Below are 60,887 nucleotides of genomic sequence, written 5' to 3' on the forward strand. Positions count from 1 at the left end.
CATTTTAATACGCGGGTATTGGGCCACAAATTAATAACATAAACATGTACGAATATATAACATGTGTTGGTTATTTAATAGGTACAAGGTACCTATATTATTTTAACATTTTTTTTTTTTTTTGAATAAATATAAAATAAAAAATTACTTACATAAAATCAGTCAAACTATGTATTTTTTCAATTAAAACTTAAAAATACGATGCAGATTTCGCAAATTCAAATCTAGTATTTTCCCTTTTCATATTTTTTAATTTCGTTAAGATTAAAATAACTGTTCCGAATTAAAGTACCTAGTACGTTTTATGGTTTTTAACGTTCCTACGCCTTAGCTTATCGTGTATTATTACATGACCAGCGGGAGAGAGAGGCGACTCCGTGGGTCGATAGTGATCTCATATTGGTTTTGTGTTCCGTAACAACAAAAATAACAACAATACGACGATTCGCTGCGAGTCGTATGAAAGAGGAGTCGTAATAACAATAATAATAAATAATAATAATATGATGTTTCGTCGGCGATTCTAGTCGTTTACGGTGTAGTTCACCTGTGGCAACGACGAGTGAACGCCGCCGAAGCGCACACCGGCACACCGGTTCCCGAGCGCATACCAACCTTCCCCGCCACCCCCTCAACCTCCCCGAAACCTACCGCCACGCATACCAGGCGACAATCACATGCCCGACTCACGCAGCACCTAATCTCGAATCTCGTATACGGCGGCCGTACGGTAAACAACAACACGTGGACCCACAACAACAACAATAAATATTAATATTATACGGAGTGGGGGGGGGGGGGGGCGAGCAGCAGCTGCCTCGGTCCCGGAAAAGACTACAGCGCAGAGCCGGTTGGGTGTTATTACATTATTATTATTATTATTATTATTATTGGACGACATAGTACGAGTGGAGGTCGGGCGGTGCACGGACGAAGACAACGAAAACGCCGTCGTCCGACGATACCAAAAACGGAGACGCCGGACGAACGTACGTTTTTAATCGTATTAAAAAATAACATAACGCATTACCGTGCACGCGCACACTCCGCGCGCATGTACACCGCGAAGATAAGCCGGCCTAACGCTCCTTATTTTATTCCGTTGCCGACCGTTACGCCGCCGCCGCCGCCGCAATAATATCGGTTAAACCGTCGACCGCGATAACGAGCGCAACGCCGCGTGTAAAAAGCGATTCGAGCCGCCGCGCTCCGGACAGTATTGCATACGGTCGTGACGATGAGCGTACACGAGGTCGGCCGGCCGTCCGTCCGATGACGACGACGTCCGAATCGAATAATAGTAATAATTTATCGTAAGAGCCGTCGCCGCCGAAAACTTTACCTACCGACTGACCGACCGACAGCCACTAGCAGCAGCCATGGTCCTGTGTTTTGGTAAGCATAATATTATACTTTATACAGTTTGTTACAATAATAATAATATATTTATATAATTTTAAATTTATAACATTCGCAATCATGTTTATTATATTATGGATATTATAATAAATAATACCTACCTAATAATAATAATGTTGTGCGGACAACGTGAGAGAGTTGTCGTTATCACTTATCAGTTATCGTTATGCGAGTCAAGAAAAGACTTCGCGTGACGTTTTTGTTGTCATGCGATTTTTTTTTTTAGGTACCCGCCTATGTACACCCATGACGTTATCGTTGATGACGAGCACGAGAAAAGTAAAACGTCTTCATTTAATTCGAATTTTTCGCTCGGAAGTCGATCGGCATTCGTCAGATCGATCGACGCGATTCCGTCGTTCGATATCGGTTGAGTTTTTTTGCTTCGACGTACGTTACCGATTTAACGGGCATTACGTAATGTTTGAATGATTTATGTGTCACGTATAATCGTATCGTTGTTTAGATTACCAACGGTAAAACATTATTTGTTTTTAAATTATTTTTATGTAAATTACATATATTATTATAGCTTTTGAAGTTTTCATAATAAAATAATATTATCATTGATTATGGCCACATGCATAGCTGTGTGGACACAACGCTTTACGAAATACGTACAACTCGTACAACATAAGTATATTATGACGCACAGTAATATGACCGCTCAGTAATCCAACGAATTAACAAATAAATAAATTGTTCTCAATCATCGAATTATTTCTGTTCTGTAGGTCATTACACTTTTTATTTATTACATTATAAGCTCTCAATAGAACACCTCAACTGTTCATACAGTCTACTACGTATAATATACAAGACGTGTACGGGTGCATGGGCGGGCATATTGTATTGATATAATACATAGTTATGACTTGTGAGTAGTTACGACTAGGTATTTAATTAACTTATCAAAGTCGTAAACTGTACCAATTACTCATAATTTCATAAATGTTATTTTTATTAGCTGTTTGCTACAACCATAGTCCATAGACACCGTTGACAAAAGGAATCAACAACAAATTTATAATGTGCAAATGTATACAAATCATAAACGCAATAAACTGGCTTATTCAGAAAGCGGTGTTAGGCAGTAGAGTAAACAAATTTTTAATAATGTACATAAATATACATTTTATTTACTTACAAAATGCTTATGAAATTCTTTTCATGGGTTTATTGTTACATACATTTGGTATACAAAAAAGTATTTGACATTAAAAAATTGCATACCATTAGATAAATAATTATAGAAATAATATTTGTTTATCTTAGTATAATATTATAATAATATAATTTTTTGTAAAACAACATAATAATAATCTCTGTAAAACAAAATATGACTTGTATATTATTATGAAATATTAAATGGTTAAATTCAAAGTTTTCACTATATTTTACTTTAAATCATTTTGGTTAATTTTTTTTCAATTTAAAGAATTGTTGTTTTGTTAAAATTGAACATATTTTTATTATTAATTTCAAATATTATTTAATTTGAATTTTTTAATATTCAAACACTACAAACATGCAATTGTATGCTACTGCTTTATTTATTCAGATACTAGATAGGTATCTATGTTAGTTTATAATGAGAAACTCCACGTTGGCTGCTGCTAAATACTAATATCTTCAAGTGGTTAACACGTGTGATGAGGTTTAAATTAAACTAATGATGTGGGATTACACGGTATACTATATATATAAATATTATTACTTAGTACTCATGTGCCTTCACAATGATTAAGAATTATGGTTATAATAATTGTGCTCGAGATAAAACAAAAGTTTCAAGAAATTTAAGATGAAAAAAAAATGTAGTCATATATATTATATTATAATAGATCACACAAAACAGTAAAAAAATAAGTAACTCTTATAATGGATACAATATGTGATTGTAGTAACAAATGAATGACTAAAATATGCCAATTGTATTGATGCTCTTACATAAGTTGTGTTGCCATTAGTTGAAAAACGGAAGTAAGGTTATCAAACAATATTTTAGTGCACCATATTATTTACATTAGGTTATACAGTTATAAGGTACCTAACTACCTAATTCGTTCTTCATTGAATTATTTAAAGATATAATTTTTTAAATATTTTATATGAATTATATAATAATATAATATTATACTCTATACATTTTGTGATCATTACAATGATGAATTTTTAGTCTTAAGGATACATTTTAAAAATGTTCAGACATTTGTATTGAATAATTTAAGGTCTTGCCATTTTTTGGTAAAATGCATTTATTACGTGTAATGTAATAATGTGTAACGTACTAATGCGTATAGATTATTATGGGTGTAATTTACTGTATTCGGTGATACGGATAAACAATTTTTCTTTGTTGTATGCTATTTTGTTTTATAATTTATAATAACCAAATAACTGATTATTTTCGTATTTCTTTCTGAATAATCGACGAGCGTTTGATTACACATTATCATAATTTGAACTGTAATCTTAAATTTTAAATACAACAAAACATTTGTATGGCTCACCCATAGAACTAAGTCCATTTACGCATTAATTATTACTACCTACTAGCAGCTGAAGGCTAATTTGATTTATTGCTCTTATCTCAAATTGTATAATATACATATTACACTATGTTGACAGAATATACGAAATACGAATGCATAGACTTCATTTTTTGATTAATAAATAACACTAGCCAATATCGGCCATAAAACTATTATGAACAATGTAAACCACGTGTTCGATAAAGCATTAGTTTTAATAGTTGTATTAATAATATTATCAAGGCTTGTTAAAATAATTAAAACATCGTATATTAGATTCTGAGCTAAGGAATAAATGGTCTCATAATGATGCGTGATTTTTTTTTTGTCTGACGTCACCTTTAAAAGCAGTAAAAATCCTTAAACTGGTAGCAAATTGTTGGTACTTTAGGAAGTCCAAAGTAAAAAAAGGTGGGCAAGTGGGTGTCGCTCTGCTGTACAGTAGGTTACAAGTGGATCACTGTAATGGGTTGTGTTAAATTTGAATTAATGATATCATATCATTGTATAAGAAAAACGATTCTGAGTGAATACAGTCAGTCAGCCTATGATATTACTAAGTATATTTGATGATATTATTGTGAATAAAGTAATGTACCTATATATAAACTATTTACGTGGAACCATGTTTTAAATTTTCAACTCTTAGCTATAAAAGTTGAACATTTTATACATTTTTAACTACAAAATAATTATTAAATTTTAAATTTGATAAATTTTGTCGAAAATTGGAGCCTTGTATTAAAATAATAATAAAATATCCTTATTTCTCAGTAATATAGGCTGACAGACGTCAAATCAATATTCTGATCTCAGGCAATTTTATTTTATTGAATCAACAACGATATGAAATCATTTGTTTAATTTTTTTGATAAGTCGTATATAAACATTTGAAATCTCAAACCAATGCATAATATTATTTTTGCCGATAATTTTAATGCTCATTGTCGGTTAACTGATATATAACTATATAAGTGTAACACGGATTGCACCGAGAGTTCGGCACCCAAAAAAGAAGGGATACTTTGAGTCAAAACAATGAGTTGTGGTAGTATCTACACAATGATAAACAAAGAACTCCGTGAATGTGCTTCGTTTGGTTACTATAAATTCCATAGTTATATGCACAAAACATTATATTTCACCTCGAACCGGTATGGTCGTAACAAATACACAATGGGAATTTGCGAGCTTGTAAAACGAAACGTGTTTTGGAGGAGAACTTCTTTTCGCGTTCAATTACTATTATATATATAATATGTATATTGTATAATATAATATCACAATATAACACTGTAACATAGTATATAAATATAATACTATGTAGTATTATGTATAAATATTGTTAATTGTAATTGTATGTGTATTGGAAACATTGCATGGTGGCACACATTTATGTAGGACACGGGCTAGTGAAACTTGGGTTTGTTTATTGGTGGATTGAGAAAATTATAAGCAGTCTGGGGCAAGTCGTCTTCAAATAATTGATAAAAACAAATTTCGTCACAAGATTCTTACACAATACTTAATACATTTTTTTTTACTATAGGTATTTTTTATAATTATCATTTAGTAACTTAATATTATAAAGAGTCTATAATTTATTGCAATAAAACAGAAATTATTTATTTTTTATGTGCAAATAAATCATGATTTTGTTATTGATATTCACAGGAAATAATAAAAACAATTACACATAGATTTATCAAGGCCGTATAATCTTGGTTTATCTTCGGTCCAGAATTTGACTGTTACCTAGACTAGGAATCTTTTTTTCAAAAATATATAGATTTTTTTTTTTTTATTTCCTATCAATTTTTTTTTTATGAAATTAATTTTTCAAAAATCCTATTTCCAGAAAAATTACCATATGGCTTATTATACTTTTCCAAAATATATAAAAAATTGTAGGTAACGAAATCAATATAGTGTATAATATTTATTGTTGGAAATGTTGGTTTAGTATAATGCCAATAACGTATATTTTAGCGTTGAGGTCAATGTTTAGATAATATAAAATGTTCATTAGTAAGTAATTATTTTTCATGGTCTGAAAAAGGATAAAAAAAAGTAGTGCATTGTGATTTCACTGATTTGTAATATTTACTTTTATTTAATTTAATATACACTTTGTCTGTGTGCAACTAGAATAATAGATACACATTAGGTAGGTGCACTGCGTACTACTGTCGTATAGGTATAATATATATAATATTCATTATGAAAAAAAAATTTATTTCTCACTTCAAAACTATTAATCACAACTTTTATTCATAATTATATCAATATTATTTTACCATACTATAAACTAGACCTACATATTGTACAACACAATCATAAAATTAAATAAATACTTTCTTTTTTTTGGAATCCTATATTCTTCAGGAATAAATAATATATTTTTGAGATCGGATTCACTTGGAAAAATAATTATTGGATCTTCATTAAATTGAAAAACAAACATTTTAAAAATGCTCTAAGCCCCGTGAACCTTGCCATAGACGTACATGACCTGACTATTATTATTGTCTTTTTCTGTATATAATTATTTGCCTATTATTAACCGCACTTAAGAGTAGATAGATACCTATTTGATACGTATTTATTTACCTACGTTCTCATTATATTTGAAGAAATTATAAAAATAATAATTGCATTATACACAGTTGATTAGTTAAGTGTCGTATTACTGTATTAGTATATTTTACATTCACTTTCGTTAAGTAGGTATGGTTATTCTTTATGTATTAGTATATGTACTGTACATTGTAACTTGTAAGTACGTAGGTATTTGTATGTTTATAACCATTGGATGGAATTGGGATATCTATATAAATGTGTAAGAATCTATCTCGGAATCTATTGTGACATTAAAAAAAAAAGAAAACATTTTTTGTAAATCAACTATTAGACGTTTAATGCAAATTGCGTATATACGGTGCACTCACTGCCTACTGGTATTATACTTGAAGTCTGTAATAAATTAATAGCAGTTTATCGGCAATATAATTGTTTATAAATATACTATAGTATTTATAATCAATGGTATAGTAGGTAACGTATATATGACTGTATATGAGTATCAAATATCGAAAATTAAAGACTAAAAAGGAGACTTTGAGTAGGTACCTACCTATAATTTAAAAACGTTGTACGCGAAATTGTTTGGTACAGAAAATATTATAGTGTAAAATATACGTAATGAAATCTAGTATAGGTACCTATAACCTATATGTAAATTGTAAATGTAGTGTGAGATTGTGAGAATGAGCGTTTGTATAGTAAATTGTAGAATTAAATAATACAACGATAGCCAAATCTGCACAAATATTATACATACCTAAAGCAGTAGAAAAACGATGAAAGACAAAATTTTTTTTTTGAATTTTTTTTATTCCACTAATTTCCAGTGTGGGAAACATCTATAGTGTTGATTGTTTGTTAAAAACGGTATTTTTAAACATCTTTTTTAAAATAATTATTTATTTACCTATAAATCATATCTTAACTAAATAATTACTTTTTGTTATTTATTTTAGGTTGCTGTTCTCGTGGAGACTATTCACCCATAGATGATGGTTTGCCATCTCATCACATTAACAATTTAGATGTAGAATACATTGACATAAAATGTGGATATTCATATAACCTAGTAAAAAAAATAATATTTAATATAATTTCAATATGCATGCTTGGTGTGCCATACTTAGCCATTCATTGGTCAGTCAAATTAAAATTATATCTGCTTATGACTCCTAGTCCATTATCAACTTCCGATGTTGTTCTTGTTAATGTAAGTATTTCAAAAAAAAATTATTTATACACGTCTTTATAGTTAAAATAACGTTCAATTCATTTTTTTCATAATCATAATGTAGATTAGTAGAAACTATTTTGAAATATGAAAACAATAATAATTAAGTGAAAATTATAGGAAATTATTTTCAAATATCAACATTTTAGTATTATGTTAATTTTACTCTTAAATGTTGTTACATTGTTATCTGAATGATTATTAATAATGTAAATATAAATTACACTAATTAAATTTAATGAATTAGTTATAACTTAAAGGTTATAAACTTATGACCGTATTGACTATTGAAGTATGGACACTGATCAGGAGCCATACGTCATTTAATTGAAAAAAATAATCATTATTGGAAATATATTTATGTTATAGTTCTGATTAAATTGTACTTAGGTACTTTTAGGTTTAGAGTGAAATTATAATGAATTGGTTTTACAGTAATGTATTTTTTTGTGTATATATTTTTGTTACTTTGGTAAAAAAAAACTCCGAAATTTGTTACAGTTTGTTCTGTAAGTCTGAGGTTTTATCTAGATACTTTAATGCTTTGAAAAGGAAATTTTAATGATTTTTCTAGTAGTTGAAGAACAAGAACAAATTTCCAATTTAAATGCAAGATCTTGAAATTACCAAAAATTCGTTTTTAGTACTCTTTACTGACCCCTTCTTAAAATTTGTATTGTCATAGCAATATTATATTATTATAATTGTTTTAAAATTCATCCACGTTTCCAAAAATAAAATCGAAGACTGTATTTTAACCTGGTTTAACTATTTTATATTTTTTATCTGCAGGCTTAACTACAAATAAATAATACATGATCTACATACATGTATACATGTTATACTAATTGTCTACATCACTTCATATATGTGTAATTATTAATTACTAATTAAAATATATATGAGAATAAGCCTTAACTGTTTCGTACATATTTTTGTAACTTGATGGTTTCATAAAAAAAAATATAGTTACATTACTTACAATAAATCTTAAACTGTTTCAAAATAAGTTAAAAATCTAACTGATTAAAAATACTATTATAATATACACGAGACCTTAGGAAACCACATACTATTGCTACACTAGAGGCTAAGCTTCCCTAGTCTCTTGCAACTCAGTGCTGTGGCGTAAGTATTTGACTAAAAATATCTTAATAATACATTTGTTACTAATTAATTGTTTTATGATTTAATAAGTAGATAATAAATTTAAAATAATTACATTTAAATATACATCATAAAGAAATGAATGCCTTAATAAATAACACCTTAATCCATTTCATATAAGCATGTGGTGATTCAGTAACATGTATAGGTAGGTATATCAAATTCATAATTAAATTGGTACTTATAAAAATAGGTTATAGTTGATCTGTTTAATTAAGTTTTGAAATAATGATTTCATCCTACAAACGACATGGGAATTAATAATTTACCCACTGAATACGCCTATTTTGTATTTAGAAATTATAAGAAATTCGGCCATGTAGCTTTGGGCGAAAAAATAACTGTAGTTAAATCTGTTGTTTACACATTATTATATAATGATTATTTTATTCTTCAATGAATAACCGGTCGGTTAGTATAATATCCGGTTTTCCACCGCCCTTTTTATTCCTTTTACTCACTTGTCGGGGTTTCTTTAAAGACACCCGTGGAATGTCTAAATGAGCTACTTGAGTCTTCTCACCAAGTTTAATGGATGCCATGTAAGAGACCGTGTGTTCTTAAAAAACCTGTACGTAGTACCTACCTAATGTATAGTATATATCTACCTACACTGAACATAATATAATATTCAATAGATCATTATTTTTTTAACATTAACGCCGTTATGGTAGTACACTAGTAGGTACATATCGAATCCTATATACATATTAAAATTATAACTTATATGGTTATATTATGTTTTTAATTTGTATACGAATTGAATGGGATTTAATTCAATTATTTATATTATATTATATGCATAATTGGGAGGGGAGACTCGTCACATAAATACATAATCACATTTAAATTTTGATCGATTACTTTTTAATACCTACGGTTAATTATTTTATTTTATACAATGCCATCCTCTACATCATGTTACTCTCTAGTCACTACTTATGTGATATTGTGATCAATTGTTTTTATTATGATTTATGTTAAGATGTTAAGAAGTAATATAATTTGTTTTCAATCTACGTGTTTTATTTATTTTTAATTAATAATGGGTTGGCGTAGAAGCAACGCTGCCTACAAACAAAATTAAACATTATTATAAATATTAATAATATAAAATAACATAAATCATAATAATCGAATTTCTGAACTCGTAAGTTATTAAATCGCTTAATTTTTTGTTTAACGTTTTGTTTTGGACTCTGATTAACAATTAAATAAATAACTACGAAATAATTATTTATACTTTATTTTTTGTGTTTTTAGTGCAAGATAGGTTTTTTTAGTGCACACATATAACAAGTCCTAATTTAATGAGACGTACAATAAATATTTTAACATGATCTAAATATCAAGCGGACAAATATAACAAGTCCAGACTTGTACTTTTGTCAAAAACAATACATTCAATTTTGGACGTGTAATGTTTTAGATAATATTGAATTTGTTTATGTATTTATAAAAAATGAATATGTCCGGACGTATTATTTTAAATAATAAAAATTTTTAATTTTAAATTACACTAAATAATATGATATCTTCAATCAGCATAAAATATCATTAAACACTGGTTTTATTTGACTAAAAATTTAATGAAAAATGCTTCTTTATTATTTTTTTACATTCAATAAAAAAATCCAATATTTTTTATATTTTTTACTTTTTTACTGGAATTATATAAACAAATTGAATTTTTTATATCAAAAAAATTAGTCTTACGTACATTTTATTTATTTATATAATAAATTAATTAGAGTTTATATTAAATTAACAACTTTTAATATGTCCATCAAAACCTAATACATAAATATCGAATTTAGGACGAGTAGTTTATGAGTTATAAGTATTTAAGGTTTAGATAAGCGGAGTAGTGGACACACATTTGCGGGGTAACCCCATACCACTCCACTCCGCCCATCAAAACTTTAAATGCTTACACCTCATAGACTACTCGCCCTAAATTAGATTTTTATGAATCAAAATACTTAGAAAAATATTCTGCTTTGGAATATGAATTTAAAACTCTATGCTATCGTTCAAAAAAGTAAAAAACTTAAAAAATTATATAGATAAAAAATATTTAAAAATATCATTTTTTAATAAAAACATAGTTTTTTTAACAACTTGAAACTATGTAAAAAATATTTTCAAAAACATTAATACTTTTTGAGATAATGAGTGTTTTACGCTTTATGAATCACCCTGTATGTCCACGGTAAAAATATATTATAATTGCCATTCATAACAATCCCATTTAAATTTAAAAGAAACATTATAATTACGCTGAAAACAAATTTTAAGACCTAAAAGTAATAATTTTTGTAATCTACAGAATATTTTACAAATAAATCAGTTGCAACACCGAAATACAAAAATCTACAACACAAAGGTTTTGATGTAGAATAATTTAAAATATTAAAACTGCTCACCTGTAAAATTTAATGTTTGGGACATACAACTTTTGGCCTCTTAGCCATTAATATGAACAGATAAATCTTAAATGTGTAATGACTTATAGTTATAACTTATAATTAAAAAATTACCTAAGCAATTTTAATTAGAAATCAAAAGATTATAATATTAAACACATACAACGGTATAATGTATATACTTAACCTACTAGTAAATATATAATAAATAAATAAAATATCTACCTAATAACTGACAATCAATTAATTTATCTTCGTGTACTTGCCCTAATTCATAAATCTTCTATATTCTGTAATAAAAGCCTTAAATACATTTTGTTAACCTTAAAGTTGATATTAATAAAAGCAAATATAACATTTTATTATTTGAAAATTAAAAATGTTTATTAACAATCGAATTATGGTTACAAAACAATTGGTACCTATTCTAAGTTAAAATAATTGTATTAGAATATGTCAATATAGCATTCTAATATATAATGATTTCAGATTTTATATTATATGTACCGCAGAATTCATTTCACAGTGAAACAGTGATTTTTCTCAAAATATTATTACTACCTATATAAATGTAATCAATTTCAAAATTATATTTATCTATCTATAAAATTGAATAGGCTTTTTGCTTCAATATAATTTTACTATTGATGTTGATAAGTGTTTATTATTTAAAGGACGCGAATAATAGCGATGCCGTGTACGATGTACACACTTCAATAATAAAAGACTCAGACGGAGAAAGAATAACCGTAAGATATTTTAAACATCAATTACTAAAATATATATGGGATGAGAACGAAAATGTATTCAAATTTCTACAAGGTCTTGATAATGGAACAACTACACTATCAAATTTGTTAGAAAAGTGTCACGGTCTCACATCTGATGAATATACAAACCAGTACGTATAACACCTACTTACTTTAATAACATTGATTTTTCATAATTTCTTAAGTATAAAAACTATTGAACTTAGACAATTTTTTAACCGAGCTCAGAATTGTAATTTGAAGTTATAACATGTAAATATTTAATTAATTTTTTTTTATGAATACATATATATCATAATGAACTAATAACTAGATAATATACGCACAATATTAATCCATCACGATTCCACGCCCACATCCAACTATATTTCGCGTAGAAAAACGTTATTTCAATTTTAAAATCCTGTGAATTATCATTTATCGTTTAAAAGTAAATCATTCACTGACGTAATATTTATGTATTTGTTAACTGTTAATGTATTACATCCTATCGAGACTAAAACATTTCCATAGAATAAATTATTTTATTATGTTATATATTATCTCATATATGTGTTTATGTTGAATGCAATTCTGAATATAAGTATTGAAAAATGTATTAATTGTTCATATTTGTTGGTGTAAATAATACTAACTTTGCACATCACCAATGTAGTAATGTCAAAATTATTGGCATTACCTAATTAATAATATTTGTATTAATAAAAAAATAATTTAGCGTTTAATATCATTTATGTATAGTATACTATAGTATACGAATATTCAATACCCATCTTCGATAGTATATAAAATTCGATGGAGGTCAAATAAATGCTTATATATAATCTTATAATAGGCATTAAAATACTAAAATACCAAATATTATGTAGGTACATCAACTATTAAGGCCTACGGGTAATATCTAAAATTGGATTACTACGATTGGATATCAACTTGAACCAAATTATTAATATTAACCGTGGTAATACATTATGTATACGTCATATACGTCCTAATATGCAGTAAGGGAATGAAAGAATTAAAAATCACTTATAAGTGATTCCCAAATCATTTAAACATTTTTTTTTATAATCTTCAATTATTTTGAGTTAACCAATTTTGGGTGTTATCTATATTTTTAAATAAATGATTTTCATAATTTTAGCAATAACAAGTAATAAGTTATAAGGAACTTTTATAATTAGCTTTATTCGGACATTTAGTTACTACATTTTATATTACTATACTATATACATGATAATAATTATTATAAAATATTGTTTTTTTGTAACTATTTTAAAGTGCCTACATATTCTTAAAAATTCAATTTGTATTTAGATTAGAGCTTTTTGGCAAGAACGAAGTCATTGTAGAAGTACATTCTTACTGGAAATTGTTTTTTGCTGAAGTGTTGAATCCATTTTACGTGTTCCAAATATTTAGCATATGCCTATGGTTTTTTGATGACTATGAATATTATGGTTTATGTGTATTGGTCAGTTCAGCTTTTTCTATTGGCACTTCATTATATCAACTAAAAGAGGTTTGGACATTTTGTATTTCCTTGTAGTCTATTGATAAATTTCGTGCGACCCAAACTATAATATTACAATAATGAGTATAGCTATACTCAAATAAAACGTATTCGGACGTATCTATACAATTTTTGTTTGTCAAGCGTAAGGGCCTATGACATCGAAAAACGGCTTTAGATATATTATAATAAGGTACATACTGTAATTTTTATATGATATTGTAGCTACTTCTTTTTTCCTTTTAACATTTACTTAAAATATACAATTTATATATCTAGGTATAAATTACTACAAGTTAATTGAATATGAATTATTATTTTTTTTATTCATCTCTTACTTTTTTTGGGAAATTTGTTTTTGTAAGTATTCTTTTATCCAGATATACCATATGTACATATAGTACCTTCAACCTACCTATATATATTCGATTATACTGCGGCCATACTGGATGTCTCGCAATTTTTTTCTTATACCCACCTAGGTACTCACCAGATACAATATACATCAATGGTGTAGCAAGGATTTTACTTTGTCCCCCTCAAAAGGGCTAATCTGTTATATAGTGGACATTTAATTTAGGATCCCTCACAAGTGTTGTATGTTGCGGGTTATAAGATTTTTGACTTAGCAGCAATCATCTACAAATTACGATTTTAATACATCGTTACGTCTTACGCGTTATACATTCACAAGACACTGAAAGCATTTAAAAATTTTCTTGAAATATCAGGGAGGACTGCAGCTCCCTCAGACCCTCCTGGCTACGTCACTGATATTTAAATCTATTATCCTGTTTTCCTCAATACATACAACTCCTGCCCAAACTTTGAATATTACACGACTTATTATACCTAATACATTTTTACTGTCGTTACGGTTATAACTATTCCGAATAAGAGTTAAATGTTTAAACTTGTTTACATTTTGTTTATGAATAAGACTTAATCGGTTAGGTGAGGGTTAGGTTAGGTATATAACTAAGACACAAATACATGCAAATTTGTACAAAAAAAAAAAAATATTAACTAATAAGTAATAATATATACTAAAAACTTATTATGTTTAAAATATGTTCCTCCAAATTCAATTATTATTTATTAATTTTTCTTTCAGTTTTAAATTGATTACATGTAAATCTTATATCCTAATATTTTAACCTCTACTTCTTTAATAATTTACCCAGAATAATTAACTACTTTGAGTGATGAATATGTCCAATATATCTGTTTATAGTTTGGGTTCCACAAATGTTTAATGATAAATTAATATTAATATTTAATTTTAAATATCAAATGAATTTATTTCTGCAGCAAAGTCGATCACTTAAAGAAACTGTAGATACTTATAATAATGACATTTACACTGTCCTAAGAAGAGATGAGGGTAAGTATATTCAATAATTAAGTATAGGTTGTTTGTATGAATTCTAATTCTAACAATTGCTGAATTTCCAACGACTAATATGCATAGGTAATAGGTATACACTGTATACTGTATACTTATTATCGAAATACTAGGTATGCATGTTTTTTTGATTTAATATTCAACTCAACAGTTATGCATACATTTAAAGAGTATAATATGTTTGTGATTATATAAATTTAAAAGAAAATTTCATTATATTTGAAAAAAAAAAAATAATATACTAATCGCGTGATCATTTTTATATTCATACTGGGAAAATCTAGAATTTACTGACTGATGCAGTAAATGTCGGAATTTTGGACTTTTACCTATTGATGTAGGTAAATTCCAAGATATACAAATTAATTTGGTCAAATCCCCAATGATTATTGTAATCTGAGCTTTTACAAGCGAGGAAAAGGGTAATTCTTAGAATAAACAATCCATAATGGTACACCATAAACCTATACCATGTTTAAAAAATGATAAAATGTGTAACAAATTTGTGAAAATTTCAAATTTCTACGGTTATTCGTTTTTGAATTACAACCAAAATAAGAACATCGTCCGATAAGAATATCCAATGTCGTAAAAATGTGAACTTCAAACGTTCATAAAACTGAATGTGACATTCCGCTAAACCTTTTTTTTGTTAGATGTAGAAAAACATACGCGGAATCTCGTATTATATTTTCAAATCTTAACTATGAAAATAAAAATTCGTATGAATTCCCAACTCAAAATAATATGCAAATTTTAATAAGTTTGATGTATTTTGTCATAATTCAAAATTTAAACACATAATAAAATATTTTGACTAAGTACCTATATATATTATATTTATTATTTGGTATTTTTTGTTGGTATATGAACAACGTATGAGGAGCTTTATATTAACATTTTGACCAATTGAACATTTTTTTTGACATCATTTATAGAAAAAAAAATAATTTAAATACTGGTAATTTTAAATGTTGACTTCTCTAATGTACCAATTAGATCCAATTTGCTCTCAGAAACCACCCTTGAAGTTGAAAATCGAAGCATTTTTCTACTATAAATCGTGTACACGTAGACAAATAAAAAAACATAGATACATAATTTTAAAATCAGTACATTTTTCGCTCCACTCAGAATTTTAAATTATTATAAACAAAATCTGAGCAAATTATAAAATAAAAATAGAAATAGAAAATTATTAGGTACAGTATACGCCATATCATTTTCATTGCATGCTTGAGGAGCTCGCAGTCTGCCATGGCATCGAAAATTGCATAAGATCAAATAAAAAAATATATATATGGACATAGTTAAAAATTGTAGGTAATATGTATAGTTAAATATTTTTTATACTGCAATAATTGAACATAATATATGTATATAACAGAATATAATTTTATATCATCAATATTTTTTATTTAAAATGAGTATATTTTAATCAAATATGTTGAATACGTTTAAAACACTAATTCGCTTTCATTTTACACTTCGATTTAGACTTATTTTTTTTTGTAGGTACTAAGAATTTTTACCATATTAGATTGTTTTTAATTTCTTCTAAGATTTACCATTTTTTGTTTGTAAAAGCCCGAACTACCCTAACTACAATAGACAAATATTAAACAGAGTTTGACCTAGGTAATTTGTATATATCTTGGAGTTCATCAAGGTAAATCGGTAAAAGCCCGAAAATCAGACATGTAGTAACCAGCAGGTAATAGTAGTTTAAATTCTATGTTTAACTGATCAAGAGGACGTGATACCCGCATGTGTTGTCTCCGTCGTATAAGTGCGTAACATGGCAAATTTTACGCTCAGCAGAACACGTGTAGCTCCGTTAGTTTACAAATTAGAGTGAATTTACCTCTTATAAAATCTTAAGGTAAGATTATAATCTAGGCAACCTCGTGGGCTTTTTATTATATTTTAATTTTAAAGGGAGTTATGAGTATTTCAAAATTGTAAATTGTTTGTACATCTAAAAATTGTTGAGGTTGCCTAGATTATAATCTTACCTTAAGATTTTATAAGAGGTAAATTCACTTTAATTTTTAAACTAACGGAGCTACACGTGTTCTGTTGAACGTACAATTTTCTATGTTACGCACTTGTAAGACGGAGACAACACATGCGGATATCATGTCCTAGGATTAATTATATTTTCAGTAATGAAGACATGGAGTAATATTATATTTTATTTAGTCCATACCACCTTTGAAATCTTTACTGATCACCTATAATCACCTAAATTTATGTTATTAATTTATTAAATAATAATTAATATAAACTATTTTTTGTGTATATTTTATAAGCTATAAGATTAATATATTATACTTCACTTTAATATATATTTTTTTTTTAGAAAAAGTAAAAGTAAAAGCTCAATATTTAGTACCTGGAGATGTAATTATAATACCACCAGGAGGTTGCAATATAGCTTGTGATGCTTTATTGTTATCTGGTAATTGTATTGTCGATGAAAGTCTTTTAACAGGTTTGTATTCGCCTTAGAATAATATTATAAGCACAATAAAAGTTTTGTAGCAGGGTTAACAGTTTCTTGTATATTACCATACGTTTCTAGAATAAAATGTTAAAGGCATAAAGAAACGTATATTTTAAACATTCATCTGATCATTATAATCTATAAACATAAAATAGCTTGTCCTGACTGATTCATCATCGCCTAGTCGGAACCATTGGACGGATCTGGCCGAAATTTTGCATACAGATAGCTATGACCTAGGCAGTGGTGTAGCCAGGATTTTTTTCGGCGTGGACTGATCAACTTTTACACTTTTACACATTAAATACGTAATAGCACAGATAGATAGCTGAAAAGTGTTAATACTTATGGTACATTTTTAAATATTTTGAATACAATTTAAGACTTTTTGAGTGACTATCATAGACCATTAAAATAGTTTTTAAATTTTCTCAACATTTCGGGGGGCTGCAGCCCCCCCAGCCCCTCCCCTGGCTACGCCACTGGACCTAGGGGTCCGCTAAGAAAGGATTTTTGGAAATGATCAGATAAATGTTTAAAATATGGGATGAGTGCTACTTAATACTTTACACGTTTACGGATTTTATTGAAATATTTATTCTAATGGCCGTAATATCTAAACTGAGAATATTATTTATTTAGGAGAAAGTGAGCCAATAACGAAAAGCCCTCCTTCGTCAATTGAAGAATTTTGCTACAGCAGTTCTTCGCATAAACATCACACATTGTACTGCGGTACCAGGATTTTACAATCAAGATTTTACGCTGGGGCCCAAGTATGGGAAATTATATAAATTATTTTGAACGTTTATTGACAATTTGTTCACTTACCATGTACATGATGAAAATATAATAAAATGAAATCAATTTATAGGTGTTAGCTCTGGTGGTTAGGACTGGAAGTTCTACAGCTAAAGGGAATTTGATACGGTCAATTATGTTTCCAAAGGATATGGATTTCGAGTTTTATCAAGATTCCATAAAATTTGTTGTAATCATGTTTTTCGTTGCTACTATTGGAATGCTTTACTGTGCCTACTTGTATGTTATAAGAGAAGTATGTATTAATGTTTAACAGTAATTTAATCACGAAATACTGATTTACACCCTTATTATAAAAATTAGTTTTCAAAATATATAAGTACAGTATTCACTATTCATAGTAAAATACCTGTAATTTTTTTTTTTTTGTTATAGGCTACTACAGAATACATTATCATAAGAAGTCTGGACATTTACACTGTGGTCGTCCCCCCTGCATTGCCAGCTGCAATGACAATTGGTATTGTGCATTCTATGAAACGTCTAAAACGCCTTAAAATATATTGCACATGTCAGACCCGTATTAATGTCGCTGGTAAAATAAAACTCGTTTGTTTTGATAAGGTAAGCTTTTTAAGTAAACAATTACAATTAATTAGATTGTGATTCGATTATTTAGGTCACAGCTGTAAATTAGCTTCGATGTTAAACAAAGTAAAACAAGTTTATTAGCTTATTATATTTAAGTGAATTATATGAAAATCAAAGTGAACAAAATTGACTTGAACTTAAATCAGAATTTACCAAAATTTGATAAAAACAAAAATAATAAAATATTTTATTGTATATTACATTTTTGTTTGCAAAAATATTTCACATTCTCAAAAGTTTTGTGTAATCCTTAATGATTGATTAAACGAAAAATAAATAATTTGCTTCACAAATATCTAAGTAAAAGTAAATATAATATTCATTAAGTAAATACAATACTTTTTATAAAATTGAATAGGTCATTGGTAAATTTTTTGGATCAAAAAAGAAATATATCATAACTTTACACATCTAGGCTGTATTCAACATTTTATTTAAATGAAAGTAAATACAATCATTCTTGACATAAATTTTGGTTAAACCAAAGTGTTAAATTCATCATCATTTTTTTGCTAATGCAATAATTTACTTTATAACTAGTTTTATTTCAATACAATTATTTTATATCTTTGTATTATGCAAATATAATAATAACCTAGATAACCAATTTATATTAGACTGGCACATTGACTGAAGACGGATTGCACTTTTTTGGCCTATTGCCTCATGATGGTCTACAATTTATTACAAATATTTATGGTAATTTAGTGAAAGATTTATCTCAAATAGATGTCAGATCACCAATAATTGCTACAATGGCATCTTGTCACTCATTAACTCACATCAACGGGTCACTGGCAGGAGATCCGTTAGATCTGAGCATGTTTAATGCAACTGATTGGGTAAAACATACTTTAAAATTAGCTCTTGTATAGTTTAATACTATTGTTCAATAAAAAATCTAATACATAATCCATACATAACGAATATTATTATATTTTAGGAATTAGAAGAGCCTGGCGCAGATAGTTCAAGATTTGATAGTTTATTACCTTCAATAGTACGACCATCTAAAAAATTATATCCAGATGAAGTAAGAAAATGTCAAAGTACTGATTTTTATAATTATTTTTAGTTATTACATAAATATTTTCATTTAATAGTCACCAATTGAAATTGGTATTGTACATCAATTTCCCTTCAATTCAAAAACGCAAAGTATGTGTGTTATTGGTCAAGTATTTGGTACTCGACGTTACACAGCATACTGTAAAGGCGCTCCAGAAAAGATTATCCAAAACTGTTTGAAAGGAACAAGTAATTTAAAAATAATTAATTTTTTATTATATTTTAATAATATATATTGTTTTTATTCTAGTTCCCACAAATATTTTTTCTGTTTTGGAAGAATTTGGTTCATCTGGGTACCGAGTATTAGCATTAGCATACAAAGATTTACCAAAAAAAGTGAACTGGAAATCGTTATACCATCTTAAATTAGAAAATGTAAATCATAGAATATTTTTGCTATTTATTTAATACAAAATTTGAATAATATTAATAAGTACAAAAAATATTTTTAAAGGTTCAATGTGATTTAAATTTTCTTGGATTTCTCGTCATGCAAAATAAACTTAAACCACAATCTTCTAATATAGTTCAACAACTGAGAACAGCAAACATAAAATGTGTTATGGTCACTGGTAAGCATATAATATTATATGGTTGCAGACATAAAAACTTGTTTTTTAAAAAGTATTATACTAAATTGGGCTGACTAGAGCAGTCGTTTTAGTATTTGAAGACAATTCTATTATATTAATGCATTTGATAAAAGGTGTTGAGTAAAACTTAGTACCTGGTTTACTCAAAAACGGTTAAGATTTTGGTTAAAATTATAACTATCATTTTTACTATGTACCTACGTATAATTTTTTTTTGTTTATTAATTCATATAGTACCTATAATAATTTTCAATTCAATATTTAAATAAGTTAAAACTTTTTTCAATTTCAATTTATTAATTTTTAAAAATGATATTTTATTGTTGTAAAAATGTAATTACTTTTCCAGGTGATAATTTATACACTGGATTAAGTGTAGCAAGAGAGTGTTCTATGATTCCATCTAATATAAATATTGCAGTACTAACAGCAACGCCTAGTACTGAACTAACTAAAGCAGAAATCAAACTTGAGCCTACATTAGGGCATAACTTGGATGTGATTACTCAAAATACTAAAAACTTTATTTATTTTTATTGGTTTTTCTTTAAAAATTTGTAATGTGTTTATTAATAGATACAAGACGAAAAGGTATATTATGCAATCGACGGGAGGTCGTGGTCTGTTTTGGAGTCAGATTTTCCAAGTTGGTTACCTTATGTTGTCTCTAAAGGTCTTGTGTTTGGAAGAATGTTACCAGAGCAAAAAGTGAAGCTTGTTGAGTATTTTCAAAGTATGGGCTATGTGACAGCTATGTGTGGGGATGGAGCAAACGATGCTGGGGTATAATTTCACGTTTTATCAAATAAATTTATAATAAAAATATTAATATCAATCATTGTTTATACTTTATAGGCATTAAAAGTTGCTCATGTTGGCATATCACTTTCACAAGCTGAAGCGTCCATAGCAGCGCCATTTACTTCTCAAATAACAAACGTCTCATGCGTAACTAAAATAATACGAGAAGGACGATGTGCTCTAGTGACTAGTTTTGGAATATTTAAATATATGACATGCTACAGTTTAATACAGTTCATCACATTAGTTTTACTTTACAGCGTAGGTACAATTATCAATATTGATTACAAAATATTAAGTTGAAGTTTGATTATAATAACATAATTTTTTTATATTTCAGAAAGGTATTATGTTGGGAAATTTCCAATTTTTATACTTTGATTTTATTCTTACAACATCATTAGCTATTGTAATGGGTGATATCGAACCTACTGACAAAGTTCATCCTCACCGTCCATTGTCTAAAATTTTGACTGCAAAAAACTTAATACCTCTATTTTTGCAATTGTTGGTCTGTGCTTTAATACAAATAGGGTCACTATATTACCTAGAACTACAAGATTGGCAAGTATATTAAATTGTGTTTTAATTTTAAAATTAATTGATTAGGTACCTACCAGTTACTCAAACTAAATCAGGTTAATAAAAGTTTATAGAAAACCTATAATATAACATAATGTACCATTATAACAATCATAGTTTATTGTCAATGTCTGTTTGCTATAGTTAAAGCTAAATTTTAATGGTTGATTATGTTTATAAGTTACTAATTACATTAAATTGTAAATAAATACATTTGTATTTTCTGTCATTTCTGACAAATGTTTTGTAAAATATGATTATCATAGAAAAGTGGTAAAACCAAGTCACCAGACTCTAATAACATGTAAACCGCTTGTATAGTAGTAGTTTCACAAATGTGTTTGTCTATGTAGTGCAACTTTCATTGTTTGGTGGTCAAGGATGGTTCAAAAAATTACTACAATAAGATGTAATGTCCTCAAACAAATATATGGTTTAATATGATCCACATGATTTGGGAAAGTTCCATAATTGGATCTCCTTGTAAATAAATAAATAATATTACATATTTTCAAAAAAAAAAAAAAATGTTTTTTTAAATGTGTTTTATTTTTTGATTAACATGATACAGATGATAACTTATTATATTTGGCTTAGTAATAGGTATTAAACAAACAAGTAACAACTTTGTAAAAAAAAATATTTAATAGGTAATTAATAACTTTTTATTATTACCTATATAGCCATATAGGTATCTATTATGTTTAAATTTTTGATTAATGCAATAATAATTTAACACACTTACATACTGGTTTTTCTTATTGTCTTATTATCTTATTGTTCAACCATTATAGATTTCCTATTTTAGATTTTATGACAATTGACCAACAAAATTATAGTATGGATTAAATAAAAACTAATTGTTCCCAGCGTCAACTATTAGTGATTGGTAAATTATAGAATTTACTATTGTAACTTAGCTTTGACTAATGATATTACTCTTTGATGGTAACATTTATTATACTGTGTACACAGTTGATAAAAATAAATATGCTGTTCAAAATTTAGAACTACGTAACAATTTAATAATATAGAAATGCATTAAATTATATAATCCATAATAATTCTTATTCTCAATTAAATAATTTAATAAATATATATATACTCATTCATAGTTATCTTATACTAGGTTTTAATAAGTAATATCTGGTAGGTACCTATATAGTTCTATACAATAATTAGGTAGTTATTTTAATAATTATTAATAAGTGTAGTGGCTAAATTCAAAATTTTCTTAAGAAAAAGGGAGAGGAATTGTAAATTTATTTATGAAGATAGGTAGTGATTAGTGATATGATATATTATATGTAATGTATACGTTATATTATTTTATAAAACAAAATTTAATTTCCTTGATAAACGTGTCATTTTTATTTTTTTTATAGGTTTGTACCTACAAATCCTGCATGGTCTGACAATGATGTGATTTCATGTTGGGAAAATACTACATTGTTTTTAACCAGTTCATACCAATACATTATTTTAGCATTTGTATTAAACAAAGGATATCCTCACCGAAAACCATTTTACAAAAATCGTAAGCATATTTTGAACATCTCTCATGTTATTCTTTCATTCCATCTATTAAATTGTATAATAACATTTTTATAGTTTCATTCACAATTGTCATTGTAATATTGACTTTATTTACGCTGATGTTGCAAACAACTAGATACTCTACGTTTACAGACATATTCGACATGGTCAATCTGAAAAATTCACGCAATGAAAAAGAACAGCGGCTTTTTCTTATAACTCTACTTGCTTTTCCTATTTTAAATCTTTACTTGGCCATCAATATCGAGGTAATTGAATAAAATGTCTTTAAGTCTATTATAACAATATAGTAATATTATTGTTTTAATTATATTCTATTCATTTGTTGTATTTTTCAAGGCGTTTGCTGAGTCAACTCTAATGAAAAAAATATTAAGCACCATCAGACGGAAAAGACAGCCTAAAAATCCATATAATCAGCTGATTGCTAGTCAGCCTAACATATTAATATAAAATGTAAAATAATATTTGCAGTGAATGCATTCATTTTGAAATGTTATTCTGTTTGATTATAGGTAATCTCATGTTAAATTGTCACCTGTATCCTACCTACATCCTACTGATTTATTTTAATTGTATTTTTATATAAATTGTTTTATTATTAAATATTGGATAGGTATTGGATTATAAATATTTTGATAGTAAAACAATATGGTTTTGTATTATTAATTAATAATTAATGGTATATGTACATTAAAAATATTTGTTCAGAAAACTTATAAGTTTGTATAGTAAATTATAAATATCAATATATATTATGTACCTTTGTATGTATGAATATATAGATGTATATAATATAGTTGAAAACTTATTGTTGTTGGGCAAGGGCCCTTGAGAAAATTACTTTAGTAAAATACTAAAATGGATCAACAACAGTGTGTAGCTTATAAATAGCCTACCTAAAACACTGTGTGATCTTAATTTTATTATTACAATGAATTAAAATAAAAATTCTAACTGAAATACCTGAGAAAAAGACCGGATGATGCTGTCTATTCTGGAAATAAAAAAGTTTTGTTGAGAACATGCACCTAAGTCAGTTATTATGAAGTTAGGGATTTTACTGTATCAGAAAATAAATTATACATGAGCCGTGTACAATTTACATATTGTGTTTAAAACACAAATGGTTTAATGTGTTCATAATACTACTTACAATTTATTATACAACCATAATTTTATAATGTCTTGGTATGTATATGACATTGTATTCAAATCTCAAGTATTAAAATACAATTCTCAAAACAATGAATTCTATTAAAATTAAAATTAAAAAAATTATGTTTTAAAGTTATTAAAATCATCATCTTGATTCTGTTGTATCATCAATTGCAAAAATCGTGTGGGGGGGGGGGGCTTGGTCCCTAAAAATATTCAGTTTTTAGTTGTATGGGATCGAAGCCCCCTGAAATTTTAATGCTTTTACGCTTATGCATATCATCTATACCTATCACCTATAGAGTAACACACGTTACTATAATGTTTTGAACTCATACACAGTATATGGTACTTACAATTCAACTTTAAAATAATCATACAGTTATTATAAATTGATTCCCCGAAATGTATAAGAAATTTTTTTTAAGTATTTTATTTTATTTAAGTGTTTTCCTCTGTACTCATTCCACGCTTCATAAGTAAGTTGTATTTTTTCTTTTTCCTCTTTACGTCGTGGTTTTATTTTACCCTTCTCGATTCCATTTATTTTTAGATATGATTCTACTTGTATAAGTTTTAAATTTTCAATTATACTAGTCAATGGAGGATGAGTTGAATATAATTGGGAGTTAAAATACTTGTGAAATGATTTAGCGCAATTTGTGGTGCGAGGTACGTCTGTTAAAGGTTCAGCCCAAATTTATGGTGGAAATGGACATCCTTTAATGATATAGTTATTAAATACATAATCAGAAAATTCGGATAAATTTGTCAAATTGAAATCTGGAGTTAAGTTTTGTAAATCAAAATAAGCATCTTCCACTTCATTTGACGGTAAAAATGGTAACCTAAAAAATAATGTTAACCATTTAGCGATATCGCATAACTGATTCTTGTACAATTTTTTAAGATCTGACAAAGAATTTATTTTTCGGTACCAAGATTGACCTAAATGAAATCTACAGCCTCTTATTTTGCTGTATGGAAATACATTTAGAAATGCTTTGTGTATTGTGTGCTGCGATTTCAAAATCTAAATGGATTGATAATGGTGTAAAATTTTTTTGTAATTTATTTGTACATACATGGCAAATAAAGTTACACATAGCCGATAACATTCAAATGATTTTGATGGTAAAAATTCAATAACAAGTGTCCACAACTGTGGATTTTTAATTTTTTTTATCTGCCTTTGAAACAATAACCTAGGAGCCTTCTATTAAATTTTCAAGCTTTTTTAACCAACAAATAAAATTATATTGATATTTATAGAAAAATTATATTTACTGAAAATGTCCTTAAACAGCTCAAAATAAGTCAAAATATTTGGAAAATGTTATGGTGTATAGGAAATGCAATTATTAACATTCAGTCAAAATGTCTTGTCCCTACGGTCATTTGGTTTAGAGTTATACCAAAAACCAAAATCGATTTTCTCGAAAACAGATTTTGCGTAAAAATTCCCGTTTTTCCTTAATTTTTCTTTTGTTTTTCATGTCGCTTTCGAAAACTACTGGGAAATTTTTACTTTTGACCCCCTAAAGTACCAACTAGATTCACGTTCCTATCAGAAAAGTTACTGTTGAAGAAAATCCAAGCACTTTTACTGTCCTAAAAAGTGATGACAGACACAAAAATAAAAAAAAACACACATCATTGTAAAATCAATACATTAATCGCTTCGCTCAGAATCTAAAAATAATAAAATAAAATGTTTATTGCTGATTTGCGTTTCTAAGAACAAGTATTACGCAATATGAAATACATTAGGTAGTTTTGAACCCGGTTATAACGATAGTTTTGAATAAATAAATATTTTGATTCTGATTTACAGCAAATAATTAGTAAAAACAAAGAACCTTATTGGCAAGAAGTAGATTTATCTACATGCTAAATCGTGCATATTATAATTATTGCCAATTGGTTGCCATCAGAGCCTATATTTCGTAAAATATGCTGAACCTAGTACCTACTATCTATGATATAGTCACAACGTATTTACAACGTCCTTTGCGGTCATCGGTGGTTCGAAACTCCTTGCGAATACAAATCTGTCACCACTCGGTACTCACCAATGCATTAATGCACTATGCAGCTCCATGGCTTGCAATAATTCATTCGTCATCGTTACCGTAATGGATGTCGAGACTGTGTTCGTACCACACAAAACGTTAATTTTGACTCAGCGTTTAATTCGGGACGGACATCAATTCAAGAGTTGAAGTTATTAGGATGGTCTGGTACGATTATTTGCCTCAAATAGTCGCGGGAGTTATAACTTTATGGGGTAAGCATACATTTTTACAGATCTAATTTATTGTTTTTTTTTTCAGTTTCTTACAATATACAATATGATATATTTATTATTATAAACATTTATGTATTGTATCGAAAGTGAGCGCAATTTGTTATTACCTGCTTGTCACATGAATCATTTTACCTAGGTTAGTAGGTCTTAACCTTCCTATTTATTCTTGTTGTTAGGTTGTCAATGTATGTAATAATAATATTATATGCTTTCATATTATTTTCGTATACAATTTTAAACAGCGTTAGGATATAATTATTGACGTAACCTAAGCCAACCATCGAGTAAAATACTTAAATATCTACATAAAAAAAAAATGTCTCTGTGTATTTTTGTTCATTAATATTTTTGTATGTTAAATTTTATTTGTTAGTAAAATATTGACCTCAAAGGTTTAAATTCTTGAATTAGTAAATCCACTAGCATGATTTCCGGAGTTTTAATGTTACATACAAATTGCAAATAAATGAAGTAAAACATAATACTGCCTACAACCTAACCTATATTGAAATATTATAATTTCGCTGCAAGCTTAAATAATAACGAAAATAAATTACGCTGAAAATCGGGTTACGGGATGTCGTTACAGCTGGGCATACACTGCTGTTATTATTTAAAATTTTATTTTAGGATCCATAACTGACAATTAATTAAGTGATATAACATAAATTACAATAAGAATAATTGTTTTTTTTTTTATTTAGGTACAGTAGTTATTGAGTCATACTAAATATTTGTTATATTAATAAATTACGTGTTTTTTATGCTATGTATTATTGTATTATCTATAATGGTATTTTAAATTGTGAGCAGAGCGATGAATGCTTTGGTTTTAAATGATGAATGTTTTAATTGTTATTTTTGTGTCTGTCATTAATTTTTAGGGCATTAAAATATTCTTAGAAATATTGGCTGGCATGCGACAACAGGGGCGCATTTACGGTTTTGGTGCATGTAGCGCACGCTGTATTAAAGTCTCCAATTACGGCCTAATTTATTACATCTTCTAAATTCAATGTCTGAAGTAAATCATTCTCTATGCATTGTTCGATGGAAAAGTGAATTTATTAGGTGAATTAAGCAGGTCAACATTTAAAATTCCTAGTAGTTTTCAAAAGCAAGGGGAGAAACCAAAAAAAAAATAACCAAGAAAAAACGGAAATTTTTAATCAAAATAGGTTTTGAACAAAATCTTGACAAAATCATTTTATGATTATATGATAATAAACAAATAAAAATAATTCAACTTAACCGACTACCGTATTAATGATAACAATATAATTATACTATAAAATATCTTAGGCTGACAAACCGTCACATATATATGTAGTAATGCAACATGTACATTTAAAAAAAATCATCCTGTACTAAGTATATATACATTATACATATCTAGGTGTAAATCTTTTACTGTCTTAAAAGGCGATGACAGACACACAAAAAAAAATTAAAAACATACCATAACTATAGAATACTATTGCTACTATTGTAAAATTAATAATATAATTGACAACAACAACTGACATTTTAGATTCTGAGCGAAGCGATGAATGTATTGATTTTACAATGATGTCTGTCATCACCTTTTAAGACAGTAAAAGTGCTTGAATTTTCTTTAACAGTAACTTTTCTGATAGGAACGTGAATCTAGTTGGTACTTTAGGGGGTCAAAAGTAAAAATTTCCCAGTAGTTTTCGAAAGCGATGTGAAAAACAAAAGAAAAATTAAGGAAAAACCGGAATTTTTACGTAAAATCTGTTTTTGAGAAAATCGATTTTGGTTTTTGGTGCAACTTTAAAACAAATGACCGTAGGTACATGACATTTTGATTGAATGTTTATATTAGCATTTTCTATACACCATAACATTTTCCAAATATTTTGACTTATTTTGAGCTGTTTAAGGACATTTTCAGTAAATATAATTTTTCTATAAATATCAATACAATTTTATTTGTTGGTTAAAAAAGCTTGAAAATTTAATAGAAGGCTCCTAGGTTATTGTTTCAGAGGCAGATGAAAAAATTAAAAATGCTTGGTCACAGTTTTTATTTATAAGCATTTAAAGTTCAAATATTGACAAAATACGGAAAAATCATGAAAATTAGCAAATTATTTTGAGTTAAGAATTCATAAAAATTTTTCTTTTTAAATCTAAGATTTGAAAAGGTAATACAAGATTGTCCATAAGTTTGTCTACCTTTATCAAAAAAAAAAATGTCTACAAGAAAGTCAAATTAAATTTTTATGAACGTTAATAGCAGTTGAAAAACATTAAAAATACATAGGCACAATTTTTTTATATAAGCATTTAAAGTTAAAATTTTGACAAAATTTATCAAATTTATAATTTAATAATTATTTTGTAGTTAAAAATTTATAAAATGTTCAACTTTTATAGCTAAGAATTGAAAATTGAAAACAAGGCTCCACGTAAATAGGTTATTTCTAAATTACTTTATTCACAATAATATCATCAAATATACTTGGTAATATCATAGGCTGACTGACTGTTATCGGGGTTTGTGAAGTTGTACTGCTGTACAGTAGGATACAAGTGGGTCACTGTAATGGATAGTGTTAAATTTGAACTCAATGATATAATATCATTGTATAAGAAAAACGATTCTGAGCAAAAACAGAAGTCCGTGAAGTTGGCCGCACAATGTCAAAATTTTGGCTCCAAATTTTGTCAATAATTTGTAAGTTATTTGTAAGTATTTGTAAGCACAATTTGGTAATTTGTAAGTATTTGTAAGTACGAATGTAGAATTTGTAAGTCATCCCTTCCTTAATTACCCCAAAAAGAAATTGGCCGTGCTTTGTCGAGCTTTTTGAACTTTGACTGTTTCAAATCGTCCTGCGCAATTTGTAAGTATTTGTAATCATAAATTTAAAATTTGTAAGTCATTCCTCCCTAATTTATTCGAAGTTGGTCGAAAAATTAATAAAAAAAGCAGATAAATCAAAAAAATATCTTTATAGGATAAAAAAATTTAATAGAATAAAAAAATCAGCTACCTATACTTACAAATACTTACAAATTGCACAGGACGATTTGGAACAGTCAAAGTTCAAAAAGTTCGACAAATCACGGCCAACTTCCTTTTAGGGATAATTAAGGAAGGGATGACTTACAAATTCTAAATTCGTGCTTACAAATACTTACAAATTGCGCATAACGATTTGAAGTACTCAAAAACTTTGAAATGCCAAAACGGCCAAGTTTCGCGGAAGTCAGCCGTGATTTAAACTTTTGAGGATAATTTAAAATGTCTGTACTTACAAATTACCAAATTGTGCTTACAAATACTTATAAATAACTTACAAATTATTGACAAAATTTGGAGCCAAAATTTTGACATTGTGCGGCCAACTTTACGGACCTCTGTTTTCGCTCAGAATCGTTTTTCTTATACAATGATATTATATCATTGAATTCAAATTTAACACTATCCATTACAGTGACCCACTTGTATCCTACTGTACAGCAGAGCGACATTCACTTACCCACCTTTTTAAATAAATAAATTGGATTTTTTTTTCCCAAACTTTAATTTTATGACCAACTGCTATGTTAAAATTTAAAGAATAATAATTTAATACTTTAATTTATTTTTTTATAATATATTATTTATTAATATTTATTTGACATTTTTTTCCCGTAGCTTTTTCCTGACTATCATAAAAACTACTAAAAGCGTTAGTAAATTAAACATACTTCCTAAAGTTCGATTGTAATTTCGAAAAATTTGTTGAATTATAAGCTCAAAACAAATACAAATATAAATTGTAATGCAATTATTTCATGGGATTTTTGAAAATAAAACATTCATTTAAGGTCCTATAAAATTGAAAATATAAAATCGACTTCCTAAAAACCCTAGATATTTTGTCAAAGAGTTCATACATGTATAAAAAACTAAAATCAAACATTCCGAAGTATGTGTGATTTACCACCGCTTATTGGTCTCAAACAAGTGCTACGATCCCCTGAAAACACTACGTAGGTACGTTAACGTACCCTCACCGTATGCTTAACGATATTTATAGGTAATTCTCAGAATTATCATCTGCGGCTCACCGCCGCCGACCACTAAATAATTTCGTACCTAATAATTTATAATTAATAATATAATAAAAACGATTTTTAAAAAAAAACTATCCGCCGAACAACCACAATGTGATATATAATACAATTTTAGGTCTATTAAATGAAAAAATACACAAAATTTGACGCTGCAGCTAAGTCTCTATCGTGTCTATACGTAAATACCTACTAGATACGCCCCTGACTGACCGTCACCGCTTCGTATATATAGATAATCTATCATTGAAATTTGAGTTAAGACTTAACACATCTATTCAAGGCTGGGCATTAACGAGTTAAAAAGTTAAAGTTAAGTTAAAAAGTTTATTTTATTTTAACTTTTTAACTTAACTAGTTACTTTTGGCTTTTCATTAACTTGACTGTTAACTTACTAAATTTCTTTCTTAATTAACGTGAAATTAACGAGTTAATTTTTCATTTTAAGAAGTAAGTTAAGTTAATTTATTTTGTTTTTAATTTTATAATATTTCACTATTTCAGTCTATTTTGTTTTCATGTCAAAAAATATGTATCTTAAATTGTTTAAAGTTAAAAATGTATATTATTCGAATCTAATTTATATGGAAATACTGTATAAATACTGTATTAACACTATATCCTAAAATTTAGTTTTGGTTTGGAAAAAAATTAAGTACGCTAGCATTGTATAAAAAAATTAACTTTTTTTAACTTAATAAAAAGTTAACATAAAGTGTGGATTAACCTTTAACTTAACTGAGTTAACCTATAGTTAAATTAACTTTTAACTTTTAACTTTTTGTTATTGGTGCATATTAACGTTAAAAAAAATCATTAGCTTGCCCAGCCTTGCATCTATCACAGTGACTTACTTAATTACGACGTTGAATATAATAGTTGAAAAATGAATTATTAAAACAGTTAGAAAAATTATACCACATTAATTTATTGTTATTATATTATAATTTTCAGTGTTGAAAATCTCTTACTTTTTCATAAAACGTAGATATACACAATCTTCAGTAGTTTATAAAAATTCTACAGAAGAAAGCGATGTCTATGGTAGCAGTGAAAATGTATTTAATGAATCTTCACCAGAAAGCTTGAATTTAGATCAAGAAAAAGTAAGTACCTATAAATATAAGTACCTATATTATTATTTAATTCCTAATTAAACTTACCTAGTTGAATTCTGAAATGAATTTTGTTTCTTTATTGTTTTAAAGGCATTCCAATACCTTCTGTAAAAAATACATTCTTTCGTTTTAAAGCTTACTTATTCTTAATAGATACTAAAAATACAAAACAGATTAATATTAAATGGAAAAATATTTGATAAATTTTTATCTAACTATTTATAATATTTCTTTTGCGTTTTTGTAACACGGCCTATTATGTATACGTAATGTCAATATTTTATTTCAGAGTGAGGAGTTATTGAAATTAGTTGACACAGATTTATATAATAAATAGTGATGTTACGAACCCTGATTTTTAAGGTCAAACCGAATCCGAACCAAACTCTTCTTTAAATTAACGAACTCTAACAGATCAGAACCTACATATTTTTAATCAAACTCGAACTGAACTGAACTTTTCAAATATTTTATCGAACTCGAACCGAACATTAAAAAAGTCCAATGGTTAAAAATGTATTATTAATTTATTCATTATTGTTTACTATTTAGTATTTAGTATTTACTATAAACTAATGATTATCTTATAAAATATAAAGTTGCTTGCTAGTAAACTTGCTAGTTGCTACTATTTCTTATTATTTTTTAATTACATTTTGTATCAAATTTCGAATTATATAATTAAATATTAATTTAAATATTGTCATCTAAGAACACTAATTTTTCAACTGATTGAGGTGATAGCCTTTGTCTTCGAGCTGTAACCAATTGTCCTGCTTTGGAAAACATCTGTTCGCTACAAACTGACGTTCCTGGAATACTAAGGTACTTCAACGCAACAGGAACCCAACTTGAAAATTTTTCAGTATTAGTTTTATATTAGTATATAATAAAGTATTAACCAAGGACGGAATGAACGGTACGATAGACGATAGTACAAATACAAATGTTCACTGTTCAGTAAAGACTAAAGAGTAAAGATAGAAAAAAAACAAGACCGTTGAAAATATTGGCTGCAGCCAGTAATCAGTTATTACATAACAATTTATAATAATATATAATACTATTAGATAAGATATTAATAATAAGCCACAGATATTAAAATTGAAAACAACCAAACAATCTATTTTTGTATCTAGGGTTTTTCATAACCAGACCCCCCTGCACCGCCTGGCGTAGTGAAGTTGTATCACGGTGGGCTCGGTGAAACGCGCGGTATGGGAGTATGCCGCGCGCCGCCGCCAGTCACAACACGCAATAAATAATAATAATTATTAATTACAATAGGATCGCCGACTTGTTTTTAAATTCTCTAGATCGATTGTCGAACCGAACTATTAGGTATTTGGTTCGGTTCGACTATTTGAAATTTTCAGTTCGAAAATCGAACAGTTCGTAACATCACTAATAATAAAATATACTGTGACTTAAACTTTGATACAACTTTAATGAGAAAGGTTAATTTATTAATTATACATAGGTACCAATCTCATAACTATTAAATCGGAATTAGGATTGCGACTTACGAGTTCATATAGGGAGGTAGGCTTTTTTCCACTTTCACTCTATAAAAACATATTTAATAATTTTTCTACGATTTCGAGGGGAGGTTGGGACCAAACCACTATACCCCCCTACCATTGTGTACACCTCATGATTTTTATTTGTCTTTCTTCACTCATTTTAAAGTGTTGTTAATTGTTGTACATAAATAACATTTAAGTATGGATATTAATTTTAAACTCATGATAAAATATAAATATATAATAATGTAACCTAACGACTCTGGGACCACGAACAGAATAGCAAGTTATACCAAATAAAACCTTTTTTGGCACCAAACCCAAATCCTCCGTTATGTAGATACAAGACGACAACAAGTGATATGGTCATATGGACACGAATAAAAATTGGCCACACAAATATAATCCATGTCCACTTAATGAGAAGAGAACTGAGACCAACCTACGAACTCTGCAACAACTCACTTATATCCATAAAACACCTCCTCCTAGAATGCCCAAATCTAACCGAAGAAAGAAAAATTTTTCCACATCTAACATTAAAAGATATTTTAAGTATAGACAATTTTAACTGTTTAATAACATTCCTTAAAATAACCAATCTATATAATAGAATTTGAATAGTTACTAAAAATATGTATTATTATTACTTACAGTTTAACTATTATTACCATTTCCGTTGTACTGTATTGCCTTTTTTAAATATTATGATAATTGTAAATAACATGTAAATATGTTTTGTTTCCGGCTAATGACTATAATGTTAAAGTCATAATAAATGAATTAAAAAAAAAAAAAAATCTTTGATTTCTTAATAGAAAATGGTGGATATAAATAATGTTACAAGATGTAGTGGCTATGGTTCAACTGAAGATGAAATGCTGGAAAGTAAGAATTATACTACAACTCAAGATGTTTCAGACACCTGTATATTTAATTCTGATTCACATTCATCGATTATGTCATGGGAGTCTTGTCATGAAGGAATCAGCCACTCTGAATTGGACTTTGTAAATCATCCAGAAATATGCAAACCGCTCAATCTATGCATGAGGGACAAAAAAAATGAAGTGTGTTTAAGTTTTCCATATATCTACTATATCATAATGTCTACCTATTCAAGTGTATTGTTTTAGTTGACAATTTATGTTCAAATAAGATGTGAATGAAATAAATATATTTTTATTTATTACTTATTTTTATAGACAGGGACAAATAAGATATGTAAAACATTTTTCACGGACAGAAAACATAAAAGCATAAAAGTCATACAAAAGAAAACCCCAGAAGAATATTTAGAAAAAAAAATAATTGAAGATTATGATCGAGTACGATAAAAATATAATATGCTTTAATTCATAAGAAAAACTGTATGAATATGTTTAAAAAGTGTAAATTTTAATTTCTTTAATACTTCAGATTTTTCTAACTGAGTAAACTGAAGAATGAATTTGATATTTTGAAGCACACTAAAATAGTATACAAAAATCAATATTCAATATACATTTTATAAAACAGTAATATAATCAGTGGCATAGCCAGGAATTTTTTATGAGGGGGGGGGGGCTAAGTATACAAATACAATATGTCTTTTATTTACACTTTTTTATTTTTTTATTAATCTTGTTAAAATTCCAAGGTCACCACAGTGGAGGCTATAGTCCTCTTAGCCATCTCCCTGACTACGCCACTGAATATAATTATTATTTTTGTTTTTGTAGCGCTCCTCCTTAGATTATAAAAAATATAAGAATTTAGACTATTTTGAAAATAAAAAAGTATATGTACCTAATTATCTATAAATATCACTAAATTTAATACTTACATTTTTTTTATAGCACACACTAAATAATGACAATTTAGATAACACAGAAGTATGTAATATTATAAATAAATATCAATAAATTGGGTAGGTACGTGAATTGTATTTATTTTTGATTATTATAGCATGAATTGAAGCATGAAAACAATTTGGAAATCACAAAAGTATATATATATAAATTTAAATATAGCAATAAAATAAATAAGTATGTAAATTAAATTTTTTTACAACTATTTTAGCTGTCTTCAACATATCAAGGTGAATTGGAAGATGAATACAATTTGGATAATACAGAAGTATGTAATATTATTTATAAATATCAATAAATTGGGTACATGCATAAATTGTATTAATTTTTGATTATTATAGTATGAGCTCAAGAATAAAAACAAATTGGAGTTAACGAAAGTATACATATAATATAAAAAATATCACAATAACACAAATAAGTATTTTCATTAAATTTCCTTATAATTATTCTAGATCTCTTCTATACATCATGATGAATTAAAGGATGAATACAGTTTGGATAACACAGAAGTATGTAATATTATATATAAATATCAATTAACTGATCACATAAATTGTATTTAATTTTGATTAATATAGCATGAACTGAGAAGAGATGCACACAATTTGGAGATCACAGAGGTATACATATATAAATTTAAATATAGCAATACATTAAATAAGTATCTATTAATTGTTTTATTATTATTGTAGCTCTCTTCTACATACCAAGATGAATTGGAATATGAATACAGTTTGGATAACACAGAAGTATGTAATATTGTATATAAATATAAATTAAATGAATATCTACATAAATTGTATTATTTTTTGATTTTTTTAGTATGAGCTCAAGAATAAAAACAAATTGGAGATAACAAATGTATACATATTTTATAAACTTAAATATCACAATAAAACAAATAAGTTTATTCGTTCAATTTTCTTAAAATTATTCTAGATCTCTTCTATACATCATGATGAATTAAAGGATGAATACAGTTTGGATAACACAGAAGTATGTAATATAATAATATATAAATTTCAATTAACCGAGTACATAAATTATATTTAATTTTGATTAATATAGCATGAACTGAGAAGAGATGCACGCAATTTGGAGATCACAGAGGTATACATATATAAATTTAAATATAGCAATACATTAAATAAGTATTTATTAATTGTTTTATTATTATTGTAGCTCTCTTCTACATATCAAGATGAATTGGAGTATGAATACAGTTTGGATAACACAGAAGTATGTAATATTGTATATAAATATAAATTAAATGAATATCTACATAAATTGTATTATTTTTTGATTTTTTTAGTATGAGCTCAAGAATAAAAACAAATTGGAGATAACAAAAGTATACATATTTTATAAACTTAAATATCACAATAAAACAAATAAGTATATTCATTCAATTTTCTTATAATTATTCTAGATCTCTTCTATACATCATGATGAATTAAAGGATGAATACAGTTTGGATAACACAGAAGTATGTAATATAATAATATATAAATTTCAATTAACCGAGTACATAAATTATATTTAATTTTGATTAATATAGCATGAACTGAGAAGAGATGCACACAATTTGGAGATCACAGAGGTATACATATATAAATTTAAATATAGCAATACATTAAATAAGTATCTATTAATTGTTTTGTTCTTGTTGTAGCTCTCTTCCACACATCATGATGAATACAGTTTGAATAACATAGAAGTATGTAATATTATATATATAAATATAAATTAAACAAGTATATAAATTTTATTTATTTTTGATTAAAACAGCAAGAACTCAAACATGACAACAATTTGGAGATCCCGGAAGTATACATTTATAAATTTAAATATCGCAATAAAATAAATATATATCAGTTTAATTTTTTTAAAACTATTGTAGATCTCTTCTAAACGTGAAGAATTGGAGGATGACTACAGTTTGAATAACAGAGAAGTAAGTAATATTATATATAAATATCAATGCATCAATTTAATTTATTTTTGGGGTATTTTAGCATTCTTCAAACGAAGATCATGTGATGCTTGCAAACGTTCTGGAGACAACTAGAGTATACCTATATAAATTTAAACATTAATAAATAAGTTAAATAAGTACATAAATATATTTTTAACTATTGTAGCTTTCTCCTATACATCAGGATGAACAAAATTATGATTGCAATTTTTTAACAAGCCCGGAAGTATATACCATATTTATAAATATTCATATGTTTAGTGCAATTATATTATTTTATTTTTATTATTATAGCTCTCCTTAAACAATGACAAAAGCATTTCTAGTATCGATAGTCCTGTAAGTATTTTTTAAATTAGAAAGAGTTATTATATGATAAAATTGTTAATGTTTATTGTATTACATCAGATGTCTATAAAATATTTAAATACATTTTAAATTGATAGTATTATGCTGTTATTGTTTAAAATGGATAAGCCGTTCCAATTTTAAATTAATTGTTAATAAAAATAAAACTAATAATACTATACGTATTTTGTAGAATATCAAATTTCATTATGATTATGATGAGGTTCAAGACATCGACGGATGTTGCAATACTTGTTCGTCTGAATATACAGAATCATTTCCGAGTCCTATATTCTACAACGATAGTTTAATCGATGATATTCGGGTAAGCATAACCTAATTACATAAAAGCAGTAAGGTAATATCCCTTGTGTAATCCTAATTTGTAAATGTTGTTACAAATTAAAACATTTCTTATAGTTATGAAATACTCAAGTTTAAAAATAAATCAATATTGTACCTACAATATAAATAAAAATATGTTATGAATACATTTTACTGTATAGGACATGTATTTAAAATTTCACAAGAGCCAGTGACATTAAATAAAATATGGTTTGGTTTGAATTAAATATGTTTTTGGCTGATATTTGATAACAAAGTTAATAAATTACAAATATTGAAATATGTTGGTACTCATTTCTTATAACTATATTGACCCGTTAGGTTGTAACAGTCAATTCTTTTAATTGTTTGGACCAGCGTTTCTCAAACTGTGGGTTGTCAGTCAATTTTTGGTGGGTCGTGAACATTTTTTTGAATTATATAGATTCCAAGAAATTTTTGTTAAATTAATATTAAATATACTTATATTATTATAGTAATATAGTACCAAAAATTACGTGGGTAATAAATAATAATTTGTCGTATATTTATTTATTATGACGGGTATTAATACGCCTCATTATTAAAAGTACATTATTTTGTAAAAATATATTGATTATAAACATATAAAATAATAAATATCCCCGTAAAGACCTAATAAAAGTAATAAACAAATTTTGTTTTTATAACTACTTTTTGAAAAGTTAAACCACGTGGGCCGTGAAAGATTTTTTGGGGGAAATTTGGGTCGAGTTACAAAAAAGATTGAGAACCACTGGTTTAGACTGTTGTGTACTAGGAAAATTATACCGTGCAGTGGTTTCCCATTGCCTTCTGCACATAATTAGGTAGTAATAATATTTTAATATAGATTTAAGTTTTTTAATCCATAAATTTAATAAAATCTATGCAGTAATTTTTTTTTAATTTCATAAAATATACTAACTATTCATATTCAATAAATTATTAGTAATGTCATAAATAATAATATTGTAGAATCAAAAATCTTAAGTTAAGTAAAATACAAGTAAATAAATAAATAAATAATTTAAATTATTATTAAGTTGGATTTCATTTCTTCCATTCTGAATGTAATATAATGTAATGTAGTCCATGTTCTATTCATAATTACTATCTAATTTATTTTATAATTTTCAGTATGTGGAAGACTATAACGATATAAGCTTTTTTGATCCATCGTTATCAGATGATGCCATGAATGAAGCTTTTGTAGAAGATTAAATAGTATTGTATGTAAAAACTTTAAACTATTACTCTTACTAAATGAAAACTATAAAACAGAAATGTATACATTTTGAATACATTTTTATAAGCCATAATATGCAATACATGTCTAGTTAATAAATATATTATATTCTCTCTCATTTATCTTCATTAAATTTATTCAAATTATTTAACACACCATCAACAATGCAGTATAAAATACTTTAAATATAATTAATAGATTTAAAAAAAATGTAATTAATAAGAGTGACTTCTGATAAATCTTAAAAATATTTAGGAGGAACAATATATAAAATTCCATCATGCTTAATAAAGCTTTAACATTATTTTGCATTTTAAATATAACTAATAAGTAATAATATACATAATATATCATTAAAAAATGATAGTTTAAGATTAAGAAATATTAAGTTATATAGGTTAAAAAAAATATAATGAATTTCTTCAATTATAAAAAAAAACAGTTAGAATAACATAATATAAAGAAAGGTTACAAATAAAAAGATTTTACTACAATTTTAATTCTTACTAAATCATATTTAATCAACATTTAATTATTTCCATCTTCATCTTCACTGTTTGAAGTTTTTTTCATCTTTCTAATTTTGTCTCGTTCACACTTAGGACACACATTTTTCTCTTTATAACAATTGGTATGGAATAATGATTTGCAATGGCGACACTAGAAAATAATTTTATTAATATTTTATGGATATCAGTATAAAAATGTTTTATTTTAACATTATTTGATTATTTAAGAAGTAGGTTAATGACAAAATCAGTTACGTACAAGTGGAGGATCAACCTCCCCGCTAATTTTTTTTTCTTAACAGTCATGTTTAGGGAATTCGATACTGTGATTTTCTGTTTTTGTCTAAGACACGCGCGACATAGGATTTTAGACGAGTTCTTTGCTAAGCATACCAATAATTGATCTAATGAAGCAATAAGAATTTGTTGTCAAGTCTACTTAAAATCGACTTTCCCACATTCTTGATTTTAAAACTTTTTCAAAAATTGAAATTAGACTATTTTAGATTCTGAGCTAGTGGTTTTACAATGGTGTTCATTTATTTATTTATTTTTTATATCCTGTAAACAAAATTTCTACCAGAAGAAGTGCTTAGATTTCAACATATAGTACATTATCTTTTAGCGAATTGGATCAAGATGGGAGAGGTCATTTTTTGATTTTCTCAATAGTTATTTAATGTCATGGGAAAAACTGCTGACAAATTACGAAAAACCGCTTAAAATGGGATTTTAATTTCTAACGCTTTGTTTATCACCGTAGCAACAAATAAAAGATTATATTATTATATTAATTTAACTTAAAGGCTATAATAAATAATAAAAATTTAAAAAATCCAGACTGACAAACCGTCTCCGCTCAGAATCGTTTTTCTTATACAATGATATTATATCATTGAATTCAAGTTTAATACAATCTATAACATATTGACTCACGTGTACAGCAGAGCGACATCCACTTAGCCGCTTTTTTAAATACTCTTTTTTAATATAACATTTTTAGGAATTTCAAAAATCATATCAAAAATGTCGGAAAGTAGATTTAAAGTAGACTTGATGACAAATTCAAATCATTTTTCAGAATTCTTATCGCTTCATTAGATTAATTGGTATGTTTGGCAAAAACTACGTCTAAAATACTATGTCGCGCATGTGTAAGACAGAAAGTCACGGTATCGAACCCCTATTCAGAATAGGTGTTTAAATACATAATAGGTATTATGTTTATGTTTAAAAACATAATACCTATTCATACATTTATTTATTTGGCTTGCGCACACCAGTGGCCGAAGTGATTTGATCTGCGGGTGGACGTCACCAATTGTAAAATCAGTAGATTATAACCAATAGTCAATACTGTAATGAATGGCCGATAGAAATTTCAAATGTGTTCAGCTACAGCCATCAAAAAAGACTTGTGTCAACGACGGGTTGATACCGGCATTCAACGTGTTAAAAGTTACTACACAAAATTGGAAATGCTGAATACAAATTTGGTATGTCTCCTGGGTTATATTTGAACCTCTCTACCAAAAAAGAAGAAGTTACTAGACTATTTTGTTATATACAATGTAAACCCATTGAAAATTGAACCAATTATCTATGCTACCTCTACTATTATAATATTGGAAAATTAAAACAATAGTTAACACAAAGATATCTTCATAAGCATTTTTATTCTAATTGTAAATAATTGTTATTGCACATAATTTATTCTTACCCGATAGTTATCTCCTAAGTCAAACGGGTAGATAATTTTTGGGTTGCGGCAAAGTTCACATATAAAACCTTTTTGACTGCACACCAAACAATTATGAACGTGGTTTCGACTAGTTTCAATCTTACGTTCAAGAAACTCAAATAAAGTACCAGAATAGATCTCTAGAAGGTCCTGAAAAAAGTATTAGATAAATTAAAGTTATGAGCTATCTGTCAAATTGATTTTAAAGAACTTACGGCAAATGAGTACAGGTGAATGTTATTAAAGAAATACACACGGGGCCATATATCTTTGGACAATTCGTCAATGTTGTAAAACTTGCATGTAGACAAATAATGGTACAGGTAGTAAATTTGCCACCGTAATTTCTATAACATAATAAATTAATATTTAAGTACAATTTTAATTTTGCTAGTCATCACTAAAGAGCTGATTTTTAGGTTCATTAAAAGTTTAAAATAATATGCTCTACAACAACCATTAAATAATCTCTTAATAATTTATTAACAAGTATGATTTTTTTTATCAAAAAATAATACAATATATTCTTAAATATGAAATATAGGTTGACAATTCTCTTTTCTCAAAAATATGCTTTATTTATAAATATGCAAAATAAATTTTTTGCTACAAATTCTTTACTGGATAAGTTGTCCAAATTTTTAACCCTCGTCGAGCTGCATAAAATCAATGATTACAGGGTCTGGCAAAAAGACTTCCTGTATTTAGAGATTGCGCTGTGTGAAATGGTGGTGATACAATGGTGGAGGGGGATAGCGGTAAACATGTCATTTTTAGTATACAAAATGACGTGGAACGATAAACATTAGACAATTCCAGGGCAGCTGCATATTTAAGTGCTAAACGCCTTTAGATTGCTGGATGGACGCACCTCACACGCGCCACATTTATAAACGTGCAATGTTCACCATTCCACGCCATTGCGTCTACTAAAATGGTATGGTATGTTTACCACAATCGATACGACCCTGTTCATCAATTTATCACTACCACAACTCGCATCTCTAAATATATATATATATTATGTACAAATCTAAATATCTCTCTCCAGTTATCACTTAACATTTTATCCTTACTTTTGACTTGTTCATTTCCTTGTTGGCTTTGTACAGTTTATGATGGATACTCCTCATGTTAAATAATGGGTGGTATTGTATTTCACTTAGAAATGTTGAACTACTATTGGACACCGGATATCGGTTGAAATCCCAATTGAACAATGTTTTTACAGGTATTGCCCAAGTTTCTGATCCAAAACAGTGTACGCAGTAATAACATGCCGTGAAATTACATTTACTAAAATTCAAAAATTAAAGCAAGCATCATAAAAATATGATTGTATAAAATCTATGCAAGTGAAATTTTAAGCTCTTATTTTACTTACAAATATTCCCCAAAATCGATGCCTATCGTTTCGTTGCAACTTTTACACATAAAATCTTGAGAATTTAAGCCAAGTTCCTTAGGAGGTGTAAACAAATATTCCAAGTATTGTTTTAAAAGCTATTGATTAAAACCAAATTAAAAAAATAAACATAGCTAAGAAAAATACATATAATAAGTAATAATACTTACATCTAAACTCAAACGTTCAGGATGCATTGATACCTCAACAAAAGAATCGTCATCCTATATAAAATCATATTTGAATTATTAGGTAAGTGTTAAATAGTTATTGCAATAATATTTATAAAGTAGTTATTTACAATTTTGTTATATTTACATCATCTAAAGTTTCAGGCTCAGTAAAATGCTGTTCTTCGATAATATGTGGGACAGTCAATTGTTTGTACAAATCTTCCATTTTAGGGCTGACAGACGAACTCTTCATTCTCAAATTATATGATTCTAATAATTCATTGAAACTCTGGGCATCATATTTTGCTTCATTATTAGGTAAGCTTTCGGTTTTCTGTTCACTAGTTGGTATCTCTGATGAACTTTCCTCTTCTTTAGTTACTATATCATTAGGTTTTGTAACTGAAATTTCACAACTAGAAAAGTTTTCTTTCAATACATCAACAGAATGTATAGTATCTTTGGTAAGACTAGGTGTTGCATAAGAAGTAGAAGGTTGCTTCATTATCAATTGCCATACAGTTTCTTCGTCCATTGTAATGGGGGGTTTACGTGAAAAATCGGAATCAACAAATGACGAAGATAAAGATGAGGTAAAGCTTTCTTCTGATCTATTATGATCATTTATAAGTATTGCTTCATCAGTATCGTTGACATCCACCGCTTCAGCTATTTGAGGATTGTTGTTGTGTAATGGGTTGTTTTTAAGAGCTGGGGTCCAGTAACCGGCCAACATTAATGTGCTATTGGGCCATGTATTAAGAAGACTTGAGTTTAAAGTGAGTTCAAAATGATACTGATCAATGCTTTCTAATAAAGCAATTATCTTTTCAAAACATTGATGATCCCGTATAATTGCTGTCTTGTTATAAAACTTAATAATATACCGACGATATTTAACAGCAGACATTAAATAGCTGCGAAATACGCAGTCGTTGAGGGTACAGCGAATCCAAGCTCTACATTTTCCTACATCTGTTGTAACATGTCTTAGTGAGTTAATCTGAAAATCATAGAATAACCTTTACATTATTATATACCTGGTAGTTAGTCATATCAAATGTATAGACTTACTTGATCGACAACACCACTTGGAGAAAGTACAAGAAGACAATGCCAAAAATTTATGTCCATAGTTTTGTCTACATCATTACCAATCACTGTTGATAACTGACTGATGAATGTTTCTTTAAGACCATGCAAGAACAACACTTCTAAGTTAGCCAATAATCTATCCGCAACATAGTTAGAACTAGTAACTTTTACATCAGTATCTGAGAATTCTGAATGAAATTCATTTAACCTTTCTTCAAAATAATGTATAATAGATGCCTTGTTAGACTCATCCTTAAGTTCTTTATTACTTATAATTTTTCTTAATAATTTATTCATTATAATTCCTTTAAACCAAATTGGTGTAATTTCTGTATTGTATTTAAAAGAGCAGATCCTGTTCTTATTACTCTAAAGCGATTATCGATTGTTAAGTCAATTATTGTGGAACCTTGGCGTGATTCTAATGAAGAGCCAATAGTACCACCATCAAAAATGGCATCTAATTGAGGCCACAAACTTAAAAATTCTATTGGTTTTAATGTACTGGGTTTGTTACTCTCATTAGCACTAGTAAGAGCAATTGGATTCTTCAGATCACTCACAATATTACAAATAAATCCACTGTTAGGTACTCGTATAGCAATATTTGATTCCTCAGGATTTAATGCAAAATTTAGGGATGGTGTTCTTTGTAGTATGACTGTTACAGGCCCAGGCAATAGTGAATCTAAAAGACCAAAAGGCAAGTGACCAATTTCTCCCCAATTTCCAATATCATTTACATGATGAGTACATATAGCAATTGGTTTTTGAAGATTACGCCCTTTAATATTGTATAGTTTGCTTATAGCGCTTGGATTTTGAGCATCAGTTGCTAAACCATAGACAGTGTCAGTTGGAAGTGCAACAACACTACCGTCATTAATTAATTTAACAGCCAAAGAGACAGCCTGTTGTTCATATTTTTTTATGTCAATTAACTTATTCATTAATATTTGTTTAGGATGTTTAAATCTATTAAACAAGAACTCAATTTTATAAATCCAGGGTTTAAAATGTTTCAAATTTAAATAAAGCATTGGATATACTTAAAATATATTTGAAGCAAACATTTTTGTTGTTAACATTGACATTCATTGAAAAATCTGAAACAGAAAAAAATATAGGTATTGAGATAAAACAATTGAGTAACATTAAAAGTACATTAGACTGACATAATAAAATATACAATACATTGATAATAATAACGTACTGTTTGTAATTTGTATAATTATCATAATATATTGATTTAAAATTTAATCAATTATTCTAAAAACATTTATGTCAATAGGTATTTAGAAGCAACACATTCCATTTCCATGGGTAAATTATAATAGTCATTTAGATATCTACATTAAATAAACGGATGTATATTGATTTATTAAGATATTTTTTTAAATATCTAGCAGTTTTATAGCATTTTAAAATGCAAGTTAAAAATTGTGAAATAACTTTCTTAATATTTGATCATGTTTAAAATATTAATAAAAAAATTCTAGTTTATATATAAAATAATATTTTTAATTTCTACTTTAAATATACTTAGTAATTATAAAGCATCACATTTTGAAATAAGCATTCTGGTTGAGACAATTTCAGAAAGTATTTTAAAGTTTTCATTAAATCAACAAATATATTTGGTAATATCAAAAATATAATAACATATTAGGTATTCCCTGAAAGATTTAAGACTAATCAATTTTATCTAATCAATATTAGTTAAGAAAATACTGTTTTTGATAGCATCATGAATCCATCTCATATTATTGCCTATCGAAATGTGACATGGTTATCTTACAGTATGCTCTATCGCTGATTCTAATCTAGTGGTAGCTATGGTGCATGACCAAACACTACTACATTGAAACAGTCACTGGTAATTTCATTAAGTTAGCTAAATACCTTTGACACTTTAATCTAAATATTAAAAGCTATATAAAGGAAGTCTTTAAAATCTATAAAATCTTAATGTGTATAATTCGGGGAAGTTAAAATGTTTATTTTTGTTCATATAATAATTCATTTTAATTAGGTTATTATTTTGAGGCAGAGTACATAATGTTGAAGCTAACTGTTGGTCCTGATGCTTCTTGTTAACTAACATATTATTTTGCAATACTAATGCTGGGTTGCATGAACTATCATTTAACATTCAACAAATCAATAGTGAGCTAATGGTCTCTTAAATATGATATTATAATGACCCATGATTGGTCCAATAAGTTTTATTAAAACCATTAAATTGGTCAATTTTTCATGCAATCCGGTTTAAAAGTGTATGTATTATATACAACAATCATAATTAAATGTAAACTGTCAATATCCACAAGTAACAACGATGAAATATGAAACAATATTAAATATACCTACATATTATTATTTAGTAGTACCTATTTGCAATGATTTAATTTTTAGTGGGATACGACAATACACAACTATCGGATATATTTTAATCCATGTCAAAATCAAAATTATTGATGACAAATTCTTAATGATTACAGAAAACTACTATGAAATGAATTTGATTTGAAATAATCATCAATTTACCTAGGCTTACCTTCGGATTACACCGCCAATACGTTTCACTGTGTATACTGAACAAGGACAAGGTTGTCGTTTCGACAATGACAAGCGACATTGGTCGAGACCAGAGCAAAACACTCAAACAGTCAAACAAGAGCGAGTTACTTCGACTTACTTGCCAACCTCGGTTTGGTCACAAAATAGTTATTAGATTAGAATTATTGATAACGGTATTGTTATTATGACTCAATATTATTATTATAGTATCCACCACACTTAAACGCTAATAGTTTAATACCTATGGCGATATGACGATGTGCACGTGCTGTTGATGGATTTCAAGTCGATCGTCCGCGTCATGAAAATCTTAGGAATGGAATGGTTATTTTTTTACAGTTCTCCGTCGGGACAAGCTCTTTATTCGGCACGTCCCGTGAACGTTATCTCTAGCGTAACACACAAGACGATAAGAGCCGAGAGGAACAACAAGTAACAACTAACAACCACAGTCTTTTGTAGTGATTAGTCACTGAGAATTGGGACAGATAATATTTACTATTAATATAATAATAATATTTAATTAATAATATAATTATATTATTATAGATCTCAGAGTGAGTAGTACAGACATAGAGTAATATTACTCTATGAGTACAGCCAACAGCATGTGGCTGCGGTCGAAAAATTATAACACGGACGAAATATTTTCACGGCTATAGATAAGGCGATGGACAGAGTTTTTTTTTACTATATGACATGTCCGCCGGTAGATGGCAGTCGACATACCGTAAACAGAATAAAACTAATAAAATAATATAATTTCGTCGGTGATAATAAGTCATTTACGAATTACGAGTATAAAACCCGAGGCAAAACCTCAAACGTGGGTAAGTTATATAATGAAAATAATTAACTCGAGTTATGTTAAGTAAATACAAGTTCATTCAATCAGAAGTTAATAGATAACAAATTATGCATTTTACTCGCAAAGCTAAAAGTTAATATTATGGAAAAAATATTTATTCAACCCAGTTTAATAAGTTTAATCGACTATTTCAATACCTATTAGTATGTACAGTAGATTACGTGGATCACATAATGAGTACCTATTTTGTTTCTATCTATATTATTTTATATTACTTTATCAAGAAATTATAGTATTATTAGTAATTAACTTATTACCAGGGCTTGCAAGCGTTATATTAGACAAAAAAACGATTGAAATTTTTAAACGTAATTATAACGGAAGGCAATAATCGAAGATGATTAAATACCGCAAAACAAAACATAAAAGTTAACGAAATATATTAAATATTAATATATCGTTAAACAAAACATAACGCAAAACGTAATTCATAGAATTTCATTGAACGAAAAATAACGCATAACGAAATAATTTAAAATCCATTTATTTTATTTAAAAGTTATATTGGTTTCGTAGAAATATTTATTTCATGCATACGGACATAAGAATTGATTATATTATATTCCGTATCTGGGCCATTGCCTACCAGCATTAGTTATTATTAATAAATTAAATAGGTATTAACACTATTCTAAATACCGATAAACACAAGACTTGGATTACGTTTTAATTCTAAATAGTGATAAACGCAAAAATTGTTTATCGTTTTAATTGTAAATAACATATTAAAATGGATTTTTTTTTTAAATGTAAGCCCTGGTTATTACTATTATTACAGTATTATATCATATTTTTTATTTTAAGCCGCGTACTCGTATAAACCACGATTAAAACCAACAATATTTTAAAAACTTTTTTATTTTTTAATTATTTTTTAAATCAACTGAATCAAAATCTAAGTTATTTCAACAGTATTTTAAATTTTAAACTAGTTCTTAAGTTAATTGAAAAATTGTGACTTGTTATACTTCAATAAATTGAGAAGTTAAAAAATTAATCTTTTAAAGTTTTAATTATTATTTTAGCCCATCTGCAAAGCGAGTATAAGTATATATGACATTATGACACAATCAGCGTATGATTATCCGTGAGATACCTCCGTATGTTTCTTACATCCTTACCTATGTCTATGACCTATTGCAGTGGATACGGAGTCATGAAGCTGATGTACCAAAATCGAGAAATATGCAAAAGGTATTATATTATTATGTAGGCAATGAAGCAGGAAGCGGGCGCCGCGAAAGCAATGCGAAAACAGACCACACGGCGCCGTCGGTTCAAAACTGAAAAAAAAGGCAGTGATCATATCATATTATTGTGTTGTTAAAAAGAATCATATACAATTGAATTGAAATATTATAATATATCAATAGGTACTGAAATAGGCTAAGCATAATACAACAAAAAATAATCATATTCAAATTAAAAAAAAAAATTATATTAATTGGTTATAAAACAAAACTTTACAAAATAAATTCCATAGGGTGCATTTTTCATAAAAAACTTAATCATAATATTTATTATTATTGTTTATTGAATGGACGAATGACAACAATATAGAAATATTAAAATAGCCGGGTTATAACTATTCAATTTTTTTTTTAATTCCAAATATATTTTGTTACCTAATATATATTTTTGGAACACACGAGTGATTATTTTAGTAGTGACAGTAATGAAAAAGTTTACATAAGTAAAAAGAAAATATTATATAGGTACAAACAGTCGAATTAGGTAGTAATACCTGTTTTTATAATATAATTATAGTGTACAGTCGATGGGATTTTTTAAAAACAAATAGGTAACCACGATGAACATTATCAGTAGGTATTTCAATCTCTTTTAAGGTGTAGGTTACAATTTATTGATTGAGTTGTTTCGTAATAAATTTGTGTATGAGATCGTACAAGATTTCTGGTCTGTCGCAGGATACTAAATGGCCCGCGTTTCTGACCAACACTTCTGTGAGGTTTCCAACCGTTTTTATGTAGCCGGCTAACTTTTTATTTACATACCACGGTTTTCTGATCGCCTTCTTGTAATCGGTACCGTACGGGCTCTTCATGTTCGAATATAAATTGACGGACAGCGGATATGCCACGACCAGGTCCATCTGACCATTGTACACCAGAATGGGATAACTCGTTACTAGCTGTTCCAGGTGTTCTTTAACCGAAGTCATGAAATCCGGTATCATTTTGTAATAAATCACGCCCAAACTAGTATACTCAATGTCGCCTACGTGTAGAGCTCTCCGGCTATCTACCGTCTGCAATAAGTCAATGTAGCTGACGTCCCCTATGCTGTCAGTGGAATTCCACGGAATCGTGTCGCCGTCAATGATATTGTATAGGCTTGGGAATTGAGTTTGCTCAATAAACGTACTCATTATACCACTCCAGGCCTGGAAAATATAAATTTTTTTTTTATAATAATATACGTAGGTACTATATTTACACCAGTGTTGGATATCGGGGGGGGGGGGGGGGGAATTGGTGGACACTCCCTTGGGATTTTCACCACCACTATACATTATGACAATATTGGCTATAACTATTGGTTATAAACATTATAATATTTATACTGGTGTTATCTGCTGATTGATTTTTCGCTTGTACGAAATTATTATTTGTATTCAAAAGTATCGGTCAAGCTATGAAGACAAATTCAAATGTTTATTTGAAGAAAGCAAGTTCATTTTTAAGAAATTTGATGTAGAAATGAAATTGCCTAGGCTTGTTGGTCGTCAAACTCTTAGAGGGAATATAAATTCTGGATCAAAGGATCCCTTGGACTACTACCGTATAAATATGTATATACTTCTTCTAGAAAATATATTAGAAGATTTAAAATACAGATTTTTAAGTAAAGAAAATTAAAATATTGTAACCCTTATGTTGCTAGTTCCAAGTTGCATGATTAAAATAAAAGATGAAGAAACATGTATATATACCACCTTCAAAAAAATTATTCAAGTAATTACTTGTTATTCATTTTTTGAACATGTACCTGAAGAAATAATAAATGGAGAACTGGAACTTCGGTATGCTAAATGGAGTAAACAAGAAACAGAAGGTACCTGCCTTATTATTGGCTTTTGTGTTATTTATAAAATTAATATTATATAAATATTATGTTTATTTTTTTAGGTAAAAATATCTGTAAAAATGCATTAGTTGCTTTAGATGAGTGTCATCATGATGTTTTTCCTATTCTACATGGAGTTTTGTGTATTATATGCTCACTGCCAATCAGTGTAGCATCTGCTTTTCTACATTTTGAAGGCAAATATAAAAAGAAAAACATATTATGTACTATTAAGTTAATAATATTAATATATAGCTTGGTTTATAATAAGATAATACTTAATAGTATGTTGATGCATGAAATTAATCTAATAGGTTATAGGTACTTCACATGCGATTATTACTTTTATTTCGGATTTTGCTTTGCTTATTTAGACTGAAAACATGGTTACGCTCCCAAATGGGAAATGAACGTCTTAGTAGTTTGGCTATGTTGCATGTACATAGAGACATTGACATTAACATTGAGAATGTAATTGACATATTTGCAAAAATGAAAAACCGGAATAGAAATTTTATATTGTACATTTTTTTTTCAATTTTACTTACCTTTTAATATACATTTTTGTATTCAATACGTATTTTTTTTAAACACTTAAGTGTATTGAATTAATTTATTATGTAATACCTACAAATATTGTACCGATTATATAGTCATATATTTCAAAATCAAATAATGTAGCACGTCATTTGAAATTTGATTTGAAATTCACCCGTTGTTAATAAGAAAGAATTGATAACTTAGGTTTACTATCAATAGAATGCGATCTTACATCTTCTTTAAACTTCGATGACATAATAAATGAATTTGCTTTAAAAAAAGCATGAAAAGTAATTTTATAAAATAGCTTATTAATTATTTATATTATAAATATAAAAATAAGATTTTTACAGTTAAAAAATAATATAAAAAAAAGAAATGTTTAATTTTGTTTTCAATATCAATAATAAATATATTATATTAATTAATAAATAATAGGTACAAGAAATTTGTAGCCTGTAGAGATAAAAATGAATAACATTATAATTATGTTTGTGAAAATGTATAAGTTAATACTAAATTGATATAAATTATTATTTTGTTATATATAACTCGTTTGAGGAGGGGGGGGGGGGGCTATAAACGCTACTGTTGCCAAGATTCCACGTTTTTTATTTTGCCTAAGGCCACAAAATGCCTAAATCAGGCCCTGGGTTAAAGCGGTCTATCAGTCTAACGGTCCGATGTAAGTTAAAACACGATTGCGCTCCATATCTGTTGTCCTTTTAACAATTTTCCAATTATATTTGAAATTCAATAATAGAAAATTGAATTAATATATTGAATATTGATAGACATTCAATGTGTAACTTATTTAAAAATTAAAAGTATTAAAAAAATCATTTTAACAAATCTCGAAAATAACAAGAATACAAATTTAAATTTGTATAAAGCAAACTTGGGAAAAAAATAGAGTAAAATTAAATATCCATACACCCATACAAGAATATTTGAAAGTAATGGGGCCACGTTTTTCAGTGCCACAAAATTATAATTTGTTATTTTGTTTGTATCATTTTCAATTGTATTGAATTATTTTATATACAGGGTGATTCACCAAGCATACTCATTCCCATGTTTCTTCAATAATGCAGTTATTTAAAATCTGATTTTTGGAATTTGTAAGGATTAAGTACAAACATTTTAATAACTAAGAAACTACTCATTCGAATTTTGAATTAGGTATATCCACATTTTCAAAAAATGATCCACTAATTAACTTACAGTAAAAAAGGGGTTCTCATTTGAAAAACAGAAGTTTGCATGGCCACAGGACACTCTTTAAGTAAAACAAAACAATTTAAGAATTTAAAAAATTGTCTTTGATTATTTTTAAAAATTCCAAAAATCAGAATTTGAATAAATTCATTATTTAAGGAAAAAATGGGGATGAGCATAAACTAGATGAATCCTGTATATGTAAAAAAATATTACTATTAAAAAAAAGTGTTTTGTAGTTTTTTATTTGTGAACAATACCAATTTTATGTAAGGTACTTACACCAGTATTAATATTTTTAAATAGTGTATTGTGTAAACAAAATCCAAGATCCGCGGCCATTGGTGTATACTAATAACTTAATATGTAACAATTATTAACCAAGCCAAAAATTTATTTTGTCCTAAGTCCTAAGCTTGTAAAATTGGGAAGACAAATTGTTAAAAATACAACACCTATATTTCATGGAGTGTGATCGTGTTGTGTTTTTTGCAGGTAAAAAGGTAAAACGTCTGCAATCATGTTGCAGCGATTGGTAAGGTATATTATATGCGTGTGTGTGATAAAGGACAAATTAAATTATTAAATAATCGATTTAATTCTATCATGTGAACAAGTAAGTTAACTTAAGTAGGGTACTTAATTACATATATTTTTATTTTTAGGTATAGCTGTATATGTATAGGTTTAAAAAAATAAAAAATTATTTTTATTTTTATAATGATAAAGATACTCACATAAAATGCATCGACAAAGTGCTTATCATGTATTGCTTTTCTGCCTTGGGTTTCTAATTTATTGATTTCTTGTTTTGTATTGTTATCAACTAAACCAATTTGGTATAGAAAATCTCCATAACACAATAATGTTTCAGGATCTAAAAATCCATTGCCAATTGCGATTCCTTCCATTTTTATATCAGTTAATGTTTTGTCATTGTGGATTAATGTCGCCAAAGAAAGTGCAAACTTGCCTAAGTTCAAAATTAATTTTAAGTTTAATAAAATAATCGGCCGTATATACTTGAATAGTAAGCACATTTATTTTATTACATTGTTAATTGAATGTTGTACATACCACCATATGATTCAGCCACAATATAGAATGGATTAGGTCGCTGTTCGGGAAACATAGTGTAGAATTGTGTTAAAGCTTCGAAAAGTTGTTCTCCAACGGTCGTGAAGTTTGTTGCATAACCGTCAATGTGTTCAGTGAAACTGAATCCTAAGATATGAAAAAAAAATTATATAAAGTGTCAAAGTTTATAGGTACCCCTACCTACCTAATTAATTACATCAAGCTGTCAATATGTGTACTTGCGAACATAAAATTATAGAAGTTTAAAAACCAATCAAACCTGTTGATATGCAATTGAAAAGGAAGACAATAATAAAAAAAATATTAATTCACTTTTATGTATGGCATCTTCAAACCATCCTGTTACAATACATTGATTGTTACTTTCATTTTTACGGCTTAAAATATACATTGTAGGTAGGAACGTACTGCATTAAATTAGTCATAAATAGTTAAACATGTTGAAAATTAATAAACATATTTGGTTATGAGTATTATATACTTCGTTTTACCTGTTCCAACGGGACTGTCGATGAATAGTAATGAGTTGTTATTGTGCCAAGATAATGGGTTTTCGTCAATTGTGTAGGTTTTTCCGTCAAAAGACGAATTGAACGGGCCAATTTCTTTAAATACGCTGAACGCCGTACTGGCACCAGGGCCACCTTCCAGCCATAAAATTAACGGTGCTTCTATTTCATGGTAAAGACACTATAATATAATAATAACATAAAATGTACACAATTAAACTTTGGACTGTAGAATAGCATAACTATAATATTTTTAATTTATTATATTTATTTCTTGCTTTAGTCATTATTTTTGCATGTTATAACTTATAAGTTGTGATTTATGACTTATGTCATGCAATACTAGGATAAAAACTACATAATAAACTACATATTTATAGTAATATAGTATAATCGATAAAGTATGATGTTAAAAGGCTTCATTTTTACGTGAGACTTCTAATATGAAGATTCACCGTGCTACATTATTATAGCCAACAACTGATTTTAGTAAATATTTCGAATTTAGGTAAATAAAAAATAATAGGTAAATATTACTTATCAGTAAAAAAACACTATACCTACAAGATAGAAAACAATTTTTAAAAACGTCTTTAAAAAATGTTATGTATATTATAGTACTTATTTAGTATACAAATTAAAAAATATTTTAAATTAATTAAATTCATATTATCCTCAATTTGATATTATGTGTATTAACCTATATTGGTATTATTGTATATAACTTTCAAAACTATATTATATAACATGTAAATCTACGTCTGCAATACGGTATTAGATGGCAGGATACCACACGTTGTTTACAAGTAAGATGACCGATGAATACAATTTACGAACAAAAATTGATTAAATTTCAATAATAACTATTTTATATCCATAAATGTATTGTATAAGTACAATATAACATATAGTACATACTCACTTTAAGTTAAAGTGGCCCTATGTTGTAGGTACCTATAGGCTATACTGCTATAGGGACTTTAAGTTAATAAATAATTGTTGTATTTATTTTACATAGGTACCTACTACCGATTTAATACTTCTAGTTGTAAGCAAATATTTTACGTTACAATCCATTTAATTAATATTATTATTTTAACTTTAACCGATTCGATAACGTCTGTTTTTAAGAAGTTCAAGACAATTTTATCAATTGTATTAACCAGGGCTTGCATTTGAAAAAAAATTCTGTTTTATGTTATTTACAATTAAAATGTTACACAATTTTTGCGTTTGTCGTTATTTAGAATAGTGTTAATACCTATTAAATTTCTTAATAATAACTAATGCGGGCCGGTTATGGCCTGGTTACTGAATATAATATAATCAATTCTAATGTCTGTATGCATGAAATAAATATTTCTACGAAACCAATATAACTTTTAAATAAATGGATTTTAAATAATTTCGTTTTGCGTTATTCTTCGTTCAATGATATTCTATAAATTACGTTTTGTGTTATGTTTTGTTTAATGATATATAATATAATATTTTGTTAATCGTTATGTTTTGTTTAGCGGTATATAACTATTTTTATTATCGTTTTCCGTTATCATAATGTTATTATAACGTTTGCAAGCCCTGGTATTAACGAATAACCTAGTTATCCGATATAATTTCTAAAAATATATTTGAATTGTTCATGAAATTTAATCAAATAAATTTGAGTTTCTTAGAATTTTTTTTTTAATTCGGTATTATATAGTATATTATATTCCACATTTAAGAATTCATAATAATATACAAAATTTAAATAATATGCTCAATAACGGATTTAAAGTTGAAAAAAATTTTTTTTTTAAATTAAAATTTGTTTTCACTTTTCTAAAGTATTATCCGCTTAATAATTATAGAATAATCGATATAGTTGGGATAGGAAACATGTATTTTTTGGTAGAAAACATAGCCGGGGTCGGATTTTCTAACATTTTTTATTTAAATGAACTTAATAATACCGTTAATACTATAATTATTATTATAACACTATAATACGGTTACCGTTGCGGGGAAGAACCAGAAGAACAAGTTGGAGTTGTGTTGGTCGTCGACCGTGAAGTAACCGGAGTAGCTGACCACGTGGTGCGGCAGGTACACCTCGGTAACCCTGGCCAACTGCTTGGCCCTGAGTATGTTGCCGTTGCGCAGGTACGGCGTGAGCAGCAGCGGCTCGGCCGCCGAATGGGACGGCGTGGACTCGGGGTCCCAAAGCGGATACGCGCTCCGCAGGTACAGCGGCGTCGATTCGGACGACAGGCACGCGGCCCGCCGCCACACGCAACACCCGGCGGCGCAACACGCGAGTATTACACGGAACGCGGCGAGCATCGTTGTGCCACGGCCAGGACAGTGCATGTCCTCTCGGCCCCATCCCGTTCCGAACGTCGACCGCCGTGACGTGGTTTCTCCGTCATCCCCTCCCATACTCGACGTAACGTCGACATTTTTTTCCGACGGCACGTAACGGGTGGAACGGAAGGACGGACGGATGGACTGACAGGCGGATGGATGGATCCGGATGGGGGTATATGCAATAGCATAATTTTTCAGTTTTCGATGGAGGGGATAAGAGTTTTGACACGCCAATATGACTGAAAAATGAAGGTACAGTACCATCATTTCTAGATACATTTTTATTTCTATACAAATTACCATCGCGATTTAAGATATCTTAAATCGTGATCGCAATCCTACATAATTTTATTTGCAGCATTATCATAAGATATAGACACAAATAGGCAATAGTCTGTTTTTATTTTTCAATAAGACGGGAGCGGAGATGGTCAAATGAAATATACAGATACTATCTACCATGGCTATTGGCTGTACATTAGTTCTATAGCATGGTTTTAGATTTTTTGTGAAGTACCGAACAAATTATATTATACGATATTAAACAAGGTATAAGAGTATAAGGTATAAGGGTAACTAAAAAAGTGCAAAATATTAAACAATAGATTATAGGTATCAGAGATTCTTAATCATGGATTAAGCTATTAAAAGTACAATAGTCCAATGGTTGTTTGATTTTTAGAATTTTTACTGTGCCGGTTAATACTATTTTTGGAATAATAAAAAAAACAGTTGTATAGAAATAAAACTATACGGGATTATGATATTCTATTGTTGTCGTACATGCCTGCTCTACACACAACCCGACACCTGTACACCACATAGTACTTACATTTACATAGGTAAGTTCAAGTCTTATATACACGCCGAAGCGACCATAAATATTCCAACAATATTGAATCTTTGAAAATTCTCTGAAAACCCTTAGTTATTAAAATATACAAATTTGTGACAATTTTATTAGCTAGTGCAAAAAAACATTGTCTACAGTTCGTCAAAATTATAAAATTGGTACATTTTATCAACAACAACCAAACTATCCGCGGGGCTACGAGTAAAATCAAACAGAGGCAAACCTTGCTACTCCCAAAATTATGCTAGTGGACGGTGACGGTAACGACTTTCGTATTATAATAATATTAGGTACCTTAAAATTAAAAATATATACATAATTTTATTAAATACTGTGACTGTGAATTATCGTTGATATATACCTAAGTTTTTATTTGAAGTTATACTGTCATGTTTAGATTTTACTATACCTATTATAATTTATAATATCGTCTTAGGTTTGAAATTTAACGAATCTAACCAGTAATGATTTTTGTTAATAAGTAATATCTAACGGCGTTAGGCCAAAGCAATACGACGAAGTGTGTCTTATAAAATCGCGTTTTCATATCATAACTAATGTCTTATAACTAATAAGATTATTGATATCGTTATTAGGTACGATAAATGTTAATATAATTAGGTAGGTAAATTACAATTTATAATAACTATAGGTACGTATGTCGTACAATACGAATATAGTTAAAACTGAAAAACTTATAGCGTAAAAAACGATTTATTGTTTACAGCAGAGACTGGAACCTTACCGAAAAGAACCGGTTTTAGAACCGAAACCCTTCGAATATTGGGAACTGAAACCTCATAACCCTTATTTAAACTAATTTAACATATTTAAATTTATTTAAAAACAGGAACCTTGCTGGACCAAATTTTTTTACATAAGTATAAAACCAAAAGAAGTAACAAATTTTTTATTTTTTACAAACCATATCGGAATCGAAACTGAAATTTTAGTTTTTCTGGGAACAGAACAGGAACTGGAACCGTACAAATCATCAAGGCTCCAATCCCTGGTTTACTGCAATAATTACTATATAATTGAAACTTAAACATTTTATAACAATAATAATATATTACAGATTTAAACGAATAAATAACTTTCACTGATTCATGGTTTATGACTAGGTATTATAATTCCCATTTAAACCTATTAGCATATTATATTTATCAAGATTCGGTGATTAACGGCTACACCTGAACTGTTGGTTCAGCAGTCCTGTAGCTCCAGTGTCAGCATTAGTCTCAATGCGTGTTCTGTCCTTCTGGATACACAATAATATTTATATATATATTATATTATATTATATAAGACACAACAACCGTAACGTCTTCATGTCGCGTTCGGCGGCTCAACAGGAAATTACACTTACTCGGTGCGCAATAATACATTTGCATATAGGAAATACCACGCATGTTTTTGAATCATAATATATTAGCACCGTTTAATCCCATAGCACGTGCAGTGTGCACCGTAGGTATATTAGCATCGATTGTATATTATACTATTATAAATACACTATATAATGTATAATATATTATAGTGACCGGAAAAAAGTAACTTTAAAAAGTACCGCGGATGAAAAGTATAATTGAGTAATAGTTTATTTATAGGTATAGATATTTAAATAATATAAAGTGATGTATCTACCTACCTATAGATAATTGTATGTATATTTAAATAAAAGTATTAAAAACTATCCAACTTATGTTGACCGTTTACTAAAATGTTATACTAATGTAGATATAAGTATATAACACTATTTTTTTATTGATTTTAAGCCCGGTAAACATGACCATTAGCTGTTTGTAGGGGGATTGAAACACGTGTGTGTATGTGTGGCAAAGATTTGTCACTAAATATCCAGGTGGTCACTCATCCGGGAACTAGTGACACTGGCCGGTGCTTGCACTCAGAACACGTTTCATGACTGAATGAAACCACCACGCTATAACACTATTTATATACATACCTCTTATTAACATTTTGAGTAATGCAATTTGTAAAGTTGTGTGTATGAATTTTAAACGCTCATCAGTCATCGACAAGTTAGTATTAGGTATATAGTTATAGTTTCAAATATACTTTCAATTGTTATGGGCTATTAAAAAAAAATGTTAAACAATTCAAATTCATCTAAATATATTGTAGAGAAATTATATATTATGTCAATACATACAAATCGGTCAATATATGAGTTGGATGGCTACTGCAATATTTATATAATATCATGTTTTAAAAAATGTATTTGGAAATATGCAGTTTATATATTTTTAAAAGTAAATTAATTACATTATTATACATACTTTTTTACGGGAACTTTTATTCGCGATTCGTATAGATTTTTTTTGCGTTCAATATGCCTCTTCCGACGCATTTTATAGGCATTTTTAACGTCGCTGTCACATTTTGAATTTATTGTAGAGTATCATTATTGAATTATAGACTATAATGGGATTTTTAGTGATTTATTTTTCTTGTACTAATATTAGCTAAGTTAAATACTTATATGAGCTATACGCGAAAACAATAACGATATTTGAATGCACATGAAAATGTACACTGATTTGCCACTATGTTGACAAATCCTAACATTTTATTTAGTATTATATTTTATATTGTATTGTACAATTCGAATCACGTACAAGTTGATTGAAATCTGAGGTTTTCCAAAACGTTAACAACACTAAGTGATTGAGTCATTTGGTATTTTCCTATATTTAATGAATGATAAAAATGTTTTTTTTTTTTATATATATATAATTTTATTGTAATACTTTGACGAGACACATCCGCAGGAAATCCAATAGCAACATACTAATTAATATTACATTTTTCTTGAACACATATAATAAAACGTACATTCAATTATTTTGTTATTCATTCTATTGTTTGTGTTTCAATATTTATTCATATTATATATTTATATGAGCCAATCAATCTAGAAACATCTTTATACATACCTATTGAAAATATGTACAGATATAAATACTAAATTACCTAATAAACTATATACCTAGTTCATATGTATTATTTATCAATTATACGTTTCACCTAACCTAACCAAGGACATAAATTAAAAATTTAAAATAAGTCAAACAAGTCAAAGTATTAAATAATTTTATATTAGATTATAAGTGCAATGATGTGTATTTTTGTGTCTGTTATTATGAATCGGAGCAGTAAATATGCTCCAAAGTGCAATTCGTAGAAAATTAAATTTAATAGGTACATACTTTGAGGAGTCAAAAGTGGCAAAATCCCAGTACTTTTCTTATGAATTGGAAAAAATGTATAAAAACAACCAGAAAACGAAAGTATTAATTTAAAAA

The 60,887-nt window shown here is 27.8% G+C and overlaps 5 protein-coding genes across 8 annotated transcripts; 2 read left to right on the forward strand and 3 right to left on the reverse strand.

Annotated features, from left to right (window-relative positions):
• Positions 1 to 906: 906 nt before the first annotated feature.
• On the forward strand, positions 907 to 24,677 carry LOC132934585 (polyamine-transporting ATPase 13A3-like). Of its 2 annotated transcripts, XM_061000911.1 has the most exons (21): positions 910 to 1,395; positions 7,494 to 7,747; positions 12,036 to 12,262; positions 13,449 to 13,653; positions 14,956 to 15,028; positions 17,412 to 17,543; positions 18,198 to 18,331; positions 18,430 to 18,612; positions 18,753 to 18,941; positions 19,586 to 19,810; positions 19,912 to 20,001; positions 20,072 to 20,225; positions 20,287 to 20,414; positions 20,494 to 20,611; positions 20,982 to 21,130; positions 21,209 to 21,415; positions 21,488 to 21,694; positions 21,774 to 21,997; positions 23,401 to 23,552; positions 23,627 to 23,820; positions 23,912 to 24,677. In XM_061000911.1, exons 1-21 carry the CDS (start codon positions 1,380 to 1,382, stop codon positions 24,023 to 24,025), a joined length of 3,375 nt encoding a protein of 1,124 aa, XP_060856894.1. In that variant the 5' UTR covers positions 910 to 1,379; the 3' UTR covers positions 24,026 to 24,677. The 2 variants fall into 2 exon arrangements, with proteins under 2 accessions (XP_060856895.1, XP_060856894.1); XM_061000912.1 differs by lacking the exons at positions 23,401 to 23,552; positions 23,627 to 23,820; positions 23,912 to 24,677 and having other exon boundaries at positions 907 to 1,395; positions 21,488 to 21,698; positions 21,774 to 21,958.
• A 2,285-nt stretch (positions 24,678 to 26,962) lies between these two features.
• Positions 26,963 to 39,508, forward strand: LOC132940726 (uncharacterized). The gene is made up of 24 exons (XM_061008445.1): positions 26,963 to 27,017; positions 32,080 to 32,231; positions 34,585 to 34,836; positions 34,972 to 35,094; positions 35,605 to 35,640; positions 35,714 to 35,752; positions 35,828 to 35,884; positions 35,958 to 35,996; positions 36,072 to 36,128; positions 36,198 to 36,239; positions 36,312 to 36,368; positions 36,442 to 36,480; positions 36,559 to 36,615; positions 36,688 to 36,729; positions 36,802 to 36,858; positions 36,932 to 36,970; positions 37,049 to 37,105; positions 37,408 to 37,446; positions 37,520 to 37,573; positions 37,635 to 37,688; positions 37,761 to 37,820; positions 37,889 to 37,933; positions 38,136 to 38,267; positions 39,425 to 39,508. The coding sequence occupies exons 1-24, from the start codon at positions 26,963 to 26,965 to the stop codon at positions 39,506 to 39,508; spliced, it is 1,668 nt and encodes a 555-aa protein (XP_060864428.1).
• A 111-nt stretch (positions 39,509 to 39,619) lies between these two features.
• LOC132935211 (pleckstrin homology domain-containing family M member 1) lies at positions 39,620 to 44,753 on the reverse strand. Its single transcript, XM_061001688.1, has 8 exons — positions 44,436 to 44,753; positions 43,507 to 44,364; positions 43,359 to 43,412; positions 43,168 to 43,286; positions 42,860 to 43,079; positions 41,999 to 42,130; positions 41,763 to 41,933; positions 39,620 to 40,193 (listed from the first exon to the last, which is right to left on the reverse strand). Exons 1-8 carry the CDS (start codon positions 44,751 to 44,753, stop codon positions 40,062 to 40,064), a joined length of 2,004 nt encoding a protein of 667 aa, XP_060857671.1. The 3' UTR covers positions 39,620 to 40,061.
• On the reverse strand, positions 44,753 to 47,575 carry LOC132935212 (threonylcarbamoyl-AMP synthase). 3 transcript variants are annotated; one of them, XM_061001691.1, is made up of 2 exons: positions 47,004 to 47,575; positions 44,753 to 45,562 (listed from the first exon to the last, which is right to left on the reverse strand). In XM_061001691.1, exon 2 carries the CDS (start codon positions 45,494 to 45,496, stop codon positions 44,753 to 44,755), a length of 744 nt encoding a protein of 247 aa, XP_060857674.1. In that variant the 5' UTR covers positions 45,497 to 45,562; positions 47,004 to 47,575. The 3 variants fall into 3 exon arrangements, with proteins under 3 accessions (XP_060857674.1, XP_060857673.1, XP_060857672.1); XM_061001690.1 differs by having other exon boundaries at positions 47,014 to 47,573; XM_061001689.1 differs by having other exon boundaries at positions 47,278 to 47,572.
• Positions 47,576 to 49,286: 1,711 nt separating this feature from the next.
• LOC132934776 (venom serine carboxypeptidase-like) lies at positions 49,287 to 56,836 on the reverse strand. Its single transcript, XM_061001119.1, is given in 6 exon segments — positions 49,287 to 50,308; positions 53,487 to 53,722; positions 53,827 to 53,973; positions 54,339 to 54,537; positions 56,355 to 56,794; positions 56,797 to 56,836. Coding segments are annotated over 6 exon segments (1,566 nt in total). The 5' UTR covers positions 56,798 to 56,836; the 3' UTR covers positions 49,287 to 49,765.
• Between the last annotated feature and the right edge of the window lie 4,051 nt (positions 56,837 to 60,887).

Source organism: Metopolophium dirhodum, chromosome 1 (assembly GCF_019925205.1).
Source record: "Metopolophium dirhodum isolate CAU chromosome 1, ASM1992520v1, whole genome shotgun sequence".
NCBI classification, from domain to species: Eukaryota; Metazoa; Arthropoda; class Insecta; order Hemiptera; family Aphididae; genus Metopolophium; species Metopolophium dirhodum.

Bases quoted from the DNA above. Each gene is read 5' to 3' on its own strand.
- LOC132934585 (XM_061000911.1), top strand. The intron at 18,942-19,585 runs GTAAGCTTTTTA...AATTTATATTAG, and splicing joins AACTCGTTTGTTTTGATAAG to ACTGGCACATTGACTGAAGA. The intron at 20,002-20,071 runs GTAAGAAAATGT...TTCATTTAATAG, and splicing joins AAAAATTATATCCAGATGAA to TCACCAATTGAAATTGGTAT.
- LOC132935212 (XM_061001691.1), bottom strand. From the start codon at position 45,496: ATGCTTTATTTAAATTTGAAACATTTTAAACCCTGGATTTATAAAATT.
- LOC132940726 (XM_061008445.1), top strand. From the start codon at position 26,963: ATGGTCTGGTACGATTATTTGCCTCAAATAGTCGCGGGAGTTATAACT. The intron at 37,574-37,634 runs GTAAGTAATATT...GGGGTATTTTAG, and splicing joins ACAGTTTGAATAACAGAGAA to CATTCTTCAAACGAAGATCA. The intron at 37,934-38,135 runs GTAAGTATTTTT...CGTATTTTGTAG, and splicing joins TTTCTAGTATCGATAGTCCT to AATATCAAATTTCATTATGA.
- LOC132935211 (XM_061001688.1), bottom strand. From the start codon at position 44,753: ATGAATAAATTATTAAGAAAAATTATAAGTAATAAAGAACTTAAGGAT. The intron at 43,287-43,358 runs GTAAGTATTATT...TTTAATCAATAG, and splicing joins CTGAACGTTTGAGTTTAGAT to CTTTTAAAACAATACTTGGA. The intron at 41,934-41,998 runs GTAAGTTCTTTA...TACTTTTTTCAG, and splicing joins TTCACCTGTACTCATTTGCC to GACCTTCTAGAGATCTATTC.